Source organism: Chiroxiphia lanceolata, chromosome 8 (assembly GCF_009829145.1).
Source record: "Chiroxiphia lanceolata isolate bChiLan1 chromosome 8, bChiLan1.pri, whole genome shotgun sequence".
In the NCBI taxonomy this organism is placed as follows: Eukaryota; Metazoa; Chordata; class Aves; order Passeriformes; family Pipridae; genus Chiroxiphia; species Chiroxiphia lanceolata.
In genome coordinates, this window is record NC_045644.1 from 6330669 (window position 1) to 6391616 (window position 60948).

At 44.3% G+C, this 60948-nt stretch overlaps 1 long non-coding RNA gene across 1 annotated transcript; it reads left to right on the forward strand.

Moving 5' to 3' along the window:
- Positions 1 to 28472: 28472 nt before the first annotated feature.
- LOC116790504 lies at positions 28473 to 46055 on the forward strand. Its single transcript, XR_004358383.1, has 3 exons — positions 28473 to 28485; positions 33392 to 33397; positions 45930 to 46055. It is a non-coding gene; the product is annotated as an uncharacterized LOC116790504 (long non-coding RNA).
- Positions 46056 to 60948: the final 14893 nt, after the last annotated feature.

Below are 60948 nucleotides of genomic sequence, written 5' to 3' on the forward strand. Positions count from 1 at the left end.
ATATATTAAAAAATATAGGAATCATTTATAGTGCTTATTACTGCTTCTTGAATAATCCTTAAAGGTCTCTGGCAGGTAGTTCTTCTTCTTTGGGATGCTTTTATGTTCCCTTGAGCCTTTTGTGGGAAAATGAGCCACGGGTGGTGACTGGTGGGTTTGAGTGGGGCAGGGTTGGCATGAGAGGGGTCTGTGTGTTTAAATTAAATGTTCACTCTCCTGCCTCAGGGTGTCCTGGCCCCGCAGAACTCGAGGAGCATCTACTGTGGAACCCAAAGAGGATGAAAAAGTGGGATAATCTAGAGAATATTCCCTGATTTCCCACTGGACTGTGGGATGTTAATGGAGGCATTTCACTCTCGGATTCACTGGACAGGACATGTTAATGGGTGCTAATAAGTGTTAATGAAGAAGCAGCTTTGGCCTGGAGTTCTCAGGGAGGTGAGGGTTCACCCAGGAGCTCCCACAGAGGGCACAGCTAATTGCCTTACCCCTGTGGCAGCCACTGCTATCTGACAAAGGCATTTTATCCCAAATATAGATATCCCTGGGTAGGAGTGATGAATCCATGGGATCTGCTCTGGCACAAACCACCTGGAGAGCCGCAGCAAAACAGGGTGGAATTAGAGCTCTTTAATTCCTGCAGCCCATGAGACAAAGGGCAATTTAAGACAAACATTGCCCTCTCTGTGTTTTGCAAGATCCTGTTGGCACAGCAAGGGGTTAAGGAAGGCTAAGAGGGCACTGCCCAACTTTAGCACCAAGCTTTGAAGAGTTTCATAAATGTGTTTATTTGGTTACTCCTGCACCTTTTAATGCTTCCTCACATATTCCTAGTATGGAAAAGGCACATCATTTTTTTCCAGTGCTATAAAAAATGAGTCATATCCCAGGAAAAAACATCCAGGGGTCACTGCAGCCAGGTTGATAAATATTGCATGACTGCTGAACGTTCAGTGGCTGTAATTAAGGCTGATGGGAAGCTGGCAGTTAGTGATGAGGAGAGGGAACTGTAAAAAGTAAAGCCTCTCAAATTATTTATTGCAGATGTTTAGACCTTGATCACCCAGAGTGGTGTTTAAGACGTGTGTGCAAACTGGGCTGGGTTTGGCTGTCAGCTGCAAAATGGATCTTTTTGGTTTGATTTTAATTTTGAAATGCATTGTTTATGAGCAAATGAGAATTTCCCATGCTGGGGGATATGGTTTAGTGGTGGGCTTGGCTTAACAGTTGGCCTTGATAGTCCTGGAAGGCTTTTAAAAATGAAATGTTTCTGTGATTCTGATTATAGAGTTGCAACAGCAGCACAAACCTGCCCTGACTGGGACTTGAGTGGGGATTTGAGGGTTTTGGTGTGAAAAAATCCATGGGTGACACAAGTGCACAAGAGCCCAGCACAGGGACAGAAGTCTCCAGACAGATATCTCCACCAGCTTGTGCAGCTCCATCTTCCCCAGTAGCTTTGGAGTTATTTGCTCTTTCCAGCAACAGTCTTGGTTGTTAATTCAGAGATTAGCTCTCTGAATAAATCAATGTTTCTGGATACATCTAATATTGTGCAACCTGAGTGTCTTGAACTGGAACAGCCTCTGCCAAAGCCTCTTACAGGTGTCCTGTCAGAATTACCTGTGCTGCCCTTCAGCTCCCGTTACATCCAGACCCACCTGCAAACCAGCCCCCATAACTCCAGTTGGGCCCACACAGAAATCAAAAAATATCCATTATTCCCACCCTGAATTTTAATCTTCCCTAATAAGCACCACAATTCTGGGAGTGTGAATCCAGCTTTATGTTGGTGTTTAATTCACCCATCTGTCCAGAAGGAGAAATAATTATGGATGTAGGGAAGAGATCTTGTTATGTGTTGGAAAGATGCCAGAGCAAACAAAAGGATGATTTTTTTAGTCTGGAGATCTTGGCTGCTGTGATGTGAGAGGCCATTGTGTTTGCTAAGCAAGACAAGATTTCTATCAGTTCATCTTTTCTCCTCCAGTGCCCAAATCTCAGATTCACTGGGCAGAAAAATATCACTGGGTGCTGAAGTTTGGGATGATAGAATGGGATGATTTACAGGAGTGAAAATAAAGGAAGGAAATGTGAATTCACACTGACATAGCACCAGCAGGCTGGACCGAAAAATACTGTTCAAAATTACTTTTAGTTATTTTTTTATTCTCAAAATAAACCCAGGATTGTTACATTAGGTTGAGTTTAGACTCAACACAATATTCAGGGTGATTTTTAAGGTCTCTTCCAACCCAAACCATCCTGTGATTTGACAATTCTGTGATTCCCTTTTGTTGAACTTCAGGAGGGTCCTGCTGGCTCATGTCTCCAGCAAGATCTTCAAAGGACATCAACCCACTAAGAAACCTGAACTGACTTTCAACAAGGCATTTTAACTCATTTTGAAACCAGATCTTGGCTTTCTGTGTCACCTCCATGGCTTTGAAAGGGTCGTCTTTGCCTGCTCTCACATTTTGTAGAATTTACAACGTGGATGGAAGAACTTGAGGGGAAAATGAGCTGCCAGTGAAATGAAAATGAAGGAAATGAACTGTAGAAAAATGTCAAGTGAATTATTTCAGAAATTTCTTCCATTTCACCGTGTCTTATCTAAAAATTTATATTAAGTGGATCTTTAAGTATTCATATTATCTTAACTTTCATCTGACACGGAACAGGCTGGTTAACACCAGCCAATTTACTGTGCGGGGAAAGGGAAGATGGATTTAAATAATAAATGTATGCAAGAATCACCACAGAAAACATGCTGAGAGCCGTTTTTACAAACTCTGCTCTGAGCTTCATAGTCATCTCTGTTAATAATTCACCCCAAACCACTTTCTCCTCGGAGATGCCACAGTCCAGGCCGTGGAGTGACAATCCTGCTTCTCCAGAATCAGTTCACTCTCTGTCAGGATTTGATTTGACCCAGGCCACTGCACGTGGCTTTATGGTCCCCTGGTGACTACAGAAGTCCTGAGACTCTTCACCTTCTAACATAGACCTGGAGATCAGGGGTTCTTTAAATACTGACCTTGGTGGTAAGCAGGGAATGGGCCTAAAATTATAGATGTCGTTAAGGTGGGATGCCCTTTCTCACAAAATATCAAAACTGCTCTATGTTTTGTAACCACAGCACATCTCCTGTCTTTGGTGTCTCCAGAAGAGCAGCAGTGAAGGTTTCAGAGCTGGAGGAACAGCCTTGACTCTCCTCCCAGTGTGGATCAACGTGATGCTCATCACGTCTCCTCTGTCTCCCAGGTAATGGCAATTCTGTCCTTAGGGGATATATTTAGGAAAAGTAGAGAGTCATTTATTTAGAGCAAAAGCACTACAAGGGAAATATATGATGTAGAGAGGTGAAGCTTTCCTGGACACACCACTCCCTCCCTTTCCCCAAGGTCTTACAGGTGCCACTCAGGTTTGGTACATGCTGAATTTATTCCTTTCTGAGCAGATCTCTCTTTGCAGTTTCTATGGCAGCCTCTTAAAGCAGAACAAGTGTGTGTGTGTGTGAACATGTGGGGCAGTGATTTACATTAATTACTCCCTCAGGGAGTGGTTTTCCAAGGCAGCTCTCCCAGGGTGGGATGCGCTCACGGCCCTCGTGGTGATTTTGTGCAGTCAGATCTGTCCTGTTGGAGGGGATCAGCCTTTCAGGGCTGAGGAGAGAAACATGTGCTTGAAACACAAACACGTGGTAATGACTCTGTTGTGGGAACTGCTGGGGAAAAATACACAGAGCAAGTCCTGGGAAAACAAAGCAGATGGAAAATGAGCCAAGATTCAGCCTGGCCTTGGACACTTCCAGGGATGGGACAACCACAGCTTCTCTGGGCAACCTGTGCCAGGGCCTCACAGCCTCACAGGGAGGAATTTCTTCCAAATATCCCATCTGTCCATGTGAATCCATTCCCCCTTGTCCTCTCTCTCCAAAATCCCTCTCTGGCTTTCTTACAGGCCCCCTTCAGATACCAAAAACCCTTATTTCAGAGTACATACAGAATAAAATGCAATTAGTTGCTCAGATACAAAGTGCCCTTTTCTCTGGGAGACTTTAAACCAAAATAATTCCATGTTCTGCACCCCTGACCAGTCCTCTCTCCCACAGGCTCTTGACCTTTTGTCCTACTCCAGTGATGCTTTGAGGGCAAAGTGGCTGGTTTGGGAATAGCACCTTGAGGTGTTCCAGGATGGCACCTGAGCTCTTTTCTGACCTTCCTCAGTTGTTTGCCAGCAAAAACATTGATTTTGGTGCTGGTCTGGGTGGTACCAGCAGCGCCAAAAGCTAGTGAGAGGTGAGGCTGCCTCGTCCCATCCCGAGGGACCTGCTCAGTGAAGAGAGATACAAGTGAAAAAAAATAAAAGGAAACTATGTTATTGTAGCTCATGATGATGAAATTTCATTTTAAATGCCATTAGTTTTAGTCTTATTGTTCCAAGATTATTATAACTGGTCGTGGATTTTAGTGTCCAAGTGGGAAAACAAACTGTGGCAAGGAAAGCAATAGTGGAAATGTTCAACTGAGTTTGTAATGCTGGGCTTGAGCATGTCTGACTCCACATGTTCTGTACATACGCAATAAATCACAGCTGAGATTCCAAAAACAGCTTTAAATATCTCAAAAATAACACCAGGATGAGGTTTGTAAAATTTCTTTTGCTGAGGGAGGAAGCAATGAAACTACCCACTGAAAACTTAGTATGTTCTTTAATTATCAGAGACAACAATGCTGGTTTTACCACATCTCAGCAGCTACAAAGCACCAACAGGACACTCCACTCTGAAGCCCATTTGTAGGGAATTTTGTCTAAGGAATTCTGCTCTTTGTTTCAAGCAGAAGTCCTTTCTCACAGTATTAGCAGTTATTGCCTGAGATACACAAACATCTCCTCAAAGTGTCTTTTACCTCAACAGGGTGGGTAGAGGTTTTTGGGTGACCAAATTTTATCTACACCAATATCAAAGTGCATCTGGATTCACCTGAAATCTTCTCTAGGACTGAGCAATTAGGAAAACAGGGTTTGTGCCAAAAAGGACTCTTTTGGTGCAACCTCTTAAAAGATAGGAAGGGACTGAGCTCACGATTTTGGTTCCTTTTGGTCTTTCCTACTCTTCTCCATTTGAATGTTCTGCGATATTTTGCAGAGCCTTACAATAAATAGGTCTTAAATTAAATTTACTTCTTTTTTTGGTGTTCCACATTCAAAATTTGTTTCTGTTTCACTGAGGGATGATGGGTTACTTTAAAATTTTAGAGCTAATTTAGGACTACTTTTGGGGCTGACCAAAGTTAATTTAGGACTAACTAACTAATTTTAGGACTAACATTTTAGGATTAATATTTTAGGACCAATATTTCAGGACCAACTTCAGGACTACTTAGGTCTGTTTCAGAACACCAGGCTACTGAGTTTCATATGATGAAATTTTCATTATATTCTCGGAGGTCTTTTCCAACCTTAATGATTCCATAGCAAAGGACACTGTGACCTTTTTGCTGGGAATGGGTTTCAGTCACAGTTTAAGAAGTGTAGCCCTTTGTCTTTGGGATTTTTACAGTGATTTTTTTTGTCCTTTTTTTTACTCTTTTTTCTTCTCCTTTTTTTTTCTTTCTCCTACACCTGCTTATTTGTGTTCATTTGATAGTTTATGGGGTCCTTTTCCCCAGTTTTTCCGTGTAAGCCAAAGCTAAACAATTTAATTCTGTGAAGCTGATTGTTCTGTGCTCTGAGTTACTGTGACAGCATTGTCATCCACAAGGTCTGCACCTGCCTTTTATTTCCTCTCTGTGATGAAGCCCCAGACATTGTCAGAGTTACAAAGCAGGAGGTTGGTTGTGCACTGAGAGCTTGGACATGGAAAATATAAACATTTACATCAGATCCAGAGACGTCAATGGAATGGAAAAAGTACACAGTAGGGCTCAATTAGCAAGGCAGAGCCTATTTCCAGGGAAAATGGATGTAAATTTGCTTCTGCACCTGTCTGGGGGGCATTTCTGATAGAGGCATTCAAAACAGAGCCACTTTCCATGGGAGAGACTTCCCTCAGGACTGTTCCCTCCCTTGAAAAATAACTCGTCTGTCTCTGAGTCAATGAGAGCTCAAACATATCAAACAACTCTTCTGGTCCTCCAAGCCTTGGAAAGGGAATGGATGTGGGGGTGGGGGGGGGGGGTCAGTATATCCTTATTCAATGTGGGGTTTTGACTTGACAGATCCAGCCAGGAGGGAATCCATACAAATCCATGGATTTGTGGAACAACAGAGCTGAGAGAAACATGGCTAAAAATCTGCTTTATAGACCTCCTGGGTTCCTTGACTATACCAACATGGCAGTAACATAACTGGGCATTTTTCCCTTCTAATCCCTTGGAATTTTAAAATAATACTAAAATCCTTATTTTTTCAGGATTTCTATAATTTTCCCCTAGGCAATATTTCCCATGTCTTAAAAAAATAAAAAAGCATGAGGCAAATCATCCATGAAGGGCGTTGGAATCGATCTATCCCTTCCAGGGCTCCAGGATTTCCTTCTGGCCATCTCTGGTGCCTGTGTTTCCAGAACCTTCTCACATCTGTTGAGTGCAAGGTGCACTTTGCTATGGTATCACCTGGTGGTGTGAAAATCTTCTTCACCCCCAGAGTAGGCTTTCCAGTGTTTTATGAGCACAGCAGCGTGGGAGGAACAAAATTACTCAGTTGCACATGGAAAAGGGGTACAAGGAGGAGCACAAACAAAGTTCCTGCATTTCCCCTCACTCCATTGCTGTCAGAATGTTGCTGTTCCTTCACTTCCTGCCCAAGTCCATGGCTGAATGTCACTTAAGCTGTTCTGCTTTTTATTGATTTATGCCTCTGCACCAGCCAGAGCAGAAACTTTTCTGCTCAACATGTCCTGACAAATCAGAGCTCTCCATAATTAACAGAGTCTTTGAAAGGCTGTGCTGGAAGGAAGTTTTTTGGATTGTAAAGGCAAGCACTTGAAGGTCAAATGTGTATTTGTCCCTGCACCCTTAATGCTTGTCCATACATTTCCATCCTGTGCATTGAGTGGAAAAGATCCCATGTGAGCAGGTAATTACAGAGAGTATTATAGCCCAATAATTCCCCTGTGAGACAGCTAAAGACAGGCTGAGAGCTAATCTATCCCAAACCAATACAGCAGCCCAGCACAGGCTGGAGCCAGGCCAGGCTGGGAGCCAGGAACAGCTTTGCTGACACTGATTAATGTGCTTTAGTGGCTGATGGATGGAGAACAGACATCCCCCTTTATCCTCCTGGACCACTCTGGCTTTCAATCCTGGACCCCTGTCCTGCCTGAAAGCGAGGGAACAGTGGTAAAGGACATGTCGAGACCTTTTGAGCTTGTTTCCCAAAAATGGGAAATTGCATTTCTGTGGCTTGGGCTGAGCATGGAGCTCAACAGGACTCAGCTCCAGCCGAGGCTGGATGTGCCACCTTCAACCTGGACAAGGCTAAAACGGGGAAGGCTGTGGTAGGACAAGGGGAAATGGCTCAAGCTGTTCCAGGAGGTTCAGGTTGGATATTAGGAAAGATTTCCTCCCTGAAAGAGCAGTTAAACATTGGAAGAGGCTGCCCAGGAAGGTGGTGGAGTCCCCATCCCTAGAGGTGTCCAAGAAACAACTGGATGTGGCACTCAATGCTCCGGTCTGGTTGGGAATGTGGTGATCGGTCACAGGTAGAACTCAAAGATCTTGGAGGGCTTTTCCAAGCTCAATGATTCCGATCTAACCTGTCCTGGGACAGGACCAGCTCACAGCTCCATGGGAACAGCATGGGATCTGCCTGTGGAGCTGCAGCTCTGACCAAAGGACAGACTGGTAATAATTCTGCATCTTTATTATTTGAAGAATAATAAGAATAGTAACTGTGTGGTACATGTACAGCCCTGTGCTGCCTTTGTGTTCAACAGCTCCCTAAAGAACGCAACTGAGAGGCAGAAAACAGGGATTTTGGGTGATTGATGGCTCAGCCAGAGCTGAAGGGAGTGGGAGGGGACAAAAGGGAAGAGACATCTCCAACCGCATGGCTTTGTTCTCCCTAAATTTGAACACCTGCTTGGAACAATGGCTTTAATGGGTTTATTTAACCCCCCACCTGGCACTGATAATTGTCCTAATGGAAAACAGGAAGGAGACTGAAAGAAGGAGCTTTTTATGTAATTTCCTGAGTTACTGAACGTCTCAGGCCGTCAAACCCAATTCCAACAACTTCAGGAACATTCAGGTACTTTTAAATAAGTGGATGTTGCTGTTGTATTTTTGTCTGCTGGATCAGCTGAAGTGACAGCTGAACAGAAAATCCATTAGAAAATTTATATGTGTGCTGCTGCTTGGAAAGGGGAAGAAAACATATTTTGATGTTTAGATACAAGAACTCTGATGTTCTGGGACTGGAATAATCCCCACAGGACACAGTTCCTTTGCAGTCCATCATCCAAGGACAGGCAGCTTCGGGCTTGGCTTTAATTTCCTGGTGAGCTTCATGGTCATATTTATTGTGCAGACAAAAGAAGTGGCAGCCAGTGAATATTTATATCAGAAAGGGATATCATTTTCTAATAACTGATAGTACATAAATCTAGGAATAGGAGAGGCTGGAACGAAAATGGAAAGGTCTAAGTAGGTGGAGAGTTTGGTTGTAATTTCTAATTACAAAGGAGTGCAGAAAATAAGAGTTACAGTCATGATTCATTTTTTTATTGGAGAGGGAAGAGGAGGAGCTGTAAGACAATATTTTGCAAGAATTTACACCCAACACACCCTCTGTAAATCACATCAACTGCCACTGCCAAACACCTTCAGAGCCAGAGGAAGCCATGGAGATGCTCCAAGGGCTGGAGCCCCTCTACTCTGGAGCCAGGCTGGGAAAGCTGAGAGTGTTCACCTGGAGAAGAGAAGGCTCCAAGGAGAACTTAGAGCCCCTTCCAGTGCCTAAAGGGGCTCCAGGAGAGCTGGAGAGGGACTTGGGACAAGGGCCTGGAGTGACAGGACAAGGGGGAACAGCTTAGGACAAGGGGGAAAAGCTTCCTACTTCCAGAGGGCAGGGTTAGGCGGGATATTGGGAAGGAATTCTTGGCTGTGAGGGTGATGAGCACCTGGCCCAGGTTGCCCAGAGAAGCTGTGGCTGCCCCATCCCTGGAAGTGTCCAAGGCTGGGTTGGACAGGGCTTGGAGCAACCTGAGCTAGTGGAAGGTGTCCCTGCCACGGGCAGGTAGTGAGATTGGATGGGCTTTAAGGTCTCTTCCAACCCAAACCATTCCATGATTCCATGATCTGTCACATCCTGTGGCTACAGCCCCTGGTGCAACCTGGACATGGAGAGGCAGGGCTGTACAGCATCAGCTAGGGAAAAATTAGGAGTAAAGGACAGGAGCAGGGCAGGCAGGAGCAGGGGACCAGAAAGAAGCTCTTTCCTGGGCAGGACTACACCAGGAATGCATCATGTCTGGTAGGTATTTATTCTATAAGAAAATAGATGTGGGATACATAAAAAATGTAAAGATTTATAGTTCTTAAGCAAAAATTACAGTGCTTTATACAATTTGACAGCACCAGGCAGTACCTGCTGCCTGATCCATCCACATCACTCCAGGATACAGTCAGTGTAAAAGGGTTGCTGGAAAAGGAATAATAACAAAAATGCACATTGAAAAGCACTTTAAATCCATTCTGAGCATTCAGAATGAGCTGAAAAGGCAGCAAGTGGCAGCAGCTCTGGTGTCTTAAAAATATATATATTTGAGAAAAAAATTCTGCCATTTGTTAAGGAAAAAATGTAACCAGAGGATAATGTGGGAAGAAATCTTCAGAGCTCTTCCAGTCTCACCCCTTGCCATAGGCAGGAACATCTCCCACTATCCCAGGTTTCTCCAAGCCTCATCCAACCTGGCCTGGAACTTCCAGGGATGAGTGATATGAAAAAAAAATTACAACTGAGAATTTGAAAATATTGGGATTATGGTAATAAAATCCAGCTAATAAAGGCATCTGGGAAATGGGAAATACCCTGTGAGCAGCAGCACTAGAGATGGACAGAGATTTCCTCAGCGTGAGCAGCTCCCTAAGCAGCAGAGCCGAATACACCAGAAATTATAGGTGTGGTTTGCAGGGAGTTCCTGATCTGGCTTTCACTTTGTCATATCAAACTCAGACTGTATTTGTGCATCATCATTGGGTACAAAATTACCTGTGTCCAGAAAGACAGTGAAAAGCTTTTTAAACATTTTCCTTGTGCTCTGACAAGTGTCAGCCCAGGAAGTGAGTGGGAAAGTGCAGCATATGGAGAAATAACACCATGGCTTGGTCTTGCTTGTAGAGCAGTTGAGATCATAGAATGCTTTGGGTTGGAAGAGACCTTAAAGCCCATCCAGTTCCACCCCTTGCCATCGGCAGGGACACCTTCTACTATCCCAGGTTGCTCCAAGTTCCATCCAGCCTGGCCTTGGAAACTTCCAGGGATGGGGCAGCCACAGCTTCTCTGGGCAACCTGTGCCAGGGCCTCAGAGCTGATCTGACCTAATTTGCACCAAACCATAAAATTAGGGTTGGTTTGGGTTGGAAGGCACCTTTAAGGGTCATCTGGTCCAACCCCCACAGGCTGAGCAGGGACATCTTCAACTGACTAAGCAAGAGGGAATGGATGGTCAGGAGTGGATAGAGAGGGACATTCCTCATCCACTGCCAAAACTCCACCAGGAAAAGTTTGGGGATGTCTCAGGAAGATGCTCAGATGTCTGTGCAGAGCTGTCTGTGGACATGTTGGATGTGTCTCCCACCCCTCGTTCCTCCCACTTCTCCAACCAATCCTTGCTTGAAGCCTTGTGGACTCAGAGGTTGGGCTGGGAGGGGTGTTGGCTGAAAGGTTCCTCCCCACCACCCACCTCACCCCACCAAAACAGCCATGAGGGCAACTTTAAGTAAGAAAAGATAAAAATAATACTGGAAAATCCTATCACTTCTCCTTTCCACACCTGCAGATTTTTCATTGGAAAAAAATGAATTGATTGTAGGGGAGAATAATATTATAAATCAAGTTGTGTTTCTATTATAATGACGAAGGGAGAACACACTTTCTATATGCTAAATATATTCATGGACTTATATTATGGTAACATTCCTTAAATTGATGATATTTATCAGTGGGGGAAAACAAATTGCCATATACAGGAGAAAATAATTAAAGGAAAGGGAAGAGTAATAGTGGCATCACAGCAGTCAAGTCTTGAAATGTCTTAACAAAAATATTAATGTTCTTTTGCAAGCATGTCAAGGAGGAATGGGGAGATAGAGGGGCAATTTCTCCTGCAGTTATAACCACAAACTATCTTTAACCACTCGCAGTCACATTTACCCAGGATGAAATTCCATTTCGAGCACAGTGCCTTGTCTTTGCTGCCTCTGATAGGAAAAAGAAAAATCACTTACAAGGGAATTTTTGTTTCTTTGTCTCTCTGGAAAGTGTTGAGTGTTGTCCATGCTCTGCTGAACCTCGTGTATCCCTGGGAAAAGGGGGAAAAACACAGCCTGGAAGTCGTAGAGATCATTATGGTGAGGCCCAGTGGTGCTGTTACACTTATTCAAGGAGTCTATCAGCTTTTCCATCATTTTCCTTCCTTTCTTCCAGCTGCTAATAAGTCATCTGATATATTTGCCCAGGGTGAAAATCCACGTGGAAATGCACAGATCGGGAGCTGACTGGTTTCACGTAAGTGAATTTAATTCGACTCCACGTTTCTACAGCAAGGCTTTGGTTTGCAAGGCAAGGAGGGCACATCTGGCAACATCTGGAGTAAAAAAAGGTGTGGCACCATCCCTATAGCAATACAGGTAATGTTCCAAGGGGGGAGAAAGGCACAATCCCCTCGTTAGCAGTCCATTAGTGTCTAATTAAAAAGATACAGCCTCACATGGGCATTCAGCTGATAGACAGCATAGCAGAGGTGCTTGATGGGGCTGTAATTCTAGTGCTGGATACAGTACAGTTCCTAAAGCTCTCAGGGCTTACACTGCTCCAAAGGTAATTATCCGGTCTGCGGGGGCCTGGGCAGTGCTCAACAAACCAGGTGTCCTGGGTCACAACGCGAAGCACGACATCGATGTGTGGCTGTGGCTCCTCGTGGTGCCAGATGCCAAAGCTGAGTCCCAAGGTCCACATTTCTCTGACTTTAATGTGGACTTCCACACTGAAATTGTAAACATTAGTGCAAAATTCCTTCCAGAGCTCCCTCTTGAAGGAGACAATCCGGATTGCATCTCTCTGGGTACTCTGGTCCTGACACACTCACACCAATGGAGTTGTTGTTCCTCGTTCCCTCTTTCTCCAGAGGCACCAAAAAGGAGATATTGGCCAATTTTCTATCTCAGTTACTCTGGAGTTCTCTCTTAACTGTGACTTTGCCCAGTACCTACCCTTAGGAGAGCTGGTATATTCATGGAATCATGGAATGATGGAATGGTTTGGGTTGGAAGGGACCTTAAAGCCAATCCAGTCCCATCCCCTGCCATGGGCAGGGACACCTTCCACTAGCCCAGGTTGCTCCAAGCCCCATCCAACCTGACCTTGGACACTTCCAGGGATGGGGCAGCCACAGCTTCTCTGGGCAACATGTTCCACACCCTCTGAGTAAAGAGTTCCTTCCTAATTTCATATTACTAAGTAGGAACAAGTGGGAATGGCTGGAAAACTTCTCCCAAGCTTTTCCAAACTCTCTGTGCTTATTTTTCACTCCAGGTTCCTTTACAGATGTTCTCATAAACAGAAAACAGCTTGTAAACAGTAGAAAAATGGAAATTTCCTCTGTGCAATATAAATGTAAGTGATCTACATCTATGGATATAAAATACTTGATGTAAAACTCCACTGTTTGCAAAAACAGATGTGCCTCTGTGTTATACACAAAAGTAATACATTACAGGCATTAAGAAGTATATAACACTGACATCAATTGAAGTGAAATAAGGTTTTGCTGGAATTAATAGAGCTGAGGGGAAAGAGGTGAATGGGGTTTGCAACTGATGGAGCTGCTCTGTAGGAGAATAATTCCTGGGCATTGTGTAATCCATCAGCAGCACAGGAAGAGAGTGGGATTTGGATAAAAACATCCGTCCAGAAGGAAATTTTTATTGTAGCTTCACACAAAAGTGCCTTTGCTTACTCATTACAGTTTGCACAAAAGAGCAAAGCTGAGTCCTCAGTTCTGATTGGGGTGTTACCGAGGCAGAGAGGGACTGAGGGACATGTACACGAGAAGTAAATAAATGTGTGTATTTCTAAATGTTCCCAGTTGTTTCCGTGTGTAACTAATGCACTTCTGTCAAGTATTTGGGTTTGTTAAGCCTGGAGAAAAGAAGCTTTGGGGTGACTTGATTGTGGCCTTCCAGGACCTGAAGGGGCTATAAGAAAGATGGAGAGACTATTTACAAGGGATGGAGTGACAGGATAAGGAGGAATGGCTTCCCAGTGCCAGAGGACAGGGTTAGATGGCATAACGGGAAGGAATTCTTGGCTTTGAGGGTGGTGAGGTCCTGCCACAGGTTGCCCAGAGAAGCTGTGGCTGCCCCATCCTTGGAAGTGTCCCAGGCCAGGTTGGATGGGGCTTGGAGCAACCTGGGCTAGTGGAAGGTGCCCCTACCCATGGCAGGAGGTGGGACTGGATGGACTTTAAGGTCCCTTCCAACCCAAACCATGAGTCTATGATTCTACAGTTCTATGATTTCTCTCTTTTTGGTAATATCACATTTTAATTTGTTCTTGCTGCCCAGTCCCTTTTAGTATATAAATCTCCTCCTCACCAAATGATGACTTGCTCTTATCAAACAGGAAGTATTTATCAGTATCCCAAATTTAAGAAAAGTGTAACAGCTCGGGAAAGTGAAATTTGTGAACTCTAGTGTTTCTAGTGCAACATTAATGTTAGTTTCCTTACAATTGAAAAATGATCAGCCTGACATTAAAACAAGCCTTGTATTAAGTAAAGCAAAAATTTTTTGCTAATGGATTGTTCCATTTCATTTACATATCTTTTCCCAACAATTTTAGGCTTAAAAAATCATTGCCCTTTTGAATTATGTGAGTCTCTTTTGACTGTGAGGCTCCAGCAATTTACCAGCCTCATGTGTGTAATTAGTTTAATTAGCACTCCAGCTTTAATGAGAATATCAGTATCTACTGTGTGTGCTCTGTTCTTCACTGGACACAGTGAAAAATCGTGTTCCTTAATCAGCTGCATCTGAAGGATTCCAGGCTTTACAAGTCTTCACACAGTACTTGAAAAGAGTTAATATATTTTCCCTTTTCTTTAAGTCCTTTTCTTTCCATCCTATTTAATTTCTGTGTTGATGATCTGAACAAGGGGATCGAGTGAACACTCTCCAGGTTTGTGGGTGACATTAAGCTGGGTGGGAGTGTGGATCTGCTGGAGGGCAGGATGGTTCTCCAGAGGGATCTGGGCAGACTGGATCCATGGGATTGATGGGATGAGATCAACGGGATGAGGGACAGCAAGGGCAAGTGCCAGGTCCTGCTCTTGGATCACAACAACCCCATGGAACATTCCAGGCTGGGGCAAAGAGGCTGGAAAGTTGGAAAAGGCCCTGGGGGTGCTGGTGACAGAGACTGGACATGAACCCAGGTGGGCAAGAGGCCAATGGCCCCAGTGCCAGCCATGGTGTGTCACAGGCCCAGGGCAGGGACTGTCCCTGTGCTGGCACTACTGGGGCACCTCCAGTGCTGGGGGCAGTTCTGGGCCCCTCAGACCAGAGAGACATTGAGGGGCTGGAGCATGGCCAGGGAAGGGAACGGAGCTGAGGAAGGGTCTGGAGCACCAGGATTGGCTGAGGGAGCTGGGGGGACTCAGCCTGCAGAAAAGGAGGCTCAGGGGGGACCTTCTCACTCTCTGCAACTCCCTGATGGGGAGGGGGGGCGGGGGGTGCAGGCTCTGCTCCCAGGGAACAAGGGACGGGACAAGGGGAAACGGCCTCAACTTGTGTCAGGGGAAGGTTAGGTTGGACATCAGGAGGAATTTCTTCCTAGAAAGGGCTACCAGGCATTGGAAGGGGCTACCCAAGGAGGTGGTGGAGTCCCCATCCCTAGAGGTGTCTGAGGAATGACTGGAGGTGGCACTCAGTGCTCTGGGCTGGGTGACAAGGTGGAGATTGGGCACAGGTTGGACTCCATGGACTGGGAGGGCTTTTCCAACCTTAGTGATTCTGGGATTCTGTGAAAGCGTTACACTCTATTTTGGCTGAAATGTCTGTGTTTGTCTGGGCCATACCTAGAACATGTCTGTACACACTGGGCATGTTCAGTGAACTGGTTTTCACAGCTTTTAAAATCTGTTCCCTTGGCCTTTCAGACAATTCCTAATTAATAATTGTCCTCTGAATAAATAGTATTGTTCCTGCTCATGAACAGTGCTGGCATAATGGATGGAGAGCAGCAGATGCAATGCATCTTCTTAACTCAGGGTAAGGATATTTCACCAGCCCTGGTGAAAGCTTGACATTGAAAACAACTCTTGGGGAACTGTCAGGGCAACAATAGAAAAGGCATTAACGATTTATCAGCATGTCATTAGCCCTGCTCGTTAGACTTGACAAAGCACCAAGTCTATAGATCATTGTTATGTTGTACAATAGAGGAACTGGAGTGGAAGTGGAGGCGTGTGACCTCCAGGCTCCATTAAACGGCATTAAGGGAAAGATCAGTATCTAAAAGGTACAAAATCATAATAATTCTCTTTGAGCATTTTGGATTTGTTTATTCTTATGTCTCTTGGTTATCAATGCAGAAATTCTCAACAGAAGCTCAACAACTGAAGCACAGTGTTGAGAAAGAGAATGAGTTCCCCTAAACAACATTATCATTTCTCATTTCTAAAGCGAATTGTGGTTTTCTTTGTGCACTGTACTCCTCTTTCCTGGGTGGTTGTAGCCAACTTTGAACTTAGGTTTCCCCTTATAAGAAAAACTATTCAATGTCTTCCAGATGTTTTATGAGAGATAGTTTTAAGGAATCACAACACACACGCATAGACAAAAATCAATATTTTTCTCCTTAAAAGCACAGTTTTTCAAAAGGAAACTTTCATGAAGGAAGCTGCCCAGAGAAGTTGTGGCTACCCCATCCCTGGAAGTGTCCAAGGTCAGGTTGGACAGGGCTTGGAGCAACCTGGGATAGTGGGAGGTGCCCTTGCCCATGGCAAGGGGGTAGAACTTGATGGACTTTAAGGTCCCTTCCAACCCAAACCAATACGGGATTTAGTTCAGCTATTTTAGTTCAAAGGCCTCTGGTTTTATTCATCATTCAAACCCCACAAGTGCATTAATGTCTGTGTTTCACTGCACACACCAACCTCTGTGGAGTCTGAGATCATCTGCTTCAGAGGTCCAACTCTTTTAAAATGTCAGGAAGAAACTCTCCCATCCAAGCCCTGCAGTGTGACTCCTTCATTTCCCCTCTGAAGGCCAGCCCGGTTTGGAAAATTACATTTTACCTGCAGATATTTGTAATAAAGAGGAGCCGAGTGCTACTCTTGTTTATGTGTTGACTGTAGAAAAACTCATCTGGTGCTTAATGTTGTGTTGCTGCTCATTGTGCCATCAGTCTGGGAGCCCACTGAAATGTGGGATTTCATTTCTGGACTCGCTGCCCTGGCGATAAGTGTGGTTTGTGTTGCACACAGAGAAATGGGGAGGGACGTCAGAGCAGCTCCCCGGGCCCTCCACACCCCCGGCTCACCAGCACTACCATTTGTTTGATTTTAATTTTGGGTGACTGTGTTACTCTAGCACATGTTGATTCCTAAACACCTATTTTTATTGATTCAGGCCAGTAAAGCTGTCAGAATAATGCAGTAATAACACAATAAAGCAACAATAGGACTTTGTGTTGCTTGGCTACAGAACAGCCTCATCTAGAGGGGGCAGTGAGGCCTCAAGGCAATGCCCATCCTGGAGCTAGAGTTTGGCACAGAAATACACATTTAGGCTTGATTTGGGGTCTGATTTTCACAAAACTTCAATGAATGTAAATACCAGCTGTGTTCACCCCTCAATCAATTGGTGGGTGTCTAATGACCAACCAAAGGGAAACAAATGGGAAATATATCCAATATCCAGGACTGGTCCCAGATGTAAATATTGTGTAAAATTAGGAAAAGATCACAAGCGCTTCTGAATTAAGCTGGTGTAGAAACACCAAGAAGAGAAAACCCATTGGTTTGCTTTTGCCTAAAAATTCACAGTGGTTTTCCTCATTTTAGCATGGTTTCCATCACTGTAGGTTCCAAACCCAGTACTTTTCGGGGTTGTTTTTTGGTTTTTTTTAGTTCCTGATTTTAAAGTTGGCTGTTTTAAGCACTGCTTTCTATCCTAATTCAGTACAATGGTTATATTTTATGTTTGAAAAGGAAATGTGTCTGAAATAGGGGTTGTTCTAACCCAGAACGACATTAACCCTTTGTGGACCACTGGGAGGAACTGAAGGAACAACAGTTTTCGGTTAGAGGTAAGAGAGACTTAAATGTGCTCAAGGCATGACTGGACATGGCACTCAGTGACACCCAGGTCTGGGCTGGGTGACAAGGTGGGGATCGGGCACAGGTTGGACTCGATGGCCTTGGAGGTCTTTTCCAACCTCAATGATCCTGGGATTCTGTGAATCTGTGATTAAAGTACCTGCTTCCCTCCCTGGGGATTTCCTTGGGGGTTCAGTTGGCTACATGCACCCCCCAACTCAGTGCATAGAGACAGGGAAAGAGGGAGAGGATCCTGAAATCTGACTTAATAAAACCCCCATATCTGCAAATGGGTAAATGAAGAGTCTGAGCAATGAAATAATAAAATAACTTTTGATTGACACATTGAAAACAAGCTCCAGGTGCCTGGAGCCCCTGATTTACCCTGTGAGTGACGCACAGCAGGCTCTGCCACGGCTCCTTCCACTGCAGATGACAGTTTAAATATCCATCAGGTGTCAGGAAACAGGAATTATAGCTAGAACTCCTGGTTTCCTACACCTTCAATAAGGATATTCAGGATGTGTCTTTATCATTTTACTTAGTGAAGCAGAATACAGGTAAGGAAAGAGGGGTTATTCTGTTCCAGCTGCAATAATTATGTTAAAACTTAGTAGTAGGATTTGCTAAGTGACAATAATTGTGTTAAAACTCAGTAGTAGGATTGGATAAATGAAATTAATTGCCTTATTTAATGGAAAAAAACGAATGGTATTTTTAAAGTTCAGTGGGTATTTGAAAATTAAATGAGATCTACAATAGATCATATTTTAGTTAAAAAAGAAAAAAATTTAAATGTAATTTCGTATTTTAAAATTTATGCAGTAGTTGCAATTAAATGGAAAAGAAACAATGTTGGGGCTTAGGTGATGTCACTGCTCAGGTGAGCACGTCTGGGAATCTTGGAGAAGCCAGGTTGAGATACATTTCTCCAATTCTTTATCTGCATGTCTCTGCTCATTTCCCTAAAATAAACACTGAATTTTTATGCAGGAAATCAGCCATTCGTGGTCTTTACTGAATAAAACAAAAGGGAAATATTTAGATTTTCTTTTTCCAGGATTAATATGTTTGTTGCCCAAGTATTATCTTAATCCTGAGCTGTCCTTCAACAATATATTGGTGAGAGCCATGGTTCTGTCAATGCATTTTATTTAACCAGCTCAGATTATTTATGAGATGTTTGCAATTCCGAGCCCCAAAGAGTAATAACGTGCCCAGAAAAATTAACATAAAATCTCCCCTGACAGCCCCCAAATAATCAAATTCTTCTGTCAACAACATGCCTGAATACTTTGCATCAACTTAGTCAAAGTTTGTTGGAATTACAGATTTAGCAGGAGGCCCAAATCTACTGGCTGGAGAAGGGTTCATTTCCAAGTTAAAAGATTGTTCTCTTTTGCAGAAATCCTCCATTGAGGTCTTTGTACACCAAAACCTGGTCAGGAAAAATGAAAACTGAGGTTGTACAGTGAGATGTTCTCTCTCTGCAACTCCGTGAAAGGAAGATGCAGCCAGGTGGGGGTCAGGCTCTGCTCCCAGGGAACAAGGGACAGGATGAGAGAGAACAGCCTCAAACTGTGCCAGGGGAGGTTCAGGTTGGATATTGGGAAAATTTCTTCATGGAAAGAGTTGTTCAGCCCTGGCATGGCTGCCCAGGGAGGTGGTGGAGTCACCTACCCTGGAAGTGCTCAAAAAATGTGTGCATGTGGCCCTTGAGGTTTAATGGTGAACGTGGTGGTGCTGCTGGTTTATGGTTGGACTTGATCTTAAAGGTTTTTTTCCAACCATATCAATTCTGTGATTCCATGATTCTGTGCATCCAATGGGAAGCCCCCTGACTCCAACCCCCTTTGGACAAGTAACATCTTTAACCTTCCAGCAGCAAAAATTGCAGAATTGTGTTTTCTCCCAAAACTTTAATTGGTGGGTGTCAGAAATTCTGAGAAATTCAGGAATCCTGTATAACCAGGATGCACAAAGAGGTGTGGGAGCAGCAGCAGCAGGAGTTGGATTGGATCAAAACACAAATTGGGGTTCATTAGCTGCCAGTTCACTACTTGTCCCAAACAGAACCAGATGGGTTTTCTCCCCTTTTTCCTTCAGAGATCTTTGGCAGCCCAGGACACTCAGGGGTAACTAAAATGTTAGATATTTTAAACATGGTCAAAGAGTACAAGCCAATTTTAATCAAATACTTGAAACTCCTTCAGGATCTTTGTGTTGGGGGATGAGCAGGCTGTAAATAATGGAAGCATTAGGGGTAATTTACACTCCTGGACCAGCCCTACAGGATTAAAATCTCCTGGAGCTGTTTACCTTGAGAAAAATGACAGCATTTCTGAGGGCTGCTGGTTCCTTGAGAGAAGATTTGAAGCAGAGGCTGCATTTGGCTTGTCCTCATCCACTATCAATTCCAGTCCCCACAAAGATATTTGCTCCCATTATTATGATATCCCTGACCTTTCCTGCCCTTGAAGGATTGGCACTGTGGTTCTGAAGACAGATTCAATTAACAAACCCGATGGGTGCTGACCTTTCCAAGGGTGTTATTCTGGCCTTGATTTGCTTGAGGGGAAATATATTTCTTTCTTTCTTGTATAAATATGAAATAACAAATAAATAACCAAAACTTGATCTGTAGTTGGGGAAAAAAAAAAAAGAGGAAAAAAGAGGAAAAAAGAGGAAAAAAGAGGAAGAAAGGAATTAACTGGTTGAGATAGACACTGGGATTGGTGAATGGCCTCAAGAATGTGCACTGGGATCACTCCCTGAAAAAGTTGCCATCCATCACCATTAGAGAGAGGTTGGAGGATTTCTGGAGTAGTTTTTCCAGGGAATTAGGTAACAGAGAGCTCAGTGCTTGCTGTGGTTCTGTGAACTCTGTGATTGATTTCCTGCAGCCTGACGAGGAAATTTCCTTTTTGCTGCTCTTTCACACGTTACAAACCAGTCTCACCCCAGCACATCCCACTGGGACGGGGAGGCAGGAGAGGGGGGCCAAGAGCCCCCACAGGCAGATCAGGACCTGGGCCATGACTGGGACTGGGACCGGGACCAGGACCAGGACCAAGACTGGGACCAGGGTCAGGACTAAGACCAGAACCACAATCAGTATCAGGACCAAACCAGGAGCAGGACCCAGACCAGGACCAGGACCACAATCTGGACCAGGATGCTGGGCAACAAATGCATCTATGCAGGAACTGTTTTCTTTTTATTCACGAAAGTATATTCTATATTCCAAAAAATGTTAGTTTTACACTCCAAAACTTCTTCCCTTCTCCTTTTCCCCTCTTCCTACCATCCACTGGGGAAAGCTCAAACAGTGCTTTGTTATTCTTTAAAAATGACAGAATTATTAGGCAAGATTAAGAGAAATTTTGAGATGACCACGCTCAGCATCTAAATATGTATAATTATTGTTATTTATATTACTATTTACCTTAACTATGTTCATAATTTCTATGCTATCATATTACAAGTATTAAGTTGAATCCTTCTTAAATACTCATCCTGAATTTATAGCTTCCTACCTGAGTACCAGTTCATTCCACCAGTTGTGCCACAATCAGGAATGTCTTTTCACTGATTTGTATTATTTCTGTTAAAGTCACTTTAATTCTTGAAGTCAGATTTATCTTCTCCTTTTTTTTTTTCCAGGCCTTTGATTTGTGTCAGTTAGATGGTCATTATCCAAGGATAATTAGGGTTTTTCTACCCTTCTTGCCACATCCTGTCTGGGAGGAGCTTTCAGGAGGAAGGTTGGAACCCATTTCTTTATCCTTGGTCTGTGACAGCAAAGACCAAGCTCCATGGTCACGGCAAGCCAAGATAGGCAGTAGCCCAAAATATGGATTTTATGGAAAATTTGTGTGATGCTTGTTCATTTAAGATTGTCCACAGCCCATCAATCTGATTTTATACTGTTGGACAAAGAGAGAGGGGCATCCCTTGCCATGGGACATCATAAGCCAAAGAACTTTTATTCCTTCTTCTTCCTTTCCTGTTTGAGTGCCATGGATTCCCTTCTTTCTGTTTTCCGTCTCCCTTTCTCTGAATGTTTTTCTCTGCAGATTTAAAAAGTAACAAACCCCCCTACTCAGTTACACAAGGTCTGCCAATTCTCTTCCTCAGAGCCAGACTTAATGATTGATGTGCCTTTCTGATTGATCTGCCTCTCTGGTGTCTGGATCATGGCTTGGAAAGAAGAGTTGGAATCTTCCTGTCACAGTTGGAAAGAGGAGAAAGTGTTTTGGATTGTGAATGTTCATTATTCTACAAAAAAACCCTGAAACCAAAAGATTTCTGACTTGGACATTGTGGTAGACGAAGGAAAAGGTCAATTTTACCATTAATTCATGAAAGTATTTCTTTACAGGTGGTGGAAAACGTAAAATCTTATTATGTCCTCTAACTGTAAGCTGAGGTTACCCAGGGAAATCAGGAAACCTTTGCTGGAGGAACAGATGGAATTAGGAGTTACAGACTGTGGTTTTGTACCCCTTTATACTAAGCACTTCCAACCACTCTGATCAAATTTGAAGTGAATTAACTGACCTTCCATTTCCTAATTTATTTGTTGTTGGATCAAAATATGTTTATTCTTAAAGAAGAATATTCTTAGAATGAAGAAATTATTCCTAATCTCTGATTGTACATTAACTTGTGAGTTCAGCACAGATTAGGGCACCTGCACTACTGAAGAGTGACAGATGTACAGTGATGCTATTTATACCAATTCTAGCACCTACATGGTGTTTATTTCTTTCAAACACCTATTGATCACTAATTTTTTGGCTCAATGCAGGCAGCAGTACAGATGTGATTTATAAGAGGGATTTATTTCCAGTTTTGACAGCCACTGCAGCCTTTTCTGCATAATTTATTCCAGTGTAGATTAAAGGTGACTTGATTTGTTCCTGACTTGGAGGGTTTCTCTCTGTGCCTTTTGCCCCCAGCACGGAGCAGAGAACACACGGTTTGTGCCTGAATCCCTCTTTTTCCAGCCTTGGACTCATCCTGATATTGTGCCTGCTGAGTTCCACCAGGAAAGGTAAACACTGAGCCTGAGTTTGTGCCAGGAAGTCACAATAAGCTGCTTCTTGGCAAAATATTTAATCATGCTCAAGCTGGATGCTGGGCCCTCCCACATGGCTTTATTTTGGCATTGCAAAGTGCACATTTTAAAGGTCAGACTCTCTGATTTCCATATTTTTCTGTTGCCTTTTTTCCTGAGAATTCATTTCCTTTTATTGGTCTGTTGTCTAATATTTTACAACCAGGACTTCTGACCTTTTCTGTAATTCTTTTATCTCTGTAAGTGACCTACTTTTCTGCCCCTCAGTCCCACAGACACTCTAATATACCAATTTTGGGGTGCATTGGGAAGAGTGTGGCCAGCAGGGTGAGGGAGGGGATTCTTCTGCTCTGATCAGCTTAGTGAAGCCACAACTGGAGTATTGTGTTCAGTTTTGGGCTTCACAGTTCAAGAAAGACAAGGAGCCCAGCAGAGGCCACAGAGATGATTTGGGGTTTGGAGCATCTCTCTGATGAGCAGAGACTGCAGGAGCTGGGCCTGGTTTAGCCCAGAGAAGAGAAGGCTGAGGGGATCTCATCAATCCACACAAATATCTCCAAGGGGTGTCAGGATGGTCCCACACTCTGTTCAGTGGTGCCCAGGGACAGGACGAGGAGCAATGGCCAGGAACCAAAACACAACAAGTTCCACCTCAACATGAGGAAGAACTTCTTTCCATGGAGGTGGCAGAGCCTGAAACAACTGCCCAGGGAGGGTGTGGAGTCTCCCCCTCTGGAGACATTCCAACCCCACCTGGACTCGTTCCTGTATCACCTGCTCCAGGTGACCCTGCCTGGGCAGGGGAATGGACTGGATGATTCCCAGAGGTCCCTTCCAACTCCAGATATTCCGGGATTCTGGGATTCTGCAATCTGAACATGGAGTGAGAGCCAGGATATGGGGATTCCAGGAGGAGCAGGTGAGGTGCACACTGAGCCCGTCAGCACTGCACCGGCATCTGTCCAGCTACTCCAAATGTAGAAAGCTCCAACTTCAAAGAGTCCAACTTCTAACAAGAAATAATTTAGTTCTCTGAATTCCCAGGGTTTAGCTGTTCCAAGTTCCAAACAAGACAGGATCCAAAGCAGTTCCAGCCATAATGTCTGGGTTTCACTCTCTGCTTTACTGACCGTAACAGATGCTCATCAGCTGGGCAGGAGCTGGTAGGAACCCAGAGGGATATGACTAAAAGCCTTGATTGCAAGTCAGTCTTGTGTAAATAGCAGAACCAGGGCTCTGGAATGGGATCAAACAGCCACAAGACGTGGCATTGAAAAGTATTCTCAGAATTTAAAGCACTGTTGTTGTTTTCTATTAACTGTTAAAGACACAGGCTTTTTAGAAATATAAATATATACAAAAATGATCTATTTTGGGTCACTATACACAACCATTTCTTGAGGTTTTCTCTTCAGTAGTGTGGATGGTATCACTATTTTTTTGTTGTACACCTTTCAGCATATCAGGGAATCATGGAATCATAGAATAGTTAAGGCTGGAAAAGACCTTTAGCTCATCAAGTCCAAACATCAACCAGCACCACCATGTTCATCACTAAACCATGTCCCCACATGCCACATCCACACATCCTCTTAAAGCCCCTCTTGTCCTGACCAGTCCAAGCATCTGATTTTTCAGACTTTGACATCTTTTTTCTTCCCCTCCTCTCAGACATTTGGTGCTGGTGACACCCCCCGAGGCTGTGCAGGGGGTTATGCTCCAGCTCTGACCCCCTTCTCCTCTCCAATTCCTTGCTATTTTGAGCCCTGAGATGTCAATAATGACCATCCTGGTGGAGCTGAGAAGATTCCCCATCTCAACCGCTTCTGAGAAGTAAAGAGTTGCTGGTTTTTCAACCTTTCCTTAAGAAAAACTCAAGGAGAATCAATTTGCTTCAAGAGGTTTGGCTGGGGAGGGTCACCTGGGGCTGGGGTACAGCAGAACACACCTCCCAGTCCCCAGGGAAGAACACCTTTGTGTGTGGGTATCAGTTTCCCTCATCACTCAGCACAGGAGCTGTGTCATCATTGCTTTCTCTCTCTTTTTCTTCTCATCTTCCCTACAAATCAAGGAATGGTTCACATACGTCTCCCCGGGATTTGTGCAGATCTCTAAAGCAGTGAATTAGGTATTGAAGGGAATTAGAGACAGAAATAACATGTATTTATAGATCATAAAATCTAAGCTCTGGAAAACAGACAGTAAATTACATTTAAGTGATTTTCTATTTCTCAGATATTAAAAAAGGACCATAACACTTATGGGTGTTTGGATGACCATTCTCAGATCTAAATGACACTGCAGTACTTCCCCAAACTGTGTTTTTTGATGAATGAATGTGAGCAGAAAGGAAAATTAGAAATGTGCCAATCTAACACCAGCAGTGTTAATTTTCTACAGCTTTGTAATTTACTTGCAAGAAACTTAATATATTTCTTCTATAGCTTTATCACTCCTTTTTCTATCAAAGCTCTACAGACTGTAATATTCTGCTCAGTGAACTGAAATATCTGTCAATATAAAAACATCTCCTCATAAAAGCATTGGAGCTGTTATGGGGTGTTGTTATGTACCAATATTACCTGAGGAAACATTGAAAGGGCTGAAGAATAGATTTATTTTTTTTTCAGAGAGAGTGGAAATCAAAACTTCTAAATTAAAAATACAATTTTTCTTGCTTTAATTCAATAAGGTGTTTTGTCCTCAAACCAAACTCATATGCAAGTGGGGAAGAAACAATCCTTCAATGAGAAATAACGACAAGAAAATACTTTATTTGGTCTTTAGACACACCTGCTCTGAGCTGTGTCCAGGACTGATGCCTCATTCCTTCTCCTTTACATGATATTTCCACTCCCTGGACACCATCCAGGAATGTCTCACATCCCAACCAGCCCTGAGTGCTGCTTTCCCCCCTCCAAAAACACAGACTTTACATCTTTCCACAGCAAATACAGTATTTTTTGTGCTTTAGGAACCTTCATGTTTCATTGCTGGGAGCTCTGAACAACCTGGTCTAGTGGAAGGTGTCTCTGCCCGTGGCAAGAGGTGGAACTGGATGGGCTTTAAGACCTCAGTCTGGGATTTTATGATTCCATGATTACTTTGGGCAAATAAACCCCGTATATTGGTAAAATGACACAAAGGCTGCTGTGCTCAAGTCGAACATCTCAGATGCCATCCCTAAACCTCATCCCAAACAGGGACTGGGAGGAGGCTAAGGGAGGAAAAGCAAGTCAAGTTAAATGAGCCGTGGCTGCCTTCACCCTCGTCTCAAAGAGGAGGAACTTTCAGTAAAAATAGGTCACAGAGTCACATAACATATATGGATGATGTGGGTAGAAAATAGAGCACGTTGGGGAAAAGTTTGGTGGGAATCAGAGACACCCTGACATTCATTTCAGGAGAATTGAGTTACTGCTTGTATTTCCACTCTGCTGCCTGTGATAACACAGTACACACTATTCCAGCCTGGTTTGATTTCAGTTCATACATATTCCAGTTTTTTGGGTCATTGGCTCTGTTCATGAGTTGAACAACACACAGCACAGTGCACACTGTAAATACTAGAGCTGCAGGTTGGTATGGTGTGAGGTGCTGAGATAATGCAAATATGCTCATTACCCTTCAAATTCCAGTCAGTGAAAAGTCCCCACGTTGTCATTTTGAGAAGAGGGGTTGGTTTTTTCCCCCATCTTATTTACAGTGCATGGTTCACTGGTAAAGGCTGTTAGGGCTGAGATTGCTGAAGGGACTGGACCTCAAATATGTTTGAAGACATTCCCTGGATGGGGCTGAACACACTTGGAATGATGGCAGTGATGAGTTCATTGCCTAGAGTCAGGCAATACATCAGGTATGGAAAATGTGGGCACTCCCACCTGATTTTACCTCAGCATTCTGCACTTCATGGCATATTTTCACAAAGGGTGGGAATTCAGGAGTGTGTCTGTCAGTCCAGTTGGTTTTCCAGACAGGGCTTGGGGTGGAGTTGCTGGGGAAGCCCCCGTGTGCTGCATTGGGGGCACTGACCTTCTATTGGCCCTACCTGGGGGTCCTGGCCCTGAACTGTTTTCCTTGGGAATATTTCAGCCAGACGTTTCCATCCTGCCACATTTTGGCTACAGCTGCTGCCAAGAAATTTGACTGACCATTGCCTCAGTTTCTCCCCTCTGTTAAGCACAGAGAATTGTACCTGCAGAGAATCACAGAATATCCTGAGTTAGAACCCACAAGAATCATCCAGCCCAACTCCTGGACCTGCCCAGGACACCCCAACAATCCCACCCTGTCCCTGAGAGCATTGTCCAAACACTCCTTGGGTTCTGTCAGGCCATGACCACTGCCCTGGGGAGCCTGTTCAGAGCCCGACCACCCTCTGGGGGAAGAACCTTTTCCTGAGATCCAACCTAACCCTCCCCTGGCACAGCTCCAGCTGTTCCCTCAGGTCCTGTCCCTGCTCACTGTGCTACAGCTGCTCAGCTCAGGATGTATTTAGAACCGGCTAAAACATCTGGGAAGGGTTTTGAATGGGAAACTCTGAAAGGGATGCCTGTTTGTGGAGTGACAATGACAATAAATATATCACCTATTCAAGGTAAACTTAAAAAAAACCCCATATATATTCATACACTGGGAATTAATTCTAATTTATTATTTATAATGCTGTGGATGTACTTGCAGCAATACATTAACAGCCCATTAAAACACTTTAAGTGGAGATGACAATGCTCAGCTTGGTGACCTGAAGTGTTTTGCTTTTTACTAAGGTTTAAACCACTAAAGAATGTTTGGAACAGGGCTATTTGTTAATCCTTTGCTTTCACAATGAGTTACTTAACAACAGCCAAATAAGCATGAAAAGAGACAGAAATAGTCAATTAGAACCCAAAGGCAGCTGAAATAAAGAGCTGACAAACAAGCTGCAGGATACGTAAGGCAGAGCAGCATCACTTCTCCTGGAGACTGGGAGTACCTGGAGGGACATTCAGCTGACACCCTGCAGAGCTGGGGATTTAAATTCCCCCTCTGCCATGGCACAGTGGGTGGGATAAAGCCTTCAGCAGAGCTGTTGGCACAGCAGAATTCCTGCTGGACTGGAGCAGACACTGTTCTGTCCCATTCAGAGGGTCTGGGTACAAGGAACCTGCCAGAGCAGGAGGTGGAGCAGTTTGTGCTGGGTTTGGGAATATCTGTCATGTAAGAGTTAAGCTGGACTGATAATTTACCGTGTTTGCTCCTTCCAGCTTCCCAGGAGCCCTGAGAAATCCTTGTGCTGAGGATTGACTCCCATGTGTGGAGGGCATGGAAGAGGAGGTGAGCAATTAATATTTTTACCATGATTGCCACAGTAACTCCTGGTTCAACCTGAGATTATTTCTCTGAGCAATCTTCACAAAAATGGGAAAATGCCAGAAAGATGCAGAGTTGTTATATATCCAAAGCTCTCTGAGTTACTGATGCACAGGAGAAAGCAGTTTAGGTTTATTTTTTGGACAATGCTTTTGGCTACTCTCTTCCTGTCTGAGCTCAAGGAGCATTTGAACAACACTCTCAGGGACATGGTGGGATTGTTGGGGTGTCCTGTGCAGGGCCAGCAGTGGGACTTCATAGTCTTTGTGAGTCCCTTCCAGCTCAGCATATTCTATGATTCTACGACTCTTCATTTGAGATAAAGGCAATAACATGCAAAAAACAAAGCACCTGAGTCCCATTTCTTTACATGCACCACTACAAAAAATGAACAGATAGAGCACTTATGTCTCCAAGTCTGGATTCCAGAGCTCTGCTGGACTCTTCTGTGTTTGGTATGGGACTGTCTAGGTACAAGAAATTCATAGAAACCCAGATTGGTTTGGTTTGGAAGGGACCTTAAAGCCTACCCAGTCCCACCCCCTGCCACGGGCAGGGACACCTTCCTCTATCCCAGGTTGCTCCAAGCCCCATCCAACCTGGCCTTGAACATGTCCAGGGATGGACTAGCCACAGTTTCCCTTGGAAATTACAGTAGTACTGAGTTGAAACTGTTAAACCCCCTGTCCCAGCAGAGTACCTGCCCCAAATCCCCCAGAATTGCACCAGCAGGGGCAGGTCCCAGCACTATCCATGAATCCAGATGGTGCATCACCCTATTGTTTATAAATTGCCTCATGTACAGGGATGTGCTGACAACAAGTAGTTTTTACTGTTATCTCTCAGTTTCTATTGAAGGCCTATTATTAGGTTTAATCACTGAAATGCATTTGCTAATGAACTTGCTGATAAACTCACCACAGTTAATGCTGGCAGGTTTTTATCTTCCTTTTCTTTTGGTTATTGTCTTTTCCATATCAAATAACTAAATAAATACGTTTTAAAAGTTGCAGCAGCTGATGGCAACTTGTTTGTTTTTTTTTTTTTGCTTTAGTCAAATCATGAGAGTAAGTTCAGTTATAATTGCTCTGATGTGAAGAAAAGTTAATGGAAATTTTAGTAGCAATATCAACTGAGGGGAATTTGGGCTGCCGACCTTTGTGCTGAAGTGACACCACGCTCACTGCCAGGCTGGCTGACACTTCCAGCCATGAGGTATCCAGTCCCTGGCACTGGGAGAACAGTTTGGAAGAACTCACAAAGTTTTAACTAATTCAACTAGTTCCCAGGTCTGAAGAGTCTCCAGAGACAAACTGTTCCTGGCCACCAACATGAGTAAAGTTTGGACTCGATGGCTTCAGAGGTCTTTGCCAACCTAAATGATTCTGTGATTCTGTGAGAATGTCTGGGCTGAGGTGAAAACACAGGTGACTTCGGAAATTCAATGGGATGGAAGAGCCTGGAAAACTTCATGTGGTGCTTGTTCATCTCCAGCTGCCCCAAGGATGCTCTGAATCCCTGGGGGCTTTTCACATACCCTGGGCAGCTCGCATGATTTATGACACCCTTTTTGAGAATTAGGAGGCTTCAACCTAACATGTCGTAAAGCTCAAATTAAAATATGTCCCTCTGAACTTTCACAGGGTGTGAAAAGCCCTAAAAGTGAGGTGGGAAATGAGCAATGGGCACACACTGTGTTCTACATCACAGGTAATGGCAGCCCTGAGTGTGTCCTGACAGGTTTTAGCTCTCACTCTACTTGTAATGATTTGAAGAGCATCCTTTAGAGTTCCTTTACTGGGGGTTAGTTGAGATCAGGATCTACAGGAACATTAAAATGGTCGATGTCTCTGTGCTCTTGATGTCTCTGACACAACAGAAAAATAATTGCTGCTAGTGGAGGGAAAATCTGAGATAACTCACCTTCAAAGATACAGCTGAATTCACATCCCAAAGTCTTGGCTCTGCTTCTCTCTGCCTCTGCTTCCACTGCTGGGAAAGGAGCACAAACACAAAGTGCTGAAACCTCAGGAGCTGTAGCCAGGTGGAGGTTGGGCTCCAGGTGGAGGAAACGGTCTCAAGTTGTGCCAGGGGAGGTTTAGATTGGATATCAGGAAAAACTTCTTCATGGAAAAGGTTGTCCAGCCCTGGCACAGCTACCCAAGGCAGTGGTGGAGTCCCCATCCCTGGAGGTGTTCAAAAAATGAGTGGATGTGGCACTTGAGGACATGGTTAGTAGTGAGCATGGTGTGGGACTGGTTGATGGTTGGACTTGGTGATCTTAAAGGTCTTTTCCAACCTTAAACGTTCCATGATTCTATTTGGGCTCATGTCCTAGTTAGAGCAGCTGGGACCAGTTCATCACTGTGGATGTAACCCACAGTGATTGTATTCTACACCCAGGAGCTGTTAACAATAGACCATTTGCAGCAGCTGCCCAGAGCACACCTGACCCCTCAGGCTGTGGTTTGGAAGGGTGAAAACTGCAGTCTTTTGGGAGAACATCTTGCTCAGCACCCCACTGGTATTATTTGGGCTTCACCACAAGCGGTGGGGATGCTGGAGGTGGCAGCATGGACAACTCTCCTTGGACACCCTTGTTTCCAGGGACAAATGTCCCAATTTCTAATGCACACAATATTTTAGAGGCTAAAAATGAGTCCCAGCAGGTCGTGGCAGTGATGGGACATGACCAGACATCCCACCAGTACCATCCATCCAAGTTACACTGCTCTGCTACTTCAATGAACAACTTTAGTTTATAAATACAGGAAACCCAGAGATGTGTATGAGAAAAATAACAATCAGGGAGCTGAGAGACAACAGACTTCACCTTGCAAGAAGGGGATGAATACTGAAGGAGGAGATAGGCTGGGAGCTCGTTTTTGAAGGTTAGGATGGTTTTCCCTTTCCTTTTGTTTCTCCCCCATTCATTTCAGAGAGAATTGCACAGAATAATAATCTGCTTGTTTTGTCTGGGTGATAATTGCATTGATAATTTAGTACAATTTAAATAATCAGATTCAGAGCATTTTGTATGTCAGAGCCTGGGAAAGGGGGTCCTTTAATCTCCAAAGATGCATATTCATGATGCCATTATAGATAGAGCTGAAGGAATTACAGCCCCATTGTCTGCTTCAAACAACCCACCCACCCCTGCTTTTTAAAACAAAGTCAAACACGAGATGATTGATTTGTACTTCCCCAGTTCCTCTCCTCTCACTTTGGCAATGAATCCCTTTATCTGTCACTGCAGTCGGCCCAGCACAACCTACACTCAAGTTTAAGTGCTGCACAACCTACACTCAAGTTTAAGTGCCTGTCAGGCAAATTCCTGCCTTGATTCCAGCTCCTGTTTGGCTCTTACTGCTGCAGCAGAACCTGTCCTTGGTGTGTTAGCTGTGTCTCGTGCCTGGCTGGTTGGGTTGTGAGTTGTCCTGAAACCAAGCCTGGAATAAGGCCAGGGGCTGCTTCTGCCTCCCAGGACACTGGCACAGGTTGCCCAGAGAAACTGTGGCTGCCCCATCCCTGTCCAAGGCCAGGTTGGATGGGGCTTGGAGCAACTGGGCTAGTGGAAGGAGTCCCTGCCCATGGCAAGGGGTGGAATGAGTGGAGCTTTAAGGTCCCTTCCCATCCAGACCATTCCACGATTCCATGATATGAGCCATGGGATGTCCCAGCAGCCACCTACCTGCCTTGGTTTCTCCTCCATTTGTCATCACTTTTGGGCTTCAGTTGGCACGTGGAGGAGCCCCACTCCCTAAGCCACTCTTCATTTTCCAAGCACTGTATATCCCTGTTTTCTAGGTTGTTATTGGAGCCATGGATATTAATAAATGAAGAAAAATAATGGTTGGAATCAAGACCACCAGAACAGCCTCACTGAAGCCTGTGGGAGCTTTGGTGAGGGTACAACACAGGGACAGGGAAAGACACACCTTGTTGCACAGGAGAATGAATCATGATAAACAGCATCTCAGATCTTATAAAAGTCAATTTTTTTGTTGGATTTGAACATTTGCTGCATCAAACTTTAACTACTTCATTGTGCAAGATAATGAAAACTCCCTAAGAAGCATCTTTGTGGAACAGCATTTGGTTTTGAAGGATTAAAAAAAAAAGTCTATTCTAGAAACATGAATATTAACATAGCCCAGGTCACATAGCTGCAGTTTTGCTGAGTTTAAAATTAAATCTCTTATATTTTACCACATATTGATGCATTGATTGTGGTACTTTCCATAGGATTTTGTGGGTGTGGGGGGATTTGGTCAAAGGTTGGACTTGATGATCTTGGATGTATTTTCCAGCCTTAATGATTCTGTGATTCTAAAATGCATTTCTTGAGAGGGGCAACCACAGGAGAGCCACTGACTTTTATTGAGAGAGAATTTAATAGGAGTAAATCCTGATTTCCCTGTGCTTTGCCACATTGTGGTATTGGCATTTTGAAACCCACAGCATGAAGGAGAAGGAAGTTCAAAGATACGCGGGAAAATAAAATTTTCTATGAAAATTGGCTGATTTTTGAGTATGAAAATATTATATTGAAGTCAGTTGACCCATTCACAAATTGAAGTGTTGTAAGAGCTGGGTGAATAATCTAATGCAAATATCTTTGTTGGCCATTTTTGATCCTTTTGTTCACAAATTGTCTTGAAACAACTCCTGAGTTTTCTCAATGAGCTGGGCTTTTGTCCCTTTGCCAGTGCACCTGGTGGGCCTTTTGGCAGCTCTTTTTCTTTCCATCCATTGGAAGGATGCAAAATTTAGGATTTCTGCATGACCAGTTTCACTGCTGGCTTTCCAAATGTGTTCCCCATTACTGTTATTTAATGTTTGCACAGACCAGTGCAAACAATTCCAGTAGGAATTGGATTAGGATTCAAATAAAAGATACAGAAAACAGATTTTTATGTTTAACATATTTTCACAGGAATAGATAATTTATGCCTTCATGGAAGCCTGTGCAGTGTAAGTTGGATAACAGCAGGAAGGGGGTGGATAAATTAATTATTCTCCATGTACATACTGATTTTTTTATATATGTGTTACTGCGCTGAGTATGAAAGATGTGAAATACTGTGCTTTTCTTCTGCTCTTTTTTCCTTCCTTTCTTTCCTTCTTTTCTTCCTTAATTTCTTCCTGGCAAAACCTCAGTGGAGCAGGAGAACACAAAATTTATTGTGTAAAGCAAAGCCTCACTTATACCTCTGGCCAAACACTCTATTGCTGTTGTACTGGATTTATAGTTAAACTGAGGTTTAACCCCTGGAGAATTTAGTCTGCTGTGAAGGCTGAGCTCACACTGAGCAATTCCTAAGTGGGCAGTTCAGGGAGGGCTTTTTAACTTTATTTTAATTCTTCATGGGGAAATGCTTCTAAAAAATGCTGGTGGTTGATATATAAAGAATTGGGTTTTTTTCTTCTCTTATATATAAAGCAATTAGTTGTTTAATTACTGAACAAAGTAATGAGATGAGGTGAAACATTTCTCTTTGTTCAGACTTGGCTGTTAAAGTCTTTTATTTCATGCTATGAATGGGGAAAAAATCCTCAAAGGGGTAAATACCTTCCAGTGATTACATTAAATTATTGTGTATATTTAAAAGTCCTGAATGTATATTTAAATTAATAAAAAGGCAAAATATTTAAGAGGCACAGTTAGTCAAGCTCTGGTATCTACTAATAAGACTAATTTTTTTAAAGGAATCACCCCAGTTATTATAAGATTTCTTTCAACTTATGTTTTATGTTGGTTCCTGTCACACAGAATCACAGAATATTCTGAGCTGGAAGGGACCCACAAGGATCATTGAGTCATTTTGCACCAGCTCTGTCCCATGAGCTGAATTTTGTCGGATTGAGGAGAACCATGGGAGCAAATTAGAATTAATACATTAATTTTTAACATATTTCTTCTGGTTTAGAGCATGAGGGCTGAGGTAAATCTTTTGGACAGGAGGAGAAATCTGCATTTAAACCCTGGCTGAAGAGGTGGGATTCATTTTTTGTTCATATTAACTCGCAAGGAGATGGAAAAGCTTCATTTCTTGAAGTCTCTGACAATTTTTTCCCTGCACAGAAAGAGTGGGAAAATCTATTAGACCCCAGTGGAGTAAGTATTACTTGGGAAGCCACCAGCCCCTTCCAGTGTGGAATTGGAATCACAGAATCACAGAATCATTTAGGTTGGAAAACTCTCCCAGACCGCTGAGTCCAGCTCCTCAGCCCTGCCTGGGGTGGCTCAGTGAGGATCAGACCTGGCCCAGTTCTGTGCTAACAGGCTGTTAAGGCAGTTGGCAGATTTTCAGGAGTGTTTGGAGGCACATCTGGGATTTGTAATTGCAGCAAAGTCTCCCCAAATCCACTCGTTCCACTACAGACTTACAGGAAAGCAAAGCTGGATTGATCCCTGTCACTTTAGGGGAAAAACAATTAATTTCCAGAGGTTCCTCTTTTTATCAAAGCCTTTTTCTCTAACCAAGTTCAGTGAAGCTCAAACAAGCTCAGCTTCATCCTCTGCTTAAAATTCTCTGCTAAAATGAGAGATTGTAGAGAAAAATCCTTATGAGCTCATGTGCTGAAATCTGTCAATAAGACCATCAATTCCTATTGGCTTTTCTTGTTGTCTGGATGTCAAATTAAATATTAATCACCTTTAATTAATTAGCTATGGATTCAGGACTTAATGCTTTCATGCAAGAAGTTACCATTGAGTTGGGAGCTGTGTTTCTGGCACAGCACCACACTCAGAGCTCTGAAGGGACTGGGGGCACTGAGAGAGGATGTCACCCCTCACTTGGTCACCTGAACATCCCCCAACGCTCGTTCCCCTGCCCTACCCCAGTGATTGATTGTGGTGGAGGCTGTAGGGGAAGGAAATGGCTGTAGCTGCCCATCACCAGACATTAAACTGCACGGCCTGGAAATGTTTTGAGTCAGGACAGTTTTGTAAGTACCAAAATTTATGGTTCTTTTTTCTTGGCTGAGGAGAGATCTGAGTCTAATTTGTTTCCTGTCACCAAGCAGCACCTCCAGAAGAGGAAATAGTGGGGAAAAGCAGATGAAGCACAGGCAGAAGACACATTAATTAAAAGCTCAATTTGCTGTGGCTGTATTTCTCTCTTCAGTTTTCCTGTTTACCTCACTTGTAGCATGTAAAGCTACTGTATTAACTTAGAAATAAACCTGTGTAAAATCAGATTGCTCTGAGACAATGCTTTCTTTCAAGGTAATACTGGGACAGCACCCATCTTTAAACCATCATAACCACACACTGAACAGCAGAGAAGGAACATTGGGGAATCAATTATCTGAAACGGCCTTGGAGTGATGATGGTTTTCCTGATACTGCTCCAAGACTCCTCTATTTTTAAGGCAGCAAGTGTGCTGGGCAGATAGGAGGAATTAGAACATGTTCAAGTTGATTAGTCATTGAAGATGTACTGTTCTTGCTCCAGCACAGTTAACTGTGCTGCAGGTTCCCACCCTGGCTGGAGGAGGTGGGATCTGGCTGGAGGCACCATATCTCTGTGAGAGCAGCTGAGCATCACCTTGGTCACAGCATTGACCCCCATGGACCAGCTGAGCTGCACCACTGCCGTCCATGGGAGCCATCAAATTAGGAATGACTCCTGCCTTCAGCCCTACTTCATGATATCTATCACCCTTCTCACTCTCGGCAACTCCCTGACAGGAGGATGGAGTTGGGGGGAGGTCAGGCTCTACTGCCAGGGAATAAGGGACAGGACAAGGGGAAATGGCATCAAGCTGTGCCAGGGGAGGTTCAGGTTGCACATGAAGAGGAATTTCTTCATGGAAAGGGTGGTCAGGCATTGGAAGGGGCTGTCCAAGGAGGTGGTGGAGTCCCCATCCCTGAAGGTGTCCAAGGAAGGACTGGATGTGGCATTCAGTGCTCTGGGCTGGGTGACAAAAGGATGATTGATCAAAAGTTGGACTCAGTCTTGGAGATCTTTTCCAACCTAAATGATTCTGTGATTCTGTGAATTCTGTACACAGGAATAACTCACACAGTGGGTAATTTCCCTATTTTGAGGTGTTTGCCATTACTTGATAGAGCACCTTGCACCAAACACCCCGGAAGGCTTAAAACATGTTCCAGCTTCTCAGAGTATTGTAGGAGAAATTCTCTCTGTGGGAATATTAGTGACTTCACCACTGGAGAAAATAAATTCTGCTTTCCCTAAGTAATGCAGCTTATGGTGTGAATCTAATTTTAGATTCCCTCTGCTGCCTCTAAATCTCTGCTCCGTGTCTTTCCCAGCTTGATAGAAGGGCATATTTAATTATCAAGAGTCACATTTGTATGGACAGATCTTTCATCAACAAAGCATATGTCTTTTGGGGTTGTAATTGCTGAAATGCCATTATTCCTCATCTTTGAGTAACTGAACATATAAACCACATCTGCAGTGGCACTGGCAGATGGATCCAAAGCAGGCATGAGGAGGCAGCTGCATGTGCAAGGAGGGGACTGCCTGGAGGTGGATATTCCCTCCAACTCTGATTCCTAGATCCTAAAATGTTAGACAAAACTTTGACCCATCAGGCCTGTGAGTTATTAATCTTCATTACCATGGAATCACAGAACGGTCTGGGTTGGAAAGGACCTTAAACCCACTCAGTCCCAGCCCCTGCCATGGGCAGGGACACCTTCCACTAGCCCAGGTTGCTTCAAGCCCAGTCCAACCCGGCCTTGGACACTCCCAGGGATGGGGCAGCCACATCTTCCCTGGATAACCAATTAATACAATTAATATTTGTACATTTCCCCTTGGAAATCCATTGAATCTGCTCCTCTCTATCTCAAAGCACTTGCTGGGATGTGCTCCTCACCAATACAGTCTGAGGCCTGGGTTCAAATACAGGGACCCTGCTCTTGTGTGCAGGGGGGTAGGGAAGGAAAAGCTTCTTAGGGCAGTCAAAGCTACCTGAACCTACACTGAAAAGGCTGTGAAAGTGCCTATGGTGGGTCCAGTTTCATTCCCTGTGGTGGGTCCTTTCTCCCATCCCTCACTTCTTCCTGCTCTGTGTCATCTCCAGTGCAGGACTGACCTTGCCAAGGTTTTGCTACATTTGAAGCAATTTCTACAGACACAAAATAATCCAGTCATCATCTTTCCAATATCTACATGGAAAGCTTTCACACCTTAATTCTTAGTATATGTTTCTAATGTGCAAGTTTGTTTTGATAATTACTCAAATAACATTATGAAAATTAATAAAAAAGAATCAAAATCAATTAAAAAGTCACAGGTTGGATGGCACCTCTGAACATTTAACCCCAAGTCCTGTTCACTGCATGGGCAAAGTTAGTGCCGTGTTCAGTCAAGTTTTGATTCCCCTCCAAATGCTGTGTGCCAAAAAGTTCCCCTCAGTTTCATTGCTCTCCCATTAAAAAGCTGGTCTTCAGTCTATAAATTTATTTTATTCCTACAGCTACATGAAAAGTCATAAACCAATTTATGAGCTGAGAAATGCTGTTCTCACTGCCATGGCAATCTGACATGTGCCAGCTTTAATTCTGGCTTTGCTAAAGCCTCTATGCGGTTTGGGGGAGGAGAAGGGATGTGAGACAGCTCCAGTGCTGCTCTGAGAGTGAATGTTCCTCACAGGCAGCACAGGATTTTGACACAGTCACTGAATTAAAACATTAGAGACAGGCATTTAAAAGGTTCTTCTGTTGTCAGGGAACGTGCTGTTGTATCTGCTCACAGAGCGGGAGGGTGGTCAGGGTGGGGGGTACATCCTCCCCTCACACTCTCAGTGTGGGGCTGTGCCTGCCCTGCAAAGTGAACCCTCAGCTCTGTGTCCCCTCAGATCAGAGCAGCAGAACCTTTGATCTGCTCATGATCTCAGGGGAAATGGTCAGAAGATCAAGATGTTTCTCCATCTCTTCATTGGGCCAGCTCGAAGTCTGTGTTGGGGTGCTGTCCGTGCGTCAGCCTGGCTTTCCTCCTGATGACAGCAGCCTCGTTGGGACCCTGACACCTTCTCATTGAGCCAGGCTCTCCTCTGCTGTCTCACACTGTGCCACAACCAGTGGCACATCTTCAACATCTGAGCCACTCTGTGTCCTTCAGAAGGAGTAAAAACCAAAAGATGGGTTTGGATGTGAGAACCCAGTTATGGTCTCTCTTTAGTCTCTCCTAAACAGTGAATTATTTATGCTCAGTTTATACCTTTGCAAGGCCTTGTGCTGCTGTGGCACTGAACCATCCATTAGCCTTCACTGTGGTCCAGTCCCTCTCCAAACCCTGCTCCCCCTTCAGTCTCTGCTGAGCTCAGTTCCTTCTCTCTGAAAACCTTTAGAATTTTCCAGTTGCAGGACTGAAACCTACTTTGCCCCCCAAATCTGTCCCAGGCCCCTGGGCACCCCCACCTACCGTGTTGTGCTGCTGTATCTGAGTCTGCATCCTGTGACCCTACCAGCTGGTCTGAGCCCTTCCCCTCCTCACACAGCCTGTGCTTGGCATTCAGACTCGTTTTACCCCTGTCCAGCCCAGGGCTTTGCCCACATGTCATTAAGATTTTATTCTGTTTCTGCTATTTTGGTCTTTTCAGTCTCTCTGGGCACAAATGTTAAGAAAACTCAGGCAGGGTCATCACCTTTGAGCCCTGCCTGGAAATGCTGCTGCCCTGCTCGGAGCTCACGCGGAGCTGCAACACTTCCCATCACACCTGGAGTCCTCCCCTGCATATCTGCGCTTCATTTCCATCAGTGCATGAAATAAAATACAAATGATAAACAAGGAAAATATCAAAACCGGACTTGGGGACATTATTTATTGATGGAATAGGAAGCAGAGTTTCAAAAGAACCATAGAAAGGCTTGGGTTGGAAGGGACCTTATAGACCACCCAGTTCCACCCCCTGCCATGGGCAGGGACACCTTCCACTAGCCCAGGTTGCTCCAAGTCCCGTCCAACCTGGCCTTGGACACTTCCAGGGATGGGGCAGCCACAGCTTCTCTGGGCAACCTGTGCCAGGGCCTCCCCACCCTCACAGCCAAGAATTCCTTATCAATATCCCATCTAACCCTGCCCTCTGGCAGTGGGAAGCCATTCCCCCTTGTCCTGTCCCTCCAGGCCCTTGTCCAAAGCTCCTTTCCAGAGTCTCCCTGGACTCTCTTTTCCAGGCTGGACACCCCCAGCTCTCCTATCCAGTGAGTTGAAAAACCTCCTGAGTGCAGCCAGAGCCTTTGGGAGGGGACTGGATCAGTCCAGGTTGTGACATCCTGGGCATGACCTCTGGTTTTTGGGCTTATGGGCTGAAAAACCATAGATTTTTTTAAAAAGCCTTGATATGTGGGCAGAGCCTGGTGAGTGAACACCTGAGAACATCAACCTGCAGGTGCCCAGTACATGCCAAGGGATTGGTTTGACTCCCTCCAACCCAGCTGAAGTTCCTTCAGTGTTATCTGAGCAAAGCAAGTTCTGTGTTATTTGGGTACAACCTTCTTGCAGTTGTGGCTGTAAAAAATGGGTAAAACCAGGGTAAAGCACCATTTTTCCCACTCCCATTCCCTGTCTGTGCTATCCTGTCATTGCTGTGGTTGCTCGTTTCTTGTCCCTAGTTTGTCTTTATGAGCAGCAGCAAAGCAAGGCCAGTGTTGAGACTTCCATCAAGGCATGAACAAGACAAAAAATAAATGAATTTTTTTGGCTATTTTTGGAGTCATTGCAACAAGACTTTGACACCCTTTGGGGATTGGTGGATACTGGGAGGTGGTGGAGGGGATTTGGATGTACTGGAAGGAGAACTGGGGGGCATTGGGGGACCCTGAAAGGCACTGGGGGATACTGGGAGGCACTGGGAGAGGTGCTGGGGGATGGGAGGGCACAGGGGAATATCTGGAGACACTGGGGGGGCACTGGGAGGAATTGGGAGGCACTGGGTCTGCAGGGATTTGGGGTAGGTTAGTGGGTCTGGAGGGGTTAGCAGGGGGTTTTGAGGGGAGTCCGGAGGAGGTTGGGGGGTCTTGAGAGAGTTTTGGGGGGTCTTGAATGGGTTTTGGTGTGCTAGAGGGGATCTGGAGGGCATTTAGGGAGTCTTTAAGGGGTTATGGGCAGTTCGGAGTGGGTTTTAGGGTGTCTTGAAGAGGTTTTGGGGGGTTGTGGGGGGTGTGGAGGGGCTTTTGGGGAGGGTTGGAGGGGTTATGGGGGGTCTAGAGGGGGTCTGGGAGGTCCTGAGTGTATTTTGGGGGTCTTGAAGGAGTTTTAGGGCGGCTACTGGGGATCTGGAAAAGATAGACTCAATGACTCTTGTGGGAATCTTCCAACTCAGAATATTCTGGGATTCTGTCCCTTATTTGCAGCATCCACACTGGAGATTGTCAATAAAATTGCCAATCATCAATAACAGAGCTGGGGTTCAGTGCCTTGGAAAATATGCTGCAAAAAATTTAAATTGAAAATATGAAATTTAAATTTAAATCTAATTAAATGACTTGCAATGCACAGCTAATGCTGCAGGGCACAGGAGTGTTCTCCTTTGTTCAGGTCATATCCTATCTTGGGGAATAAATATGGGGTTTTTAAAGGTGCTTCAGCACTTGATTCTTCTTTATGTCAGCTGGAATCAGGAGTCCAAATTCCTTATGGACTTAAATCTATTTTATTATTATAAACAATAAATATATATAGTAAATATATTTATTATATATTTATATTATTATAAATAATATATTCTATATATATTATTATCAACATAATTCAGTAATCTGTGAAAAGATTATAAATTCCTCACCCAAAAATCAGGTTGTTTTGGGGGGAGTTTTTCTCCTTCAGGGCAGAGCTACATTTTGCTGTAAATTTTATCACAGTGTGAGGAACATTTGGAGCCTGCAATGGCAATTCAAAGCTTTTACACTGATCTTCCAACGAATTCCACTGTAAGAGCCCCAGTTACTGCCAGGTTGTTGTGCTGGATGGCTGGTTGTAAATGCTCAGGCACTGCTCTGGACCAGCTACCACCTGGGTTGGAGTTTATAGAAAACCTACAGGACATAAAATAAATGTCAACCAAGAGAAACATCACGCAAAGCACATGGAAGAAGGTCCCTGGGATGGTGCTTTCCAGGACATCCCCCAACACAAGTTTTACAACCCACCCAAGTCACTGGAGATGGAAAAGTTTCCTTCAGGGCAGAGACACCTGCAGGAAATTGAGGTGAGATGGCAAGGAAGAAATGTCCTACAGCTCTTTCCGTGCTCCAAAGGAGATCCAGAATTTTTAAAGGTTAAGGTCCTGATCCACAGTATCTCCAACTTTACTTTTCCCATTACAAAATATTTGTGTAACACTAGAAAAATAACTAAAACCACCAAAATCTATATTTATATATAATATGCTCCTGTTACGTTCAGATTACTCCTGCCTGGTACGTTACCTGAGGACAGTATTGGTGAAGACTAAAGGAGGGTGAGCCAGGTGGGTGTCAGTCTCTTGTCCAAGGTGACAAGTGATGGAACAATAGGAAACGGCCCCAAGTTGTGCAAGGGAGGCTCAGATTGTATAATACAGAAAATTAAGGAGAAATCCTTCCCAAAAAAGATGGTCCAGCCCTGGCACAGCTGCCCAGGGCAGAGGTGGAGTCCCCATCCCCGGAGGAGTTTAAATGCTGTGTGGGTGTGACACTTGGGGACATGGGTCACTGGTGGGTTGGCAGTGCTGGGGGACGGTTGGACTCAATAATCCTAAAGGTCTTTTCAAACTAAATGATTCTGAGGTTCAATGGGACCGCTGTGTCCTGCCCCATCAGTGGAGCTATCTTCTGAATGTCCCCTTTGAAATGAACCCCCCTTTCTTCTCCACAATGCAACTGCTCGTTCTGTGAGGTGTCTGGAAAGGGAAATGTCAGCTTGCTCTATAGTTAAAAATCTCTGAAATATGCATTTTATTAATTTTTCCTCTTCTCCCCTTTCATTATAACACAAAGAAAAGGCGACATCTGCCATAGAGTGTCTGTATTTTAATCACCTGTGGAAGCTTCAATTAACCTGCAGCTAATGAGACTTGACAGTTTTACTAATATTAGAAAATGGGACTGAAGTGATGCAAAGAAGGAACAATTCCCACATATTTTCTGTAGGTCTTTGAAATATATACTTGAAATATATTCTTGAAAATATGACTCCAGGTTTAAAACCATGCCCATAATTTTCTTGAGAGTAGACATTGAAGTTATAATTTTCTTGTCAGCAATTAATCATGTGTTGAAAAAGGGAACTCAGAGCATTCAGGTGACACACAGAGACTATGAAAAACACACAGTTGTATGAAGTTCAGGAGTGAAACATTTGTTTATGACCTTCAGCTGCCCGAAGGCAGGGTTAGTTGGGATATTGGGAATGAATTCTCCCTTGTGAGGGTGGTGAGGGGCTGGAATGGATTTCCCAGAGAAGATGTGGCTGTCCCATCCTTGGAAGTGTCCAAGGCCAGGTTTGATGGGGCTTGGAGCAACCTGGGATAGTGGAAGGTGTCCCTGCCTGTGGCAGGGGGTGGGACTGGATGGGCTTTGAGGTCCTTCCAACCCAAATCATGCTATGATTCTGTGATTATTGAACACCAGTTGTTCCTGTGCAACCAAAGGTGAAGCACATCCAACCAGGTAGAGGTTCAGCAGTTCTGACACAGCCCATCTCCATTTTGTCACAGTCCAGACAGTTCTGCTTTGTCACCACAAGTGAGAGACACCAAGATGTTCATCTGCAGTGAAGAATCTGGGTTATTAAGAGCCAGCACAAATGTTCACCAATGTCCCTCTTCGTTATTCTGGCAGTAACAGTTTCAAGCACTTCCCAACAATCTCAGAAACACACAGAGCTACATTATCCACAACTGGAGTCTGGGCACTCTGGGGTCTCTCAGCATTACCTTTCCATGAAATCCTCTCTGGCAGGTGGGAATTTTGCCAACTTCTCAGCACAGTGGTAAAGTGTGGTTAGAGGAATTGTGTTCGACTCCGTTTGCAGTAATTGCAGGGGTAATTGAGAATGAAGAGTAAACAGATAGGTCAGATCTCCTTCTCCAAGTAATTATGTGTGATTCATATGGAGGATGGGAAAGCACAGAGATAGAAGTGTATGTAAATTTTTGAAGTGATTTCCTAGAGAAAACGATTACAAGGTTAACAGGAGCTTAGCATCCTAAAATTAGAAATTATTTGAAACTCAATGTGTTTGGGGAATTATTCATCACACAGAAATATATAACCATCACACAGAAATATATATCCTTCTCGTTAGAGGCAATTTAGGAGCCAGAAAGCCTTTTTGATTACTGTAAATGGCTCTGGAAGAAAAACATCTTATGGCTGATGTTGCTGACAGCCGTGTGCACGTGGTTAATGCACAGCCTGGCTTGGCAGAGCAGACATGGATTCAGCTTTTCCCTCTGCTCACGGGCACCATTCTCAATTCAAATATTTTTAGGGACAGAGCAAGTCAAGGAACCTCCAAGCACTTTACCCTCTCCACACTGAAGTCCCCTTTTCAAACTGAAATTCCTGCTGCATGTTAATGAGGAATTTGCACCCCTTAAGCCATCACAACTCGCCTCTCATTGATATTCTCCTCACACAGCACTGGACTGAAGAAACCCTTTGCCAGAATCACACAAGAGGACTCAGGAAATTTTCCTGAGCACCTGGGAGATGCTGGGAGATGTTTGAATGGCCAGGGAAGCAGCTGGAGGGGGTTTGAGCCATCTCCCTTTGAGCCTCCAGCCCGACACTGTGTCCTGGCACAGCAGATGGACAGGGAAGAGAGTCCACCCTAAAATCAGACTCTTCACTGCTCTATGAGTTTTTCCCAGATGTAGTTTAGGTAAAACCTGAGAGAGTTCGAGATTTACAGAAGCTTTTAATTCCCCTAAAGCTGCCTGGATCAAGGGATGCTGCTGGGATGCTGCGTTTAAGTCTGTAAATTGGGAGGGGCAGAGAGTGAAAAAATGTTGATAAGGAATTGTAAGGTTTGTTTTGCCTTAAAAGAAAGATCAATGAGAACTAAACGAAGGACTCAAAGTATCTTCTTGTGGTCCCACGAGCAGGTTTATGTAGGTAACTCTTGTGTCAAACCACAATAACCTTTGAGCAATGTAGGCTTTCAGAGCTCAGATTTGCCATGACCCAGAGAAGTGAGGAGGATACGAAGCTCCTCACATATTCCCAGTGTGTTTTCCCTCTAAGTCTGCAAGAACTTCTTCAGTGCTTGGTGCAGTCTATGTCAAAGGATGAGCACAGGGCTGGAACTAGATCATGGAATCATGATATCATGGAATGGTTTGGGTTGGAAGGGACCTTAAAGACCACCCCGTCCTACCCCCTGCCATGGGCAGGGACACCTCCCACTAGCCCAAGTTTCTCCAAGCCCCATCCAACCTGGCCTTGGACACTTTCAGGGATGGGACATCTCAGAATCACAGAACGATCCACGTTGGAAAATACCTCCAAGATGATTGAGTCCAACCTTCTCCCACGTGACTCTGTGTGCTGTATCACTTGATGAACAGTTTTACCTTTGAAACATCAAATATTTACCTGCTTTTCCTCCAGAATAATTTAAAATATATATTCAATCTTTCAGTCAAAATATCAAGGACAAGCTGATGGTTTGGGGCTCCATTTCACTCAGAATAGGGTTGGCCTCTCAGTCCTGACTCTCTTTGGAGGTTGGTGCTGGTGTTCCCTGACAATCAGGCTCAGCCCAGGGTGTCCCAGAGGCTCTATAAGGAACTGTAAGCAAATTATAGATAACTGAGAGCTCAATTTGCCAATTCACTTTGCTCCTCTGGATTTTTGTAACCTCATTTGTAAAATGGGAATAATATTTGTACTATCCTTTCCCATCAATGGATTGAAATGGGTTGATGAGAGATAAATGTGAGCTGCTCCCTCTCTCTTTAGAAAGAACTCTCTGATTTGGGGTAGGTTAAGTTTTTATTATTATTGAATTCTTGAGTTTCAGAAGGCTCAGCTCCAAGATTTTTTTTTATTAAACTCATCTGTCAAGATAGAAATACTTTCTGGAGAAGCCTGGGTTGTAAAAGACATACTGGATGAATATGTGAATATTGTGTCCGTAAATGTTTGTTAGGAAAATTATTCCCAACTGATATGACAAAGAGATGAGAAATTAGATCACAAACCTCATTAACCATACAGACACTGAAGGAGAAATGAGGCCAATTAATGCTGGTGGTACTTGTCAGAAGGATGTCATGGTTCTGTTTCCATGCCAGTCACATCCCACGAGCTCAACAACTCCAGAGACGAGGACTTTCCTCTCACAAGGAGCAACTTTGGATGGATAATGAAGGAAATTTCTGGTTTCCTTTGCTTACATGGAATTACCTCAGTTTATCAGAGGGATGTTACGCTGAAGTTCTGAAAGGGAGTGAAGGCACCAGGGCCAGGGCTCAGTGACCTCCCAGAGCCCCTCCACTCTCATCTTCTGCGGGTACTTCAGTGGAATTAAATCTCTTGCTGTTCTGTTACCATGACAACTCTTCTTTCCATGAAAAAAGTCCTCCATGGTTTGTGATTTGAGCACTCTGTAAATGTGGCTATTAAGCATCATCTACTTTGTACACTGGGAAAAGCAAAGAAGTGAAGCACAGACTTTTAAGCTTGGCTATGAAAGGAACTTTTCCACCTGAGAACCAAAATAGAAAACTGGTGGAAATAGTTAAAATCACCAGACTTGAAACCTTTTTTTATGTATGCAGATACATGTGAGACTTTACTCACATCCACAGGTGAGTTACAGACACAAGTACATAGGTGTAGAACTTGGTGGGATTGGTCTCTCAGGTACGAGCACCTCCCTCTGCCAGGGCATTTGAGCTTGAAGGGAACATTCAAACAAAGTGTATGAAAGGCCTTAGCTTGGTTTTTAACTTTGATAAAAATCTCACTCTGCTTAGAAGGGAACTTAAAGTCCATCCAGTCCTACCCCCTGCCATGGGCAGGGACACCTTCCACTAGCCCAGGTTGCTCCAAGCCCCATCCAACTTGGCCTTGGACACTTCCAGGGATGGGGCAGCCACAACTTCTCTGAGAAATCCATTCCAGTACCTCACCACCCTCACAGCCAAGAATTCCTTCCCCATATCCCATCTATCCCTGCCCTCTAGCAGTGAGAAGCCATTCCCCCTTGTCCTGTCCCTCCAGGCCCATGTCCAAAGTCCTTCTCCAGCTCCCCTGGAGCCCCTTTATGCTCTGAAAGGAGCTCTACGGCCTCCCTGGGTCCTTCTCTTCTCCAAGTGAACACCCCCAGCCCTCCCAGCCAGGACAGGGGCTCCAACCCTGTGATCACCTTGGCGGCCGCCTCTGGACTCATTCCAGCAGGTCCATATCTTTCTTACACTGTTCTTTTGTACATTTGCAAAATGACTTCTCTCCTACTGCTCCTGTGCAAAGGAGCACCAAGAGGAATGGTGGCTGATGGCTCTTTGGGTGTCAGTCTGGTCACTGGTGCGGTGATTAAACCTCCCATGTCAGAGGAGGTGCTACCCCAACCCTCGGGTGCCCCATGTCCTGCCCCAGGGTGGGCACCAGCAGCTCCCTGGGCCAGCACTTCTCTTCAACCAGTTTTGGCACCAGTCAGAGGAAATGTCCTTTTCCAACAGGATGAACGGCAGAGGCTCATTAAGCAGAGCTGGAGAAGCACAGATGCACCAGCTGAGCCCCAGCAGGGCTGTGACAGGAGAGCCATCTCAGTGTCAGACCCACCAGGGGTGGCTGGAGGTCCTGTCAGTCACACAGAGGTGACACCTGGGCCTTCCTCCTGTGCTGTCAGGGAAACCACAGGATAAAATGGGCAGCCTAACCTCAGCTGGGTCACCACAGAGGGTGTTTGTGCTTCCAGAAGAAGAAGCAGCTGAGTCAGTGCACGGCAAGGACTGTTTGGAGAGGACATGGGGGCTCTGGCTGGGGATCAAGGAGCTCCTCCCAGGGCAACATTTCATGAATGCCCAGTGAATTCAGGCAGTGTCCAGAAGATTTTTTTCCCTCTGTCTGTTTTCATTTGTCTCTCTGAGTCTGTGCACTGGAGCTTCAGGAGATGCCATTTGCTGCTGGAATCAGCGAGGGATGGGATAGCACAAGACTCCAGCCCACAGGGAAGGCCCATGAGTGATCCAAGACCCCAACAGTGCTTGGAGAAGAGTGCAGAGACCTCCAGGAAGGAGGGATGAGCACTGGACTCAGTGCTGAGCAGCTGTTTGCTCACTGAGGTTAAAAGCACAATAAAGAACAGGGGGAATTTCATTGCCTCTGGTTTCTCCCCCAGCAATGGCAGGGAAAGGCACTGGGGCTTCAGCAGCAGTTCTGAAAGGGAACATTGAAATTCTACAGTGAAATAAATGCACTTAATGTTGCTCTTGCAGACCCCTAATCCCAAGGTAATTGTAGTTGAATTAAATGAATTTTTCAACAACAAAGTTAAAAAAAGGGTGGGGGGCAAAGTGCAATAGTGAGGTGTGCCAGAAATGCTTTGTGCAGAATGGGCAGGAGCTGATCCCTGACCACAGAGGCACTGCCAGCTCCACAAGAAATATGTCTAAGGCCCTGAAGGAGCTGTTTTCCTGGTGTGTCATTAAATTGATGATTTCTGACTACAAGATACCAATGTATAATAAAGCTACATTCATTTATAACTGATGTCATAACCTGGTCTTGTCAATTATAAGGTTGAAATGATGCATGATGATTTATTCACATCCTTCTAGAAGTTGTCAGCAAACAGATCATTATTTCCTAGAGTTTATTTATTATCTAATTTCACTTATCTCTGTAACTCACATTAAAGTGAGAAATGCACTATTTTTATTGCTTAATATCAAGGGTAAGTCATAGAATCACACAATGGCCTGGGGTGGAAGGGACCTCTTTTTTTTTCTCCAAAAGTAGAATAAAATATGGTATTTTAAGATACATATATATAAAATACAGTTGATTTTACAAGCAGCTGTAAATACAATTCAAAATATGTGAGAATTAAAAGAAAGTTATATAGACTATGTCATCAAGTTATATTATTTAAGTTTCCTATGCTGTTTCAAGGTTCAGATTGAATATACGGAAAAATTCCTTCCCCAAAAGGGTTGTGAAGCCTGGAACAGGCTGCCCAGGGCTGCTGAGAGATGCTGAACTTGCTCCCGCTTTCCCACCTAACTCAACTCAGTTCTTGCCTTCACCATGAGAAAACACCTCCCAGGATCTCTGAGTGTTGAAATGGAAATTCACATTTCTCCAACTTCAGCACCAAAATAGATATTAATGCAGGTGTTGTAGTTCAAATATTTTATAATGGTTTTAAGTTGCTTGTTTTCCCTGTTCATTTTACAAGAGCCTGGATGAAAATAGGGAAGGAAATGGATGATAACCTTGTAGAGCAGCTGTGGAGTAGGTGGGATAACAGTTCAGGGACACCATTCAGTTCAGGTCCTTCATGTGGAATTAGGGTCATTACTGTGATTTAGCAAGAACCATGTGCAAATATACACAGGAAACAGAGAAAATAGAATTTCCAAAGCTTATTCAGCAGTGGATTGCAGAATACAGATGTTGGATATAATATATTTGCACTAAATTGGACTGTGAGTAAATAAAGAAGTTGATCTTAAATTCAGGGTTGGAATCCTGCTCTGAGCTCCACTGGAAACACACAGGCTCTGTTTCACTTTTGTAAGTTATGCAACAAATATTTTGGCATCCCTGTTTGTTGTGCTGCCTTAATCTTCCTTTCTCCTGAGCAGAAATTAGCATTTGTAATTTATTCACTAGGGGAAATGAAAAAAGGCTCAGCACAGACTTGGAATTTAAGGCCTAACAGGAAATCCCAGTGCTGAGTCACCACAAAATGAACTCGTTGTCTGTGTATATTTAATGGAAGATATGGAAAGAGTAGAGGGACGTGTATCTGTAATGCATTAAAAAGCATTCCAGACATGCATTCAATGGACCTTCAGATGCTTTTTGTGACACGAGGTTGTCCCAAAATCCAGCCTTTACTGCTGGAAGCGGCACATACCTGGCCAGGGGCAGCAGCAGAATGAGGGCTGTAATGGGGAATACTTTGGGTACCTGCTGCCCTCCAGAGTGGGTTTCTGCCTGCTCTGGTCTCACCTGGGTCAGGGCAGGACCTGTCACGTGCTGGAACAACATCTAAGCTGACAAAAGGGACTTGGCCACAATTCCCTCTCGGGGATTGATTCCCCCTCTCTTGTGCAAATATATCCCTGGATTTCATCCAGAATTCTGTAGTGGTGCAGATGCCAGCCAGGCTGAGCCCTCTGCTTCCCTGAGCCACTTCCTCTGCATTTCCCCTCGGGATTTCAATTTAACAGCAGTTCTGTGGTGTTTAAGGGGGTTCCCTGTGCTCCGAGAGCAGCAGTGCCCACTGATACTCTTGGCATCACCTGGGGGGTGAAAACAGGCACACTGGCACCTTCCTTGGGGTCAGACAAGTAGGAAAACTTTGGGTATATCTCTGTTCATCCTGAGATAAGTAAAGAAAATTAGAATTAAAGAGATGATGTGCCTCTGACATCACCACTGCTCACCTGGACTAGGAAAATCACAGGAAAACAGCCGTAGAGTTTCTGGCCTCATGCACATAAGGAATACACTTCTCTCCTTGATTGCAGAAATAATAAACTAATTTTGTTAAAAGTTAAAAAAATAAATTAAAAAAATGCAGTTTGAGATACATATCAAGCATGAATATAATAGTGAATGGATAAATGCTTAAAAATGGTAAAGTTAAAACAGGAAAAAAGTTATGCATTTTAATTGGAAACACAGAATCACGAAACCATTATGTAGTTCTTTGCTGTCCAGCACAGCAATTGTGGCAGTAAATTGGCAGCAATTTCCCCAGTCCTGTGAGTTTTAATAGCAGAAGAATTTTATTCTGTTTCACAGTGTCTCTACCAGAACTATTACTGATGTGGCTCCCTTGGAGGGCAGGATCATGCCCTGAGTGATGTGGCTGAGCCATTGGATTCAAACCCTTTAGGTTTTCATTAGAAAAATGAAAATAAGATGCCTCAGCAGATAGAAGAGTTTTTAGAATCATAGAATCATAAATTAGTTGGGTTGAAACAGACATTTAAAGACCATCTAGTCCAAGATCTAACATGTCAAATAAGTAATTCCATCATTAGAATTGAGCATTAGAATGATTAAAATCATTAGAATTGAGAATTAGAATCCTTCATTCACATCATCTCTGAAAAGAAACACTGAATAGCTCCAAACTGAGTGTCTTTCCTGCTTCCTTTCACCACCATGTGGATAAATACACATTTAAAGCCCTTGATGTGATGTCCTCCAATTTTTTGGTACATTTTATGCTGTGTTAACAAAGTCAGATGGGCATAAAACTGCTCTGAAAGTCAGGCTGTAAAATGGTTCTGGGAAGTTAAATCATGATGGGAGAGTCATGGGAAAACTCCTTCTTCCAGGTAAGGCAGAATTAGACCCAGCAGAACTGAGCAGGGAGAACTGAGCAGAGCATTGCAAAATCAATAAAGTGCTGTTGCAATAAAAGCCAGGCCCATTTCATGTGCCAATGCCGAGGGATGTTTGTGGTTATAAATCCTCTATGCAAAGTGCCCATTATCTCAGCTGAAAGGTAAAAATCGATCACACAAACCCCTCATAAACCACAGGCACTGTGGTGGCTCCTCTGAACAGCCTCAGTCACTGCATGGCCCTGTGGGTTGCACCAGGATAGAGGAAAAAAGCATTAATAGAGACTGAGAAGCAGAAATGTGGGCAAATAAACCCAAACCAGCAGAACATTCTCAAAAATTCACCTTTTAGAAAGTGATTTTTTTTTTTTAATGATAAGTTTTAGAAAGTGGGATTTTTTTGATTATGGGGAGCTTCCCAAACTTTCCCTGGGCAGAAGAATTCCTGGCAATCATGACTGGTGATTTATATTAATGCTGTTATGTTGTTCAGAGGCAACACCAAAGGACATGGTGTGAGGGACAGAACTGGGAGCCACTGGGCTGTGGGTGGGAATTGGGGGTGCTTGGGTCTCCCAGGATTTGGTCCTTCAGTGCTGCCCCTTCCAGACATAGAGACAGCACCTCTTTTCCTAAAAACACCTTTTTTATGGACCTCATTCAGCAATTTCAATGTAACGCGTTCAGTTGAAAGGCAGTAAAACAAATTCCCATCTCCGGCTAATAAAAAGATATATAACTCTTCCCAAGAGTGAAAAATGAAGAGCAGGCAAGTGAAAGTGCTGCTTAATCAGTGAAATCTGGTGAGTGGGTGTTTTGTTTCACTATTTAGAAGTAATTTGTTTCAACCTGCACGGGGCTGGATTAGGGAGAAAATGAATCTAATTAGAGACTGTCATTACACTGCTCAGTGTTACAACTTTGGAAAGTTGTAATAGGACATAAAAGTTATATATTAGTGCAAGGGGGAGTGGATTCACATGGACAGAGGGCAGGGTTAGATGGAATATTGGGAAGGGATTCTTGGCTCTGAGGGTGGGGAGGCTCTGGCACAGGTTGCCCAGAGAAGCTGTGGCTGCCCCATCCCTGCCCAAGGCCAGGTTGGACGGGGCTTGGAGCAACCTGGGATAGAGGAAGGTGTCCCTGCCCATGGGATGTGCTTTAAGGTCCCTTCCAACCCAAATCATCCCATGGCTCTATGATTCTAAAAACTCACCTTTCTGCCATTTAGAAAACAAAATGGGTTGTGAAATCCAGGGCAGGGTCCCATCACAGGATAGGGTGCAAACACAGAAGGTGGTGTTTGTGTAGTCTCTGCATCACAACTGATGTGGCACCTCTGGAGTTTTAACTGTGAAGCCAATAAAGAATAAGTTGCTCCTTCTTTACATTTGCAGAGTGGTCACAAACAAGGAAATTTTTGGCTTAAAAGTGGAAAAAAGGTCCAAAATAAGGAAGCATAGAATGCTTTGGCTTAGAAGAGACCTTAAAGCTCATCCAGTCCCAGCCCCTGCCATGGGCAGGGACACCTTCCACTAGCCCAGGTTACTCCAAGCCCTGTCCAACCTGGCCTTGGACACTTCCAGGGAATTATGGAACTATAATTTTTCATAAGAAGATTAAGAAAGGAAGGAAGAGCTCCCATAGATGAGGTGTCTGCCATGGGGGGCTGTTAATATTTACTTTTTCCAGCCTGAACTACTACTTTCATTTTTCTTTCTTCCCCTCAGTTTGTTATAACCATAACTTTATTTAAACGTGGCTTTTCTTTCCAGTATGACTGCAATAATTTCTAAAAGAACATATTTTAATAGCTTGACTATATGCTCAGGATTTCTGTTTGCTTCCATAATTGCTCCTTAATTATTTTCCAATTGCTGAAACAACAGTTTTCACAGTTTATTAAAAAGCCTTTTTGAAAGCATTCCCCCAAGGCACTGTGGAGGTTTATGACTCTCACTAACAGCCAGAGCAAATGAATAATCACCATCACGGGTTTGATGTCAGACAGAGGAAAATGTTTGAGCTTATGGAGAAATTATCATAAAGCTGAATGTCAGACTGGGGCTGGTTCTGTGCAGGGGCACAAGCAGCCTCTGCTCCCAAATGTCTGGATCACTCCATCCCACCAAAGTGATTAGAGGGATGGAGCAGCTCTACTGTGAGGAAAGGCTGAGAGAGTTGGGATTGGTCAGCCTGGAGAAGAGAAGCTTTGGGGTGACCTAATTGTGGCCTTACAGTGCCTGAAGGAGCTGGCAGGAAAGATGGACAGACACTCTTTACAAGGGCCTGGAGGGACAGGACAAGGGGGAATGGCTTTCCCTACCAGAGGGCAGGGTTAGATGTGATATGGGGAAGAAATTCCTCCCTGGGAGGGTGGTGAGGCCCTGGCCCAGGTTGCCCAGAGAAGCCGTGGCTGCCCCATCCCTGGAAGTGTCCAAGGCCAGGCTGGAGGGGGCTTGGAGCAACCTGGGCTACTGGAGTGTGTCCCTGTCAGGGGCAGGTAGTGGGACCGGATGGGCTGTAAGGTCCCTTCCAACACAAAAGATTCCATGATTCCACGATTCTCTGATACCCTCAGTGCAGAGGTGGAACACCTGGAAAGGAAACCTGGGGCTCCTGGCTCTGCAGTCTCCTGAGCCAGGCTGCTCTCTCAGGATATTCCTCTCCTAGAATTAACGTTGATTTAAATTCCCTTTGGCTCCAAAATCATCAGTTTCCCCCCATCCTCCTTTCCCTGGCCTGGCTCATTGCCCTCATCAGCTACAGCTGCTGGATCACAAATCCCATACACGGAAAACCACCATGTCGGGATGCTCAGAAACATCACAGAATTACAGAATCCCAGGATAGTTTGGCTTGGAAGGGACCATCTTTGAATTTCAGAATTCATCTCCAGCCTAAAACTGTTATTTCAAAAAAGGTTAGGAAAAAGAAATATCAACTAAAAAAATAATTATGGATTATCAATCCCTTAGCTGTTTCAAGCACCTAAATTCCATCACTGCTTAGTGCAGATAATATTTCACTTTGGATGATGTCAAATATCTTACTTTTGAAGCTTTTGCACCCAAATGCTGTTGGGGGATACGTCCAGCCTTCCCCACACCTTTGTGCCACCAGAAGTCCTTCTTTGGGAACATCCCTCACAGTCCCAGCAGTACCTGGAGGTTTCTACCTGAAGAGGAAAATGACCAGAAGAGAAAAAGTCAGGTGAAGTGAACTGGAGGCAGAGGAACAATTAAGGTAAAAGCCTGAGGGTCCTCTCTTTCCTCTCATACAACACTGCCATTTTAAAGTAAGATAAATTAGAACCAACAATTGCATATTTATACAGGCTGGAAATAAGAATTTTGTTTTTATTCTCTTCCTGTGCTCTTCTCATAAGCTAAATCACATAAATGATTCCTGGTTTACCTCCAGCAGCCACAAGCAGAAGATTGCCTGGGTATAAAACTTCACTTTTAATACTTTGATTAGAAAATACTAAGAGGAGAATTGAAGCCTCCGAGGCATTATTTGCTTTAGTGAAGTAGAAATTTTCCTTATTAATGTGGAGGTAGGAATTCATAGAATCACAGAACAATTTAGTTTGGAAAATTCCTCCAAGATCGAGTCCAAGTGTTCCCCAGCACTGCCAAGGCCACCACTAATCCCTGTCCCCAAGTGCCACATCTACACAGCTTTGAAATCCCTTCAGGGATGGGAACTCCACCACTGCCCTGGGCAGCCTGTTCAATGCCTCACAACCCCTTCTATGAAGGTTTCCCAACCTCTGGATCAGGACACAGAGGATCTGTTAATAGGGAGCAGGATAAAGAACCTGTCACTATTTAAAACAATGACATTTAAAGAAATACAGCATTCCCCAGAAACAGCTGCAAATGAAAACACTGTGTGCCAGAGCCAAGTCCTGCCTGGGATCAAACTCAGCTGTGGGTTGGCTGGGAAGGGACAGTTTTCCAAGCCAGTTGTGTTAAAAGAAAACAAAATTATTGTTGGGAAACCATGAAAGCTATTAAGGCAGTTTATAAAATCTGCTTTTAAAATGTTTGTGCTGAAACTGTACAGGAAAACCCTCATCAGCAGTGCTAGACAAAGTCAGTTTTTGTGTTAAGGTGAGGCACTCCTAAAATGTCAATATTCTTTGTCCAGGTCAGACTGGAGTGTTTGTCACAACACCTGCTCTGGGGAAGAGTTATTTATTTTTTTGTAGAATTGATTATTAAATGTGCATGTGAGATACACAATTCTGTTAGACACAACAGTGCTGGGTTAATGGTTGGACTGGATCATCTTAGAGGTCTTTTCCAATCTTAATTTTGGGATTCTACAATTCTACATAACTGTATGGTAAAAACTTACATGGTATAATGACATTTTATATATTGTGTGTATGTGTAATTTCAGGCTCAGGCACAATTCCTCATTCCTGTGTGCACACAGTACATGGAATTCATAGTCCAGACTTTCAGCCTGCGACACTTTTTATTCTGAACTTCTCCTTGCCCAGCTGTATTTTCCAAGTCCTAGGGCAAAGCTTGACAGCATTATTTCCATGAGCCATCTCGCAGGATTGGAATTCCTGATTGATTGAAGTGTGGGGATGAACACAGAGCTCTGGTCCAAGGGCAGCAGGAGGTACAGACATGACTCACAGGAGGTAGGATTCCCAAAACAACCCCTATTCCTGAAATTAAAATATACAAAGACGTGAGGGAGGTAGAAGGTTTAGTGCTCACAGAGTCATGAGATTCTCGAGGGTGCAATTCCAAGCCCCATCCATTAAGGATGTCCCTGCAGTCACAAGCACAACACAGCACCACTGGCACAGCAGCGCAGTTTATCACTCGGCAGGAAATCCAGGGAAATCTGGGGCTGGGAATTCCCACAGGTGCTGTGCTGCCATTCAGTACTTCTGTGCTGATGTTTTGCATGATAATTAATGTGCTGGAAGGTTTTCTTTTGAGACAGCAGAGAACATCTGCTGAGAAAATATTGGGGAGGGCCTGGCACAGGTTGCCCAGAGAAGCTGTGGCTGCCCCATCCCTGGTAGTGTTCCAGACCAGGTTGGACAGGGTTTGGAGCAACCTGGGCTAGTGGAAGGTGTCCCTGCCCATGGTAGGGGGTGGGACGGGATGGGCTTTAAGATCCCTCCCAACCCAACCCCTTCCTGGATTCTGTGATCTGTTCTTGCTTTGAACAACCCTAAGAGCAAGAGTCACAGAGGCCCACCAGGAAGGAATAAATACATTTTCGCTTTGCTCATCCAAAAAGGTTCGCAGAACCTTTTAGAAACTATCAGAGAAACATGAACTATTTCCTAAGCCTAAATGGAACCCTGTTAGTTTTTGATATCACTGGCTGTCAGTTCCTCCTATGACAGCAGGAATTTCCAAGGTCACCTGAGGCACAGTGATTCCACCTTCAGGATGTACGTTGGGACCCAGGCTGCCTTTCCACCTTCTTACCAACAAATAATTCCAAAGATAGATATTTAAGAATAGAAATGGAGATTGGAGATGATGGGAGATGTCAGAGGAAAGTCTCAAGAACCCCTCCAGAGACTGAAGGATTCCCTCCAGCAGTGCAGAGGGAGATGGGCTGGGGAAAGGTGAGATAGGTGAAAAAATGGAATGGAATCAGACTAGAACGGTTTGGGTTGAGGGGACTTTGAAGATCATCTCTTTCCACCTTCTGCCCTGGGTAGGGACACCTTCCACTAGACCAGGTTGCTCCAAGCACCGTCCAACCTGACCTTGGACACTTCCAGGGATGAGGGATTTATATTTTCCATAGACTAAACATGGTACATTCAGCATTTCATTACCCCCTCGGTTGTAACTTTACATGCAGTGGTGGAGTTTTCCTGCTTTTCACTTTCCTCAGTAATGGGACAACTACAGTCATTTCTCCTGCAACCCCAGGAAACAGCTCTGCCTGAGTTGTTGACTTACACATCAGCTGATTCTGCAAATGATATTGTAAGTGAGAGTGTTCTCAGTGTCTCACGATCCCTGTCAGAGCAATAAATGCCTTATTTACCCACGGAGCACACTTTGAAAGAACAGGATTTCACATAGGAATTTGCTTCTGACATTGATGGGAGTTAAAGGTTATCACATGAAACATTGAATTATCTGCTCAGACTGCAGAACTGCAGTGAGATAACAGAGAATTCTGAATAATAATTGAGAACTCTGTGCTGAAATCAATGCCATTAAACTGCATTGATGTAGAGACTCCTTTTATCCATAAAGCACAATTAAAATTTGAACTGAGTGCAGACCTTTAATGTCAGAATCATTGTCAGGTGTGTTGCTGTCAACACCTGAACTGAAAACTGTGAATATGCAAAGTACCCCCTGTGAAAATGCTCAGAAATTCATGTGCAAACTCTGTTTTCTGTTAAAAAAACACACATGGGGGGTTAGACCAGACACCTCTGTATCCAGGAGGGGCTGCATCATAGCAAAGCATGCCCAGACTCACCTGGGGGCACAGGTAAAGGACCCAGGCAAGTTCCCTACTTGTTCAAAGAGAACAGGTTAGTCCTTGCTGGGTATTATAGAATTTTCCAAGAATTCCCCCTCTCCAGGTATTGTGAATGTCTGTGCTCCCAGAGCTGAGCAGATGGGAATCTGGGGAAGGAAGGAGCACGAGAAAATGACAAAGTTGTTGTGGCATCTATTTCTGCTCAGATCACAGAAGCTTTGCTGTTCCCCAACGCAGACTGTCAGAGTCTTCATAAACTCATCCACCCTTCAGAAACACACCCCTGAGCAAAAGGATTTAGAATTACTTTAGACAATTTTTGGACAACAGGGACAAGGTGGGATTGTTGGGGTGACCTGTGCAGGGCCAGAGGTTGGACTGGATGATCCTTGTGGGACCCTTCCAATTCAGGATATTCTGTGATTTTATGGAATTAAATTTCAGAGCCCACTTGTGGTACCAAATCACACAGACCTTTACACTGGTCTAAGAGCAATATTCACATTTTAAAGGAAGTTTTATATACACCAGTGAGATGGTTTGGGTTTTTTTCCTATTACACCCCCCAGAAAGTGCTGAACTAAAGTAACAAAATCCCAGCTACCACAGAGACAGGTAAGGACACCTTCCACCAGCCCAGGTTGCTCCAAGCCCCATCTAACCTGGCCTTGAACACTTCCAGGAGCAGGAAAGCCACAGCTTCTCTGGGAAATCCATTCCAGCACCTCCTCAACCTCACAGCCAAGAATTCCTTCCCAATATCCCATCTGACCCTGCCCTCTGGCAGTGGGAAGCCATTCCTCTTTGTCCAGTCACTCCAGGCCCTTGTAAATAGTCTCTCTCCATCTCTCCTGTTGGTTCCTTCAGGCACTGGGAGGCCACAATCAGGTCACCCCAAAGCTTCTCCTCTCCAGGCTGATCAATCCCAACTCTCTCGGCCTTTCCTCACGGCAGAGCTGCTCCATCCCTCTGATCATCCTGGTGCCTCCCCTGGACTTGCTCCAGCAGCTCCATGTCCTTCCTGTGCTGGGCCCCAGAACTGGAGGCAGCTCTGCAGGTGGGGCCTCACCTGAGTGGGGCAGAATCAAGAATTAACAAAAGGGTGATGGAAGAAATAGCAGAGCCTGGTTGTCAAACTGTAGCTCCAGGAACATGACTGAAGCTTTGATGAATCGGGAGAGTTTTACCCCCCAGCTACTCCGAGCACTTCCCAAGACATGGGATTCATTTCCAAGTTTTGAACTGAAGACAATAAATTAACTTCAGTCTCCAATCCTGCAGAGCCATCAGAAAAGTGATTTCTGCCCAAATTCAGCTCTAATGAAGACCAAGCACTGGTTCTTTGAGCGAATCCCAGTTATTTAAGAGCATTCTTGGGGCTGCCTAAAGGTGACAGAACAGACATGTCAGCGTGCTCTGAGCTGTTTGATGGATTGCTACATCCACTGGGTTTATTTGAACAAATCTTCCAACAACCCCAGAAATTTGATTGTATCTCTGCATTTCTTGTGTCCTACACCACAAAATTACTTCCCATCATCCTGGAGGAGATGGGCAATCATTTACTGGAGTAAATAAAATAATTCTCTATTACTCCATGTTATGAAAATGCCATTTCTTGTTATTTGATAAAGTGACTTCTGTTTAGCATCTTCCCGAAGCAGAAGAGTTGATGGATTTTCCTCTGGTTTTTCCACGCTTAGTTGTTCCTATTAAACACACACATCCATATTTTTCAGGATATTGCTGTTTGGAGGACTGGGGTGTATCACGCTGACATATCCCAGTCAATTAACTCCCACAATGGTTCTGAAAAGGGATGAGAGTATCTCCCTGCACAGTTGCTTCTTCGAATGAATTATTGAAGAGGTTTTACCTGTGGGTACATAGCCACGCATATGGCTAAAGCAAATTTAAAGAAGAAATACTTATTATTCAGTGTTCCACAACAAATGCCAGCTAGAATTCCATGGAACAAAATGGCAAGAAAAAAATCTTGCAAAAGGGAAAGATCAGCTGTATTGGAAAAATAAATTGTTAGAAATGTTTCAAAGGTTAAAAAATCATAACAAAACTTTTTAGGAAAAGTACCACATTCTCAGCACGAAGAACTTGGCAATTCTTATAATCAGTTTTCAAGCCTGAGCCTTCCCATGGCAGAGCCCTACGGACATTATTGCTTCCTGTCTGCTCCTCAGTGACACCACAAACAATTCCCACAGCATTTTACCCTTCCCAAACAGTTCTGGGAGAATTTATCAGGCCTCACGGAAGAGTTTTGGGAAGGTGGTGGCGTTGTCACACCCAGGGAGAGCAGGGGAGGAGGATTGTCCCAAATTGCTGCTGCAGGAGGTGGCAAGGGTTGGTACCCAGGGAGAGCGCAGATGTGCAGAGCTAAGGCTGGCAGTCATTTACAGGAAAGACTGACTCATTAACAGGGATAATTGAAGACAGCTGCACAATAGTTAATTACTGTCAACAATTAAACCTGGAGATACATTGCAACAGACACCCAGTGAAAGCTGAGCAAGGGCTCTTTTCTGGCCTCATCAGACCCCAACGTTCTCCCCCATGACTTTTTAAAAGCTGCATTTTTTTCAAGGACATTATTTTCATCTTGTTATTGCAGAATCACTGAAGTTGGAAAAGCCCTCCCAGCCCATTGAGTCCACCCTGTGCGTAATCCTCACCTTGTCACCCAGCCCAGAGCACTGAGTGCCAGATCTGGTCCTTCCTTGGACACCTCCAGGAATGAGGACTCCATCACCTCCCTGGGCAGCCCCTTCCAACGTCTGAACACCCCTTCCAGCAAGAAATTCCTCCTTGTGTCCAACCTGAGCCTCCCCTGGCTCCCTCCTCCTGTCAGGGAGTTGCAGAGAGTGAGAAGGTCCCCCCTGAGCCTCCTTTTCTCCAGGCTGAGCCTTTCCAGCTCCCTCAGCTGCCCCAGACCCTCAATATCTCTCTTGCAGTGAGGGCCCAGAACTGAGTCAGTGGCTTTAAGCCCAGGAGGGTATTTGCTGCCATGATACCTGTAGTCCAAGGGCTGGATTAGCCCTTCATGGGGTGGGATGGAGTCAGATCAGGCCCAAACCATCCCACCTGAGCAGGAAACTGAGTTACCTGGGCCCTGGTCCAGGAGAATGGAATCACAGTATTGTTAAGGTTGGAAAAGGTCTCTAAGCTCACCAAGTCCAACCTTCAACCAGCACCACACCACAGTCACCACTAACCCATATCCTCCAGTGCCACATGCACAGAGGTTTTGAACCCTTCCAGGGATGGTGATGCCACTACTTCCCTGGTCAATCTGCCCCAACAGAAACCACACAACTGCAAAGGAACCTTTGTACAGGTGGTGACAGGACAGGAGATCACTCAGCTCTGAGATGAAACGCATCCATCACACACTTAAAGTGTTTCGCTTCACAATTTTTGGTATGGGAGGAAACAAGAAATGTGTTTTCTCTCTCTCTCAAGAGAGAGGAAGCAAAGTAAGTGTAATAGTTTCAATATTAATTTTAATATTATTTGTTGCCCACAAATGCTTGCAAAACACAGATACCTCAGTGGGTCTTAAACGAGCTGGTTTATGAATCTGCACCCAGGGTAGAGCTTATGAAAAATTAAAATTACACCACTAGGATTTGCTGCTAAAAAGCCTTTAAAGTCCCATCAGTGGTTGAAAAGTCAGCTGGGAACATTCATCATCTTTAAAATGTTTTAGATTGTGTTTTCCAAGTCATCATCCTTAAGATACCCTTGGGAAGGGCAGAACAGTGACAGCTCGCTCAGGAGAGCTCTGGATTCCAGTCAAATATTTCCATTCATAAAACAAATGAGTAATACATTTATTTGCAAACACCAGAACCTTGGGCAGCGCCTTGGCTTTGGGGAGGAACAGGTCCATCCCCCTGCAGGTACTGGATCTCTCTGAGATCCCTCACCTGTCCTGCACATCATGGCCACCCAG